The following is a 72,089-nucleotide window of genomic DNA, read 5'->3' on the forward strand; positions in this document are numbered from 1 at the left end:
GCAACCCATACTCACAAGCAGTCTTGCTAACTTCAGGGCAACTGCTCCCATGTTTAGGCCCGATTCTCATCTCACTCACACTAGCATAAAACCAGCATAAATCCACTATCATCAACAGAGTTTCTCCCAATTCTAATCCCAGGTACAACAGAGTACTGAGGGCCTGATCCAAAGCCCATTGACACAAGTAGGCTTTGGATTAGGGTCTTGCCCACTCCATTTAGACATTGTGCCTGGTTGCTGTGCAGATGGGTAGGGTGGGGGAAAGAGTATAAGGAGTCTATCATAAGGTGGTCCCTGCCCTGCTGCAGCAGGCCATACTGTAACAGGTGCCCCCACCTCAGTTTCTCCTTCAGGGTCCCCAATAATTCCATGCCAGGCTCTCTTGCCTCAATAATACCCCTCCTTAGGGGTTCATTACAAAAACTTTGTGCAAAATAGCCCATAACAGAAGTTCCTGGACATAGTCCATTTAACACCCCCTGTTTATGTAGTCCTCAAAATCACACATCCTCTTGTTCATGAACATACCACCCACTATGCTCCAGCATCTTCCGCCACAACTGGGCTCTTCTACAGCCCATGTCTGTCCTTTTACCAGGACACCACCCCATTCCTTCCAGCTAAAGTACAACCTTGCTCTTCCCAGTAACTTCCCAGCTTCTCTTCTGGGAGTTCATCTTCACCAGGGGAGCACACCTTACTCCCTCCCAAGTCTTCTGTCCCAGGCAGCTCCCACCTGCACTTTTTCCTAACTAGCCTCCTAGCTCTCACTCACCGGATCTCTCTTCCCTCCAGGGTCCAGGTGCCCTGCTTTAAGCCCAATTAGGGTCAGATAATGACTCACAGCAATGGCCCTGCTCCCTCTTAATGGGATAATATCACCCTGCAACAGAATCCTCCCATCCCACCCCATTGCACAGAAGTTGGGAAAGCAAGGAACTGCAGGAAGAGGACTTTGAAGTAAATACGAGTCTAGTATTATCCACCTAGGAAAAAATTCTCTACGGCTCCAATGAAAAAACACAAATGACCCATTCACTGCGTCCTGAGAGAGTAATTCTAAATGAAGGCCAACAAGCTGCCTAGGTACCTTCAAGCATAAAAATTTATTGGGACAAGAGTGTGATTATAGCTACTTATCATGGGATTCTGCAAAAAGGACATTGTGTCATAACAGTCTGCAGCATAAATGTTTAGCATTTCTGACCTGGTATAGCCCTGTTCTTACACTTTTTAGTACTCTGGTGAGCCAAGATTTCCTATTCTGGCCAGGCATGAATTCTGTCATCACAAATAAATCTGCAATAGTTACAGGAAACAGTGTGTAAGAGAACCACTGAACCCACATGAGATTCTTCTTGACTAGGCTTGGGCAAATCTATTTGTATTAAACATGAAAAATTACCTCTCATAAATGGAGTACTACTCAAATTGCACAACACAATGAATAGCAGTAGTATAATGCATTGTAAGCTACAGTTTGCTCACCGTGAGATTCAAAGGATCATACATAGCACTATTTGAATATCACACAACACAGCTCACAATGCTTTATTGGGATCACCAGTTCAAAGACAAAAGGCCAGACGAATAAAAAAATCTTCACGCTAAAATCCAACAAGCATCTTGAAACAAAGACAGTTAACACTGAAATAATTATACAAAAACACGTAACCAGAAACTAGAGCAGAAGAAATTCTGTGACATGAATGTCAAACAGCTGCCCCATTGGAAGTGAGAGAACACTAAATTTCAAACAGAAATTAGTGGCTAGCAAGGTAACAGCTAAATACCATCTGCATCAATGCTATCTATCTGTATCCTCTTTCTGGTGTGGGGCTTTAGACACAACTCCCACAGAGAGGAGGACAGAAACAGAGACTGGAACTGCCATTGAGACTGCCTGTCTCACTCATGATTGAGGCAGTCTGTGGGGACTGGACCAGCAACTTGATTGGTATGTCTGGGCAACCAACTGCAGGCCCCAGAGACCACGCACATGGGTAGGCCATGTTAGCAGAGCCTGGAGGAGATCCTATGACCAAGAAGAGAGAGAGCTGCAGGAAGTCAGATTGGAACGGAAAATAAGTAGCCTCAGAGTGATTTTGTGCAGTAGAAGGTAAGACAGCCATTTTGTCTCTTCCTGTCAGAAGGGCTGAGACTGACCCAGAGTCCCCAGCTCCACAATGGAGAGAGACTGAGCTCTAAGATTCTGCTTCACCCATGAGAAATGAAAGGCACCTGAGCTTGGTACACCTCCTTTGCACTATAAGCCCAGGGCATGGAGAGGGTCAAGGCCACTAAGGACTCCATCTAGCTGAAAGCCAGAGCTGTTGGCCTTCTAGCAAGGGATACCAGCATTTCACATCCAATTCCACTTCCATCAACACCCAAATAAGGCCTGTGGTGAACTTTTGGGAGGGAGGGATTTTCTCATACTGTTGTTTTAGTTAGTGGGCATTTATCTGTTGTAGCATTAGTTGCAGCCTCATTTATTTAAAAAGCTTTGTTTCCCTTGCCCATTCCCTTCCCTTTCTTTTAATTTGCCCCTATCCTTTCTGGGAATAAAATGTTTACCTTAATGTTGGCCATGGATTTATGTACCTGTGAACTGTAATATCCCAGATGTCACAAAGTTTGTTACTGGTGTATGCACCTGGTCACTAGATACTGAGTGCTAAGAACCCATAGTCCACAGGTCCTAAGGCAGAGGAAAGGGGGGTCAGCAGGGATCAGATCCCAAAAGGCACTTAAGCATTCTGATATTGAGCATTGCCACATTTAACTTTTAGGCACCTCCCCATGCCCACCTTCCCCCCGCCCCCCCAACACACATACAAAAACAACACTGCAATTCACAAAACCTGAGTTAGGTACATTGTCTCCTATCCAATGAATGGGGAGAAAGTGTGTGTGGAGGCGGGGGGTCCTTAGGATGTGATTTCCAAAGCCAGCACACTGGTAGTAAGCTGCCTAAGCTAGCTGATGGGAGAAGCTGATGACAGGAGCGTGTACCCCTCTTTCAGAGTTTGGTGGCTAAGTCTGGGCTGCAGGAAAGCACCTATATTTACTTGCGATTCATGAACCACAGGAAGATAGGCATTCAGCCACCTAAGTCATGTCTGGGAGTCCAATCTGGTTGGCGTGGCAGATTAGGCCCCTCACGTGAGTTCACACAAAACAGCTTGGGAGAGGGTGAGCTCCTTTATAATCTTTAGCCTAGTGGATAGGTACTCACCCAAGATATGGAAGACCTCAAGTTCAGGAGAAGGGATTTGAACAGGAATCGGCCATCTCTCACGTGAGTGCCCTACCTACAGGGCTCTATGCTGTGGTTCTAACTCTCACTGGCTCAACTAACTTTTAATTATTCTGTTAAAGTGGACCAACTTCAATAGGTGAGGCTGAGAGAGCCCCATATCAGCATATTCCATAGTCAGGGCACTGACCTGAGCGGTAGCAGATGTCTAGACAAAATCTCTTTTCCTCATCAGACAGAGGAGGGACTTGAACCAGGGATATCCCACATCCTGTGTAAGTACCCTAACCACCAAGGGGCTAAAGGGAACTCTTCCTTCGCTCCCTCCCCCGCTTGGCTGATTTTGTGGCAGAGCTCCTGGATCAGGCCCTTGCATGCAACTTCTTCCCCAGTCTGTGAATCACTCTAGTGTTAGTCAGGAGTAAGGCATTCAGATGCATAGAGTGATGCTGAAGCGTGCATACCCAGGGGCAAAAACTTAAATGCTGAGTGTGTTTAGACACCTACAGAGTTAGGCAGCAGCTGAGCGGGAGCTTTGTGGGTCATGGTGGTGCCTAAAAACAGGACTTAGGCATTTAAGTATCTTCATGGATTATATCCTGAAGAGGGGAAAATAAAGGGCTCCATGGCTCTTGGGGGATTAGAGGTGCTCCAGCCCTGGGGTTACATATCTTTATCATCCCTGAGGATCTGTCCTGAAGGCAGAATTAAACAAAACCAAGGAGGGTATTGACTTTTTTTTATTGAGGCCATTAGGTATGTTATTAGCCATATACTCATGTACTGACAGAAAAATACATGGTCACCCAGTCACTGGCTGTAAAATCACTAGGCTCCACCACCAGCTGAACAAACCACCGCAGAAAGAAATGTTTTAAGAAGTGATGAACATGTGATCAAAAAGCCATAGAGATTCAATGAGAGTAGTTACTGATAATCCTCTCATCTCTCCCAAGGTCAAGGTCATCTACCCTGACCTCTTTTCTAGATGTCTGTATTTGTATTTTTTACTAATTGGTTATATTACTTCTTAAATGTTATTTTTGGTTGATGTTTCATTTTATTTGATTTTCAGGGGGAAAAGAATAATTTAATAGTAGCTTTTGTTTCAATCTGCCCACAGGCCTGACCCTCATCTGTGGTTAAGATATTGACCCCTGCCATGTGACAACCTTCTGTAACGCTTAGTGCTAGTTGAGAATTTTTTGACAAAATATTTGTCAGAAAATGTTGGTTCCTTGAAACTGAAACTTTTCCTGGAAACATACTGGTTTTGTCTGAGCTTTCACAAGGAAGGTTTCTCAGGTCCAGGATGGAGTGTGGCAGGACACCCAGGTTCAAGTCTTTGCTGTGTCTGAATTGGAATCAAGTAACATTTACAGTAACGGCAACTGCTGTTTGAAAGGAGATTTTCCTGGTAAGATGCCATTTAAAATGCCTGTACCCAGAAGGAAATAGGAATAAAGAAGAGGACTTAATTGTCATTTTCATTTGTTTCCTCTTGACTTACACAATATTGGTGTATAGTTATCAGGTTGCCAATTTACTGACATTCACCCATCTGGAGAAAGGACAGTTGTGGAATTGCTGTAGGACAGTGGCAGGATGATGTCAAAGTCTGTGCTTTTAAATGCATGAAAGTGCCTAGAATTTCATTACGAGCAAATGGAAAAAAAAAATCTAAATATATGTGTGCTTACTAACTTGTGAGCCTTGCACTCAGACACTCTGAGAAAATGTACAGGGGGAGCTGTAAGAAAGAGATCAGCCTCTCGGCAGTGCATATCCCAGTAGAAGAGTTTTGGGTCTCTATCCAGTTCACTACATAAAAAGGAAGGTCTAGAGCCTGGAGCCATTCTTATATGGAATCAGACACCAAGAAGGTTATGAAAATGAGGTAGGATCAAGAGAGGCTAAAATAGGGAAAGAACGAGTTAAAAATTACTTGGACAAATTAGATGTCTTCAAGTCACCAGGGCCTGATGAAATGCATCCCAGAATACTCAAGGAGCTAACTGAGGAGATATCTGAGCCATTAGCAATTATCTTTGAAAAGTCATGGAAGATGGGGGAGACTCCAGAAGACTGGAAAATGGCACTATATTTGCCCATCTATAAAAAGGGAAATAAGGACAACCCGGGGAATTACAGACCAGTCAGTTTAACTTTTGTACCCGGAAAGATAATGGAACAAATAAATAAGAAATCAATTTGCAAACATCTACAAGACAATAAGGTGATAAGTAACAGCATGGATTTGTCAAAAACAAATCATGTCAAACCAACCTGATAGCTTTCTTTGACAGAGTAACAAACCTTGTGGATGGGGGAGGAAACAGTAGACGTGGTATATCTTGACTTTAGTAAAGCTTTTGATACTGTCTCGCATGACCTTCTCATAAACAAACTAGGGAGATGGAGCTACTATAAGGTGGGAGCAAAATTGGTTGGAAAACCATTCCCAGAGAGTAGTTATGAGTGGTTACAGTCATGCTGGAAGGGACCAGTTCTGTTCAATATCTTCAATGATTTAGATAATGGCATACAGAGTACACTTATAAAGTCTGCGGACAATACCAAGCTAGGAGGGGTTGCTAGTGCTTTGGAGGACAGGATTAAAATTCAAAATGATCTGGACAAATTGTAGAAACAGTCTGAAGTAAACAGGATGAAATTCAATAAGGACAAATGCAAAGTACTCCACTTAGGAAGGAACAATCAGTTGCACACATACTAAATGGAAAATGACTGCCTAGGAAGGAGTACTGCGGAAAGGGAACTGGGGGTCATAGTGGACCACAAGCTAAATATGAGTCAACAGTGTAATACTGTTGCAAAAATAGCAAACATCCTTCTAGGGTGTATTAGCAGGAGTTCTGTAAGCAAGACACAAGAAGTAATTCTTCCGCTCTACTCTGCGCTGATTAGGTCTCAACTGGAGTATTGTGTCCAGTTCTGGGCGCCGCATTTCAGGAAGGATGTGGACAAATCGGAGAGGGTCCAGAGAAAAGCAACTGAAATGATTAAAGAAAGGTCTAGAAAACATGACCTATGAGGGAAGATTGAAAAAATTGAGTTTGTTTAGTTTGGAAAAGAGAAGACTGAGCCCTGGTCTACACTACGGGGTTAGGTTGAATTTAGATGCATTAGGTCTATTTTAAAATGAATGCGTCTACACAACCAACCCCGTTCCGTCGACCTAAAGGGCTCTTAAAATCAACTTCTGTACTTCTCCCCGGCGAGGGGAGTAGCGCTAAAATTGACCTTGCTGGGTCAAATTTGTGGTAGTGCAAATGCAATTTGACAGTATTGGCCTCCGGGAGCTATCCCAGAGTGCTCCAATGTGACCGCTCTGGACAGCGCTTTCAACTCTGATGCACTAGCCAGGTACACAGGAAAAGCCCTGGGAAATTTTGAATTTCGTTTCCTGTTTGGTCAGCATGGTGAGCTCAGCAGCACAGGTAACCAAGCAGTCCCCCCAGAATCACAAACGAGCTCCAGCATGGACTGAAAGGGAAACACTGGATCTGATTGCTGTATGGGGAGAAGAATCTGTGCAAGCCAAACTCCGATCAAAAAGAAGAAATGCTAATATATATATGCCAAAATCGCACAGGGTATGGTGGAGAGAGGCTGCAACAGGGACACACAGCAGTGCTTCATGAAAGTCAAGGAGCTCAGGCAAGCCTACCAAAAGACAAAGGAGGCAAACTGTCACTCCGGGTCATAGCCCCATACATGCTGCTTCTAGATCAGCTGCATGGCATTCTTGGGGGGGGGGGCCCTACTGCTACCCCACCACTGTCCGTGGACACCTGCAAGGGGGGAGCCTCTCACAACTGGAGGAGGAGGAGGAGAATGCACAGCAGGCAAGCGGTGAATCCATTCTCCCTGGCAGCCAGGACCTTTTTATCACCCTGGAGCCAATACCCTCCCAAGGCGGGATCCCCGACCCTGAAGCCAGAGAAGGCAGCTCTGGTGAGTGCACATTTGTAACTACAGTACAGCATTTAAAAGCAATAGTGTTTAATGTTTGATTTGCCCTGAAGATTTGGGATGCATTCGTGGCCAGTACAGCTACTAGAAAAGTCTGTTAACGTGTCTGGGGATGGAGCAGGAATCCTCCAGGGACATCTCCATGAAGCTCTCCTTGAGGTACTGTGAAAGCCTTTGCAGAAGGTTTCTGGGGAGGGCTGCCTTATTTCATTCTCCACGGTAGAACACTTTACCATGCCAAGCCAGTAGCAAGCAGTCTGGAATCATTGCAGCACAAAGCATGGCAGCAAATGGTCCTGGGTTTTAGTTGCATTCAAGCAACATTCGGTCTTTGTCTGTTTTAGCTCAGGAGAGTGATATCATTTATGATAACCTGGTTGAAATAGATAAATTTTTGTAAGGGAACAGTAAAAGGACCCCATTCATGCTGGGCTGTTTGCGCTTGGCTAAAAGAGATCATCCCGGAGAATAGCCACATGGCGCAGGGAGGGGTGAAGGGATCAGCCCAGAGAATAGCCATGCGGTGGGGTGGGGGGGAGGTGTGTGCTGCATATCCACCCAAAAACCGCAGCCCCTCCTTTTAAATGTGAAACCCAACCGGCATTGCTTGCTATGGGAAAGGATGGCGCTGCAGTTTGAAAACACTCCCACATGTTATGAACGTGTAAGAAGCCAACCCCACATACCAAAAGGCTTACCATGGCTGCTTGGAAACCGAATTCTGTTACCCCGCCGTGTGTGATGTGTCACCATACCGGAAGGCACTCAATATAAAAGGCAAAATGCGACCTTGTACCTAAATCACATGTGCTGTCTGCTGTGAATTGTTTGATTCACTATGAAAGAGTCTCCCTTTTATTCTCATAAATGTATCATCTTAAATTTTACTCTCCCTTTTTATCTCCCCCCAGTGCAAATGTTTCTGTGCTCTCCGTATCATCTCCATCCCCAAGGTTATCACAGATTAGAAGGTGAAAAAAACTGCACTTGCAATGACATGTGTTCTGAGCTTATGCAGTCCTCCCACACTGATAGGGCACAGCTTAATGCATGGAGGCATTCAGTGGCAGAGGCCAGGAAAGCATTAAGTGAGCAAGAAGAGCAGAGGCAGGAAGTGATGCTAAGGCTAATGGGGGAGCAAACGGACATGATGATGAAGCATTTGTTGGAGTTGCAGGAAAGCCAACAAGAGTACAGACCCCCGCTGCATCCATTGTATAACTGCCTGCCCTCCTCCCCAAGTTCCATATCCTTCTCACCCAGATGCCCAAGAATGTGGGGGGAGAAGGGGAAGGCTCCAGGCACCCACCCACTCCACTCCAGAGGATGGCCCAAGCAACAGAAGGCTGTCATTCAAACAGTTTTGATTTGTAGTGTGGATACAATAAGCAATATGGCCTTGTCCTTCCCTCCTTCCCCACCCCACCCAGGCTACCTCGTCAGTTATTTCACTTTTTTTTTAATTAATAAAGAAAGAATGCATGGTTTCAAAACAATAGTTACTTTATTTCCTTTGCCAGCTGTAATCAAAGGGGGGAGGGTGGTTGGCTACAGGGAATTAAAATCAACAAAGGGGGCGGGTTTGCAGCAAGGAGAAACACACACAACTGTCACACCGTAGCCTGGCCAGTGATGAAACTGATTTTCAAAGCCTCTCTGATGCGCAGCGGCCTAGCTGTGCTCTTCTAATTGCCCTGGTGTCTGGCTGCTCAAAATCGTCTGCCAAGTGATTTGTCTCAACCTTCCACCCTGCCATAAATATCTCTCCCTTACTCTCACAGATATTATGGAGCACACAGCAAACAGCAATAACAATGGGAATGTTGGTTGAGCTGAGGTCTAACCTCGTCAGCAAACAGCACCAGCGAGCTTTTAAATGCCCAAAGGCACATTCTACGACCATTCTGCAATTGCTAGGCCTATTGTTGAACTGCTGCTTACTACTCTCCAGGCTGCCTGTGTACGGCTTCATAAGCCATGGAAGCAAGGGTTAGACTGGGTCCCCAAGGATAACTACTGGCATTTCAACATCCCCAATGGTAATTTTCTGGTGTGGAAATTAAGTCCCTTCTTGCAACTGCTCGAACAGCCTGGAGTTCCTAAGGATGCAAGCGTCATGCACCTTTCCCAGCCATCCCACGTTGATGTCGGTGAAGCTTCCCTTGCGATCCACCAGTGCTTGCAGCACCATTGAGAAGTACCCCTTGCAGTTTACGTACTGGTTGGCAAGGTGGTCCGGTGCCAAGATAGGGATATGTATTCCGTCTATCACCCCACCACAGTTACGGAACCCCATTGCAGCAAAGCCATCCCGTATGACCTGCACATTTCCCAGAGTCACTACCATTGATAGCAGAACATCAGTGATGGCATTGGCTACTTGGATCACAGCAGTCACCACAGTAGGCTTGCCCACTCCAAATTGATTCCCGACTGACTGGTAGCAGTCAGGCGTTGCAAGCTTCCACAGGGCTATCACCACTCACTTCTCAACTGCCAAGGCAGCTCTCATTTTGGTATTCCTGCACTTCAGGGTGGGGGAAAGCAACTCAAAGTTCAAGGAAAGTGACCTTACGTATGTGAAAGTTTCGCAGCCACTGTGAATCATCCCATACCCGCAACACTATGCGGTCTCACCAGTCTGTGTTTGTTTGCCGGGCCCAGAATCAGCGTTCCACTTTATCAACCAGCCCCACTGCCGCCATAATGTCCCAATTGCCACAGCCCATGCTTTCAGGAATGTCTGTGTCCATGTCCTCATCACAATCATCCTCGTGCTGGCGTCTCTTAGCCCGGTTCTGCACATACTCCTGGATAATGTGCGAGGTGTTTACAATGCTCACAACAGCAGCAGTGAGCTGAGCGGGCTCCATGCTTGCCGTGGTATGGCGTCTGCACAGGTAACCTAGGAAAAAAGGTGTGAAACGATTGTCTGCCATTGCTTTCACGGAAGGAGGGAGGGGCGACTGACAACATGTACCCAAACCACCCTCGACAATGTTTTTGCCCCATCAGGCATTGGGAGCTTAACCCAGAATTCCAATGGACAGGGGAGACTGCGGGAACTGTGGGACAGCTACCCACAGTGCACCGCTCCGTAAGTCGATGCTAGCCACGGTATTGAGGACACACTCTGCTGACTTAATGCACTTAGTGGGGACATACACAATCAACTGTATAAAATCAATTTCTAAAAATCGACTTCTATAAAATTGACCTAATTTCTTAGCATAGACGTACCCTGAGAGGGGACATGATAACAGTTTTCAAGTATGCAAAAGGTTGTTACAAGGAGGAGGAAGAAAAATTGTTTTTCTTAACCTCTGAAGATAGGACAAGAAGCAATGGGCTTAAATTGCAGCAAGGGAGGTTTAGGTTGGACATTAGGAAAAAATTCCTAACTGTCAGGGTGGTTAAGCACTGGAATAAATTGCCTAGGAAGGTTGTGGAATCTCCATCATTGGAGATTTTTAAGAGCAAGTTAGACAAACACCTGTCAGGAATGGTCTAGATAATATTTAGTCCTGCCACAAGTGCAGGGGACTGGACTAGATGACCTCTTGAGGTCCCTTTCAGTTCTATGAGGGAATATGGAATCCATAGTTTTCTTGCAAATGATTTTAGGTACTGTAGTTCCCTAGTATGTTAGAGAGTGTTAGAGATCTACGAGAGGTATCAAGGCTGGCTAGACAGGAGGAGGGCCCTGGGGCAATGTATAATATAGGATTCCTTTCTGGCTCTTTGTCAGCTTGAAGGGGAGATTTTGGAGATCTAGTCTCCGAAGACAAATTCATGCTAGGTGAGAGAATTTTAAACTGGGATCCCTAAATCCACTTTCTTCATAATTACATCTCCTTAACTCTAATTCTTTGTTATTTTGTTTGTACATTGTTTGTTGTTCTTTTATTATATGTGTTGCCCCTTAGAACCAGATGGATGTTAGGTCCGTTTAGAATTCCTTCTACCTGCAAAGGAAAGGAATTCCCAGACAACAAATAGATCCAGCAAGGGCTTGGTTGAAGTAAGGTGGCTATTTAAGTTGGGGCTACTCTAAGCTATTTACCTCATTTTTGTCTAGATTTGATCTGACAGGTACCTTATCACATTGTTACAGGTGAATGACCACTCCAAGCGAAACTTCCACGTGTCACTTGCATGCTGTCTTTTAGCTTAGCAATGATGACATTCCTTGTGCCCTATATCCAATGTCTGGGTTATCCTGGTGCAAAGCATTCAGTGGAATAATAAACCTGTCATGTCGCTATTAGCTTCACTTTCCATTCATTATGTACTTACATTAAAATGTTAATATATAACTAGCAATAAATACAGTATATTTGAAAAAGACTGGACAGTAGTTACATAGCCATTAGCCTCCAGTTATTCCCCAGTCAGTTATAAAATGTTGCGGAGCCAAAAGAGATTGTCTTTACTTCTCTCCTTTCAATTACACTCTGCCACCTCATTAACAGTTACAAAGACAACATATTATAAACTAATACAACTTCCAGCTCCTCAGGAGTTCAAACATTGCTCCCTCCCAAGTGCACTTTCTGTCCATCTCCCCCGCCCCGTGCACCGCTTGCACTATGAAAGGACAACTTATAGATTTATGTAATGGGGACAGAAAATGCTGAAGAGACCAGATGCACCTACAGTAATGTTTGAGCTTATCTGAATGAAGAAAATCAACATATGTCATACTGGGTATTTTATTTCAAATTAATCTCACGCAGGTGCTGAGAGGGATCGCACAATGAGCCTGGTGAATTAAAGTAGCTTTTGAGCCAAAGAGTCATTTCTGAATCAGCTGTCAAGGGTTATAGATTCATAGATTCATAGATATTTAGGTCAGAAGGGACCATTATGATCATCTAGTCTGACCTCCTGCACAACGCAGGCCACAGAATTTCACCCACCACTCCTACAAAAAAAACCTCACACCTATATCTGTGCTATTGAAGTCCTCAAATTGTAGTTTAAAGACCTCAAGGAGCAGAGAATCCTCCAGCAAGTGACCCGTGCCCCATGCTACAGAGGAAGGCGAAAAACCTCCAGGGCCTCTTCCAATCTGCCCTGGAGGAAAATTCCTTCCCGACCCCAAATATGGCGATCAGCTAAACCCTGAGCATATGGGCAAGATTCATCAGCCAGATACTACAGAAAATTCTTTCCCCGGTAACTTGGATCTTACCCCATCTAAAACCCATCACAGGCCATTGGGCCTATTTACCATGAATATTTAATTACCAAAACCATGTTATCCCATCATACCATCTCCTCCATAAACTTATCGAGTTTAATCTTAAAGCAAGATAGATCTTTTGCCCCCACTACTTCCCTCGGAAGGCTATTCCAAAACTTCACTCCTCTGATGGTTAGAAACCTTCGTCTAATTTCTAATCTAAATTTCCTAGTGGCCAGTTTATATCCATTTGTTCTTGTGTCCACATTGGTACTGAGTTTAAATAATTCCTCTCCCTCTCTGGTATTTATCCCTCTGATATATTTATAGAGAGCAATCATATCTCTATATTGGCTTTGTTTGCCTCAACCTATTCTGAACAAGAGAAGCTGAAGGGACCTCTACAAGTGAAAATATGCATGATGAAGGATGCACTCTGTTAAACACTTGGTCTCATCTCAGGATTTGTAGGCTTTAGCCAACATTATGTAATACCACATGCTTAGAGATTGAAAAGATACCTAAGTAGGGCTGTCAAGCAATTAAAAAACTTTATTGTGCGATTTAAAAAATTAATTGTGACTAATCATGCGATTAATCGCACTGTTAATCAATAATAGAATACCATTTATTTAAATATTTTGGATGTTTTCTACATTTTCAAATATATTGATTACAACACAGAATACAAAGTGTACAGAGCTCACTTTATATTTATTTTTATTGCAAATACTTGCATTGTAAAAACTAAAAGAAATAGTATTTTTCAATTCACCTAATACAAGTACTGTAGTGTAATCTCTTTATCAAGAAAGTTGAACTTACACATGTAGAATTATATACCAAAAAAACCTGCATTCAAAAATAAAACAATGTGAAACGTTAGAGCCTATAAGTCCAATCAGTCCTACTTCTTGTTCAGCCAGTCGCTCATACAAACAAGTTTGTTTACATTTGCAGGAGATAATGTTGCCCACTTCTAGTTTACAATGTCACCTGAAAGTGAGAACAGGCATTCGCATGGCACTGTTGTAGCCAGTGTTGCAAGATATTTAGGTGCCAGATGTGGTAAAAATTCATATGTCCCTTCATGCTTTGAGCACCATTCCAGAGGACATGCGTCCATGCTGATGATGGGTTCTGCTCGATAATGATCCAAAGCAGTGCAGAGCGACGGATGTTCATTTTTATCATCTGAGTCAGATGCCACCAGTAGATGGTTGATTCTCTTTTTTGGTGGTTTGGTTTCTGTAGTTTCCACATCAGAGTGTTGCTCTTTTAAGACTCCTGAAAGCATGCTCCACATCTTATCCCTCTCATATTTTGGAAGGCACTTCAGATTCTTAAACCTTGTGTCAAGTGATGTAGCTATCTTTTGAAATCTCACATTGGTACCTTCTTTGTGTTTTGTCAAATCTGCTGTGAAAGTGTTCTTAAAACGAACAACATTTGCCGGATCATCATCCGAGACTGCTGTAACATGCAATATATGGCAGAATGCAGGTAAAACAGAGCAGAAGACATACAATACCCCTCCCCCCCTGAGGAGTTCAGTCACAAATTTAATTAATGCATTATTTTTTTAACGAGCATCATCAGCATAGAAGCATGTCCTCTGGAATGGTGGCCGAAGCATAAAGGGGCATATGAATGTTTAGCATATCTGGCATGCAAATACCTTGCAATGCTGGCTACAAAAGTGCCATGTGAACACCTGTTCTCACTGTCACGTGACATTGTAAATAAAAAATGGGCACCATTATTTCCCATAAATATAAACAAACTTGTTTGTCTTAGCGATTGGCTCAACAAGAAGTAGGACTGAGTGGACTTGTAGGCGTCCAAGTTTTACATTGCACTCAAAAACAAAACAGTTATGTAGCAAAAAAATCTACATTTGTAAGTTGCATTTTCACAATAGAGATTGCACTACAGTACTTATATGAGCTGAACTGAAAAATACTATTTCTTTTATTTATCATTTTTACAGTGCAAATATATGTAATAAAAATAATATAAAGTGAGCACTGTACACTTTGTATTCTGTGTTAGTATTTGAAATTAATATATTTGAAAATGTAGAAAAACATCCACAAATATTTAATGCATTTCAATTGGCATTTTATTGTTTAACACTATGATTAAATCTGCGATTACATTTTTTAATCACAATTAATTTTTTTAGTTAATCACATGAGTTAACTGTGATTAATCAACAGCCCTAAGACAAGAGAGTTGTTTGTGTAGGCCACATTTTGTGAATTTGTCAGCACTAAAGGTGTATGCTGTCTCTGGAGGTAATGGGTATCGCATAAGTGACTACATGGTTATATTTACAAATTAATGGGTAGCCATTTGTCATCTTGAATGGTGTTACCATTGTGTAGATCCTGGCATCACTGATGCACTTCTATGAATGACCTTACAGTATTTTTGAAATGAAGCTTTCAGACTTCTGAGCAAAGTCATTAACCCCACTGAAGGAGGCAGAGTACTTCTTGCTATAATACCAACATAATGTAAAAATTTGGCTGAAAGATGATAAAAAATAGCTCCTCAGAATTAGCCTCTCCTGCATGAGCTGAAAAACCTGGGGAAAAGCTGGGGAACCACTGAAAGACTTGCCAGAAACAGACAGGAGTGGAGGAGCTTCATTGCTGCCCTAAATGCCAGAGGTGTAATGGGAACATGATGATGATGGTGTGTGGGCAGAACAGACAGCACATGCAATCTTCATATCGGCACACCCATTGCCCTTCATATAGGCCCTTGCCATTGCCGATTCACTGAAGTCTGCTTGGCAATGCAGCCGGATTAACCAAGTTTACATCTGATTTGCACTGTAGGAGTGACACAAAGCAGCCAAGCTTATTTGTGAATTTGACCTAAGGATTCAATTTTTAAAGGCAGACACCAGGCAAGGCCTCCCACATCTCATCCTGTAGAACAGGGGAGGCCAAACTGTGGCTCCAGAGCCACATGCGGCTCTTCAGAAGTTAATATACAGCTCCTTGCACAGGCACCAACTTCAGGGCTGGAGCTACATGCACCAGCTTTCCAATGTGCCAGGGGGGTGGGGATGGGGAGGGACCCTGACTCTGCCACAGGCCCTGCCCCTACTTCACCCCTTCGTCCAAGGCCCCTCTCCTTCCTGCCTCCTTCCCTGAGCCTGCCACACCCTCGCTCCTCCTCCTCCCCCCAGAGCCTCCTGCATGCTGCACGAGGCATGGGGAAGGACGGGGAGGTGCTGATCAGCAGGGCTGCTGGCAGGCGACAGAGAACTGATGCGGGGCTGCTGATGTATTACTGTGGCTCTTTGGCAATGTACATAGGTAAATTCTGGCTCCTTCTCATGTGCAGGTTGGTCACTCCTGCTACAGAAGGTCCTTCCAGGTCTGGATTGATAAGCTTTGGCAACAAGGATGGGGGAAGTTTGTGTAGCCTCTACTGTACACGCTACATGGATAAATGATGGATTTCTGTCTCAATGACCATTTAAAATGGGCGTTTTCAATTCATTACAAAGTTTAAAAATAAAATAAGGGAGCAGCTATATGCAGCTGTCATTGATTTTCTGTTAATCGATATGTTCTTGTGCGAGTGTATACAAAAACTACTTTCCAAATATAGGCAACCACAACAAACAGTGAGGAATATACATGTGGAAATGTAGTTAGGGAATTTTAGCTTCCGTTCTTATAAGTTTCATTTAAATCTTGCAAAAAGTATAAGCTAATCACAATAAGTTAGGGAGAACATTTTAGGCAAATTTACAAGATCTTGTCAAGTAGTGGATGATATAACTAGTGTTTTGATGACACTTCAGTTACATATAGATGCCATTCTCATTGCAAGACACAATCACCCTCCGCGCAAACAGCTAAATAATGTTACTTGACACTGGATGTCACATGAAACAGCAAGGCCTTTGGATAACATGAAATTAAAAGTGTACCCTAGTCATATTTCCTTAACACTTGAACTTCATTATCTTGCTTTTGCACATGTAACTAGATAAGCTGTTGAGGCAAGCACTAACACTTATACAGCGGATTCATGAAGAATTACTGAGACCAAGGCATGCCGTGATTATTGAATCAGAGCAGACATTAAAGGGACTGCCCTATGTTTCCAGGAACCACTATTTACTCTCTACATAAAAATATCTATTTCTCTTAAACTACCTAGCAAGGCTCTGTAAATGTTAGGAACTATTAAGGTTTCTAGAAATTTAAGGGAAAGCTTTTGATGAGTAAAAGGGGATAGTAAAAACTGAACGCATTTCCTCTTGGAAAAGAAACTACTTGCAGCCATTTGTCATATCAAATTGACCATACAATATGATATGCTGCAGCAGAAACAAAAGTACAGATGTTAAGTATAGATGAAATGAAAATGCTGTAACATTGGTACAGTACCTGTAATTTGAGGTTACTCCATAAAAATTAAGCCTCATGCTTCTCCGGTGAAATACCACAGAGGTAAGGATTATTATCCCCATTTTAGAGAGGGACAAAGTGGGACACAGAAGTTAAGTGACATTGTCTGACATGGGCATGCAATGAGTCAGTGATAAAGTTGAGAAAAGAACCCAGTCCCAATGATGCTCTAACCACTAAGCCACAGCACCTTTTAGTTTAACAATTCTACTGAGGAATGTGAACTGCCTATCTTCAGCCTAAGAAATAAACCTATTACTACTAGGGAATCATTGTATTGCCTCATCATAATTTATTTTATTAGTAAACAAAGATCCAGAATGCAATAGGGACCAGTTTGGTAGTCATTGTACAATCTCCCATTGTCTTCAATTGGAGATTTTCTTGTGGAAGCAACATTGGATTGGGCTCATTGTAATGGCCTGATATGAGATGCAAGATATCATATTTTCAGTGTCTGTCTCGCATAGTGCTTGAACATAAAATTAGAGAAAATTCTCCATATTGCACATTTCTAGCACTGAAGGAAGGGAGACACAAGACAATAGAGGATGGGACAGAACAGCACTTTTTAAATGCCTAAAGGGCCCAGTCCAACTCTTTTTAAACTCAATGGAAAGCCTCCCAATGACCTTAGTGGAAGATGGAGCAGTCCCTAATGTCCTAGCTATCTAAGAGCCGGCTCCAAAGCCCACGGAAGTCAGTGGGAATCTTCCATTTACTTTATTAGGCTTTGGATGAGGCTTTTAAGAACACAAGTGAAAAATGTGGCCGGAGTATGACAGGGTACATAATGCTCACATCTAACCAAATACAGTCTTGCCGACTTTCACAATTTTATTGCTAGTCTAACTTTTTTTTTTAACCTGTCTCATGAAAACACAATGAGAGGCTGCCCACTCAAGAATTTTATCATATTAAAAATAGCCCCAATGTTCCATTACTGTCAATGGAGCTGAAGACAGCAAGATGGCCACCATTTGCCCACAGTCTATCTGCATATGGAAGTGCGTCTATTCTTAATGAAGATGTTTGCCACCTCCCACTGTTTTCAGTTAGACTAAAGCCAGACTCAATGGGCAAAATGGCTACCACTATGGATTGGGGGCCAGAAAGGATACTGTTAAGACACGAGGACTGTGAGAAGGAGTGTAGATACTGTAAAAGAGGATAGTGATGGGGGTGGGAGATGGAAAGGATAGAATGGTGGCTCTCCTACACTGGGGTTAAGAGAGAGTAAGGGGACTCCCCCTCCAAGCCACCAGAGAGGAGGACACATATTTGCATACATATTAAAGGCTGGAGTTTGGCCCTAAGAAGCTCATACACATTGGGGGCAAGTGGCTTCCCCCTAAAGCTTCAAAAATCAGAAGACAAATAGAAAAAACACACATTATTTTAGAAAATCTCATGAGTTTTAAGCCAATCTTATGATATTTGAGACTCTGACTCATCATTTTTGAATGTGTGCCATTGGCATTACTGCAAAGACACCACATTTTGGCTTTTTGTAGGCCCCAGAGAGAATAAAATGGAACTCAAAGAACAGAATTCTGATCAGGGGAACTAAAAATCATTAAGGGCAATTCGGTTCTTTGATTTCATTCGTTGGTCTTGATTCTCCTCTCACTTGCAGTGGTTTTACTCTAATATAACTTAATTGACTTAACTAGGGTCATTCCAGATCTATATTAGTGGAACTGACTGCAGAATTTTGGCCTAAAATAACAATTTTCCAACTTTTTTTTTTTTAATTCCAAAATATTAGCTAACAAAAACATTGTTAAAATCAGGCAAGTTTTGAAAATGCTACATAATCACCTGGGGTCAGAAAAAAATCAATACTGAAATAATTTATTAGAATGACCTCCCAAAGCAAGGACCCCAGACTCTTTCCATCACCATGCTTAAGAAGGCAAACACCTAAATATGAAATCAAATGTGTTAATTAGATTATCTTGGGAACAGTCAGACAACACACTAACAGCTATTCAAATCCTTGCATGCTCGTTTCTCAGCCATATATATCTGTTTTGTAACCCACAATAATTTAATTTAGTAAAACAGATAATGTGTGTGTTTGTAATCCCTTCTGTCCATCCAGTCAACATATTCCATCAGCATCACACTGTTTTCAGAATCACCTGCTGCTAGATAAAAATAAAAAACAAACACACACAAAGACTCAAGTGTATCTTTCTTATGCATAACTTAGATCATAATCTCGAGACTTTTTGACATAGCAGTTCACTTAAATATTTCATTTTAGGATTTTCTAAACATTTTCAAAGCTTAAAATAATATTGCACTCTCAGGTTTTTTACCAGCTTATATCTACCTAGATTTCACTTCTTTAATACACATTGTATATTTCTTTCTAAAATATGACATTGTAGTAGGATGGCTGGTTCCAGGGCCATGCATTGGAACGTCAAAACATTTTGGATTCTTTTTATTTGCCTTGGAGTTTCTGAGCCTTTCAAGTGCTCTTGGTTCACATTTAAAAGCTTTTCTCCTCAACCATAAGGGCTAGAAACTGGGGCGTTTTAAAATAATTATAACTGAGATATAGGGTTTTTTTTTCCCCTAGAAGCTATGGTTTTATTAAAAGCACCAAATACTGTGATACTCATGATAAAGTTGTGAATGTTGATAACACTGAAATATAGTTAACTCCCTAGGCTTTAACTCAACTGACTTATCACATGCTAAAATGCAAAGGCTCTTTTTGATGAGAGTTCTAGAGACTCTATTAGATCAAGCTAGAAAACCCAATCTAACAGCACACCTTCAATGCTAGTACAGACAAAATCTCAGGCCACTGAATGCCATTCCACCCACCCACAGATTCATCTTCCCCATTCTCTCTATGCTCATTGATCTTCCCCTGAAAAGATTCTTAATTTCTCACTGAGGTCCAAGTCCAGGAAAGGGATCTGTATAGGTGAACCTTTACTCCTCACAGAGTCCCACTGGTTTCAGTGGAACTCCATATTGTAGAAAGGACCATCCGTGTGGATCCCTCTGTAGGACTGTAGCCTCAATCCACTTTATCTAGATATCAAGAATACTGTCTCATGACAAAATTCTCCTCTCAAGGCTGCAGATATACAGTAGGGAGAGCATAGGCTCAATGCTGAATAACACTCTGTTCATCTGCAAGAGATTTTTGCACTGGTGGCAGAAGTAAAGAGATTTAAATCACAACCTCTGGAGTCACCAGATGCCAGAAAACCAAACAAACATGACCTGCCCTAAAAGTTCTGTCATGTTTTTATAGCCTGGAGTTTGTAACACAATAGGGATTCATATTCCATTTTTGTTCATCTTTGACCGATTCATAACAGCTTAGTATATTCTCTAAGAATGCTGTAAATCAACATAGCTCCATTGAAGTCAATGGAGCTATGCAGATTTATACTAAGAATGCAGGCTAATTATGCTCCATTTTTTCTATTTTGTGCCTTGAGATTCTCTCAAGTTAGCTGTTTTGTACTTGCATATTTAATAAAATGTCAATTCAAATAATAATAGTGATAATGATTATTTTAAAGTGCAAAGAAAAAGTTCCAGATAAAAAGTCTGATAATCCACAATTTCTGCAGTTATACAGCAATTCAAAATGTTATGGAATAATTTATGCAGCTGCCAGCTTTGGAAAGGTGGACCCTTATATGCACAAAATAGAGAGGTTAGCAGAGTTTCCAGATATCATGAATACAGCTTTCTCCTAAATATGTTTATATAGTGTAATATCCTGGGCTAGATTCACCTCTGATTTATGATGGGCTCTGTCAGCATATATTGGGGTGACTCCCAGACTGGGGAACATTGAGTAGAGGGGGAAATTCTGACAGTAAACTGTGGCTGCATTCTCTCCTCTTTCAGGATGAGCATACAGCCCCAAAAGTGGGCAGTACTGGCCAGGTGGAAGATATGGCCGGATGATGCACTCAATATGCACAACTTTATTGCAGCCTCCACCTCCACAGCTTCTGTGGAACAACCAGCAGAAACTAAAGCCTTCCTTCCTTGAAACCCCAAAGGAAGGTTGCAGAGGAAACAGTGTCCGCCCTGTCTAGTAGTATGTCCAAAGGGGCTAATTTTCTATGAAAGCTGCTGTAAGTCTGATTCAAATAACTACAGATAATGCACCGACTAACCAATACATAAATTATGTGTAATTCCATTTTCCCCTTAACCCATGTGACAGCTGTTAGTCACATTGCTTAATAGTACTACTAGAAAATGCTCAGGTATGTTTACACTGCCATAAAAAAAATTTTAAAAAAAGCACTCTTGGCCCTGAATCTCACAGCCTGGGTCAGTTTACTAGGGCTTGCAAGGGGGAAGGCTCCTGCCAGAGCCCAAATGTCTACACTGCAATTTTAGAAGCCCACAGCTCAAGCCCAAATCAGCTGACCTGGGCCAGACGCAGCCGTGCCATGCCTACAGTACTATAGTGATAAGAGTCGGATAAGAAGCTGAATAGAAGTACATAAGTACAGACACACACACTCATAAGGGTCTGATTCACCATGGCATAAAACTACAGTAACTGTGGTGAATCAGACCCCGATTAAATACAATAAAGCAGTAATGCCATCAAGAGATTCTGGTAACAGCTGAAATCATAGGCCTGATTCTGCTATCATACCAGTTTTACACAAGTTAAAATAACTGAAGTCACTGGAGTTACTCTTGATTTACAGTACATCAGTATAAGGAAAATTAGAATCAGGCCCCATGAAACCAAAGCATTACTCAGTAGAACCCTCACTGGGATGGAATTTTAACGTTAGGGTTCTTGCTCACAAGCATTAGTCTCATGGATTTCAATAAGATCCTATCCACTGGTAAGATGAGCAGTATATACCTTTAAAATAGTTTCATGTAATGAATGAACGATTCAAATAATCTTTTCCTCTTTCTCTGTCCCTCTCGCTTCAGTTCAGGTTTCCCTAATGAGTCTTTCCCCACTTCTTCACCCTGTTGGTTTTTCTTTCACTTTGTCATCCACCATCTTGACAATAGGAATTTTAAAAACTGATTTCAAAAGACTTTTATTAAGCATGTTTTCTTGACATCACATCGTTTTTAAGGGCCTGTTCCTTTTCCCACTGAAGTCAATAGCAAAACACCCAGGGAAGCAGAATTGGACCCTATGAAATTTTCTGATATTACTTTCTTATTGTTAACCTTAATGATGGAGGATTCTGAACACCCTCATAACAAAAACAATATCCTGGTTGTCTAAGTTTAGCTTATTATAGCTTTGAAACTGTTAAAAAGGAAAACATTATCTCTATTCATTCTTGATCCCTTTCAACAATGTCTGTTGAAAATAAATCCCATTACTTCCCGTCCCCCAGTACAGTGTGGGTGTCATTATCTCAACCTACACAGAGTACATTCATATTCAGTGTCTCAGATACAACATTTGTAACTGCTGAGGCAACTCCTAAATTTCTAATATTAATATCCTTTCCGTTTGCATGAGCCATGCACCTTGGGTGGGATTTTCAGGGCTCATTGGGCAGACATACCAATTCATTGATATAGTGGGGGTCGCTAGGCTAAAAACTTCTTCAGAACTATCCCCCCATACTCCTCAGACAAGAGAGCTGGAGCATATTATATTCTTTATTTTATGCACTTTTTTGTTAATCCTTCCAGGGCCTTTGAAGAAAAAGGAAACACTGATTAGGAGATGTCCCCTTCCACCTATGATATTGTTTGGATTTTCCTAAATCTCAGGTGTGCTCAAATCTAGGGTTATGATTTAGACCCACCTCTACTATGAATGGTCACAACAGTAAAAAAAAAAAAAAAAAAAAAAGAGAGAGAGAGAGAGAGAATATCACTCACAGGCTACATCTGCATTATGAACTAGGGGAGTGATTCCCCTGCTCATCTACGCATATGCTAGCTCTCATTAAGCGACGAGTATAAATAGTAGCGTAGATATGGTAGCTCATGGTACCCACCAGTTTCAGGTGGGTTTGTTCTCACTATGGCTCATCCATGCCTTCGCTGCTAGTACCAATGCTACCATAGCTACATGGCTATTTATACCCAGACTACCTCAATGAGTGCAAATTCATAAGCAAGGGCCTCACAGCCCTGGCTTGTAGTGTATACATAGCCAAAGCCTGGTATTCTCCTTGGAGAAAGAAACAAGAAATGAAGCCCTGACTTCCTATGTGGCCATGGCCAAGTCATTTCACCTCTTTGTGAGGGAGGGATAATAATACTTAGTTACTTCCCGAGATGTTATTAACTAGTTGATATTTATATTTTAGTTTGAAGATGTATAGAGCCACTGAAGTGCTGGTTATCATGATCTCATTTTTAGCTGGAGGAAATAAGTGTTGCCAGTGTTTATGTACATAAATAGTTACCCTGGCTAGAGGCAAGTACCACTGAGAGTGGTGTACCAACTTAAATAATGCATTCTGTATAATTGTACTGGTCACCTACAAAGCCTAGACACATACCAAAGCCCAGCTCAGATCACTCACCTAAATCTTTTCATAATGGACCAAATATATCCCTGCTATAACTCCATCCTTGTGAAAATTCCCAACATTTTCAAATGGTACTTCTGGTTGGTTGCTAGATTTTGGAACAAAGCAATGATCCATTGGCTACTGATTTCTATGGGCACTATTCCTCCAGTAGAAACTTATGGAGACTAAAGAAGTCCACTGAAATTTAAGCTAGTACACTAAAGTAATTGTTGTTACACCAAGGATTAATTTGGCTCTCACATACAGCACCACTTTCATGGTTCCCATTTGGCAGGCTGTGGAATAAGCTTCCAGACTAATTTGTTGTATTAAGTGCAGTAGACCAAGCTAATTCCTGGTTTTGACCATTTAGATTTAGGCTGGAGTATTAGCTGCTACTATATACCAATTCCCATATATAACTTTGCTGGTCACGGGTTATAGTTTTTACTCTCCATTAATAGCTACTAGACCTGATCCTCCACTGATTTGCACCTTGTGCCATCATTTACCTGTGCAAAATTAGTACAACTTGAGTGTAAAATGGGCTAGCACTTTACATCTACATTGCATACATTTTGCACAGATGTCAATAGGTACAGAAGATGCAAAACAGTAGATAATAAGGTCTGACATCCATTAGAATATTTTCAATATCTGTCTAGTGTTTTTATCTACAAACAGATACACATTAATATTTAAAATATCTTTAACACACATTCTTCAACTATGAACCGGTTCTGAGATTAGCGACAATTCTTCACTATGTCCCAGATGCTCAGCTGGTGTAAACTGGTGTAGCTCCATTGACTTAAAAAGAAATGTCAGTTTATACCAGCTGAGGAGAAGCAATTTCTCATTTCCATTACAAATGGTGAGTATGCCAGATGACATGTGCATATGGATGAAACTGAAAACAAAATACAGGCAGATCTTCCTCTTGTGAATTTTCCATGGATGCCAGAACACAGGGAATTTTTGCTTATAGTCTTCCTAATATCCCTTCTTAATGCATGACCTAGTCATTGAGCCACTCTCCCTGTACTCATATTCTCAAAAGATATTTGCTAATTTTCCAGCATGTTTCCAAGTTGGTAACTCTATCCAGTATCCATATGCCAAGCACCAGTCTGCAGCAGCTGGTTGAAGAACAGTTTAATCTCTTTCAGGCAGCTTAAAATCCATGGCTTATAACTATATAAAGGTACAGACAGGCAAGATGTCAGGAAAACGTTAACTTCAAGGCAAATGGGATGTCAGATGCCACCAAGGACTCCTCAAGTTTCCAGGACACACTCCAAGGAAATCCCTTGTTTGTTTGATGTCATTCCATGCACAGAGCATATTGGCACCAGTGTACTGTATGTGAAATATGAACCATTTCCAAGGCTTCTCCTTGAAATAGTACTTCTCCTCGGGCTGATGTTAATGTACTATATTATAGGAGATGATTTCCAAGTTAATCATGAAAAATGTACATAGTCAGGCAGCAAATCGCCAAAGACCACACAAGGACTCAAGAGAGTCAACGTTCATGTGGGAGGCCAAGGCTGAATGGTTAAGTTATCCCAATACTCCACTTGATTCCGTGCTTCTTGTAATTATTACATTTGAGGTGTGTGTAGAGGGTGGGTTTCACTCTATATATCTCCTCTCTTGATCTCCTATGTGGCTTTTCACTGAGTGCTGGGAACATAAAAATTGCCCTACCCCAGACCATAGCAGCAGTCAATCTGTTCCAGTGTCCTGTGTCTGTTGGTGGCCCCATACCAGTTGCTTCAAAAGAAGGTGCAAGAATTCCCATAACTGACACATCTGGAACACGCTACCCTTAGGGATAGTTTTCCCCAGTCAACTAGCGATTGGTTTATTCCCTGAAGTATTAGGATTGTTACCAGGCTTTTTGCCTACATTTCTCATAGATTTTGTGTATAGTTCACCATAGCTAAAAGTTAGCTCCTTATTTTTCCATTTGAGGCCTCTCCTCTTCCTTTCTCTAGTACCATAGGTAAAGTCACCAACTTCCCTGGCTTTCCTATACTCCAGGAGTCATTTTTGACACACATCATTTTCCTCAGACACCCAAACTATACACAAATCTTGCTGCTTCCTCCTCTACGACATTTTGACAATCTGAGTCTTTATCTTTCCAAAAACCTCATCCCTGAATGCCCTGGTTATGGCCCAGCTTGATTACTGCAAATCCCCTAGCTTTGGCCTCCTGCCACCTAATTTGTCTCTCCAGTCCATCCAAAATGCATCTGCTGAAATATGCTTTCTTCTTGTTAAATTAAATGTGTGACTCTCCTCTTTGAACCTCGCCACTGGCTCCCCCATTCATTGCATTAAATTTAAATTCTAGCGCTTACTTTTAAGGCTCTGCATAACATCATCCTTATCCAACCTTGTCTCTTATCCAACAGTGATGCCAATCTTGAAGTCCCCTTCATCTATTTCTTTCATAAACATCACCATGCCCATTTTTCAGGACACCCTATTCTGGTCTGGCAAGCTATGACCCTCTCCTCGTTTAAATCCCTCTTGAAAAATTACGGCTACATCTTTGAAATCCAGAAGAAGAATGAGCTGCCAGTACGTACACATGCCTAAACTAAGTAACTGTCTGAGCATTTTGTTACAACTAACAGCTTTCCTCCCTTCTCAATTATTTGCCACCTCCACTTGGTAAACGGCAGCTAAAAATTTCAGATTTTAAGCTCTTTGGGGTAACGTTCATGTCTGTGTCATCTGTACAGTGCTGAGCATTACAAAGTAGTACATTTAATAATGAATTAATAACAAATTAGAACTAGATTTCTGGATTATTCTTTTAAACTGGATGTTTCCCTAAGTTCTTATAGAATTATGATTTCCATTTCAACTGAAGATTTCAAACTTCCTTTTATTTCCCTTTTTAAACTCTCTCTCAGGCACAGGTTCACTATTGCTCCCTTCGGTTTGCAGTCAGTCTATTCCTTCCACAGTTTCATTCTAATTCACATTTCTTTCTGATGACCATCTTAAATCTTGCTGAGAATATGGAAGACAACCTAAGAATAAAAAAGAACAAAACATCTCAGGGAGTCTCAAGTTTGTTTCCATCGCATCCATCCCTTTTAACAAGCCCGCAGTCCTCAGTTAGTCTGCATGAACTTTTGTGTAGATTTATCTCTGGTGGTGGAGTGAAATGAAGTGTGTACACACACACACACTTCTAGCCCAGACCCACTGGATTCTGGGAAGAGTTGAGTGCAGGGAGTGAGATGGAAGCTGTAGAGGTGACTGGCATCCCAACTGCACAAGTTTGGGGGCGACTAAATTGGAGATTAACTTTTATATGTGGACTCTGAAGTGGCAATTCCTCCCCACTCTCATATGGATGCCCCAAATATTGAATAGAATAACTGAGCAGAAATTCTATGACTTTTAAGATGGTATGGTTACAACTGCAAACATTTGTTAAGAGTCAGATGCTGAACCAGATGATTCTGATGCAATCAGCATTACATCATATATTATATCACGGTGATATCTTGCAACATCTGGCACCTAGGTGAAGTAACAGAGAAAAACAATACACAGATCCAAGGCAGAGCAGCAGTTTTTCAGCTCACCATCTATGCATTTCTGGGGGCAACTATAATTTTAACTGGACAGTAGTATTGTGCATGGTAGGCTATATGATTTCATAGATACTAAGGTTTGGTTTTAAGAAGAAGTTAAATGTTAATTTTTTAAATTTGTTGATGTAAAATGGGCTGCTATGTAATTGTTTAATGTTACTGTGTGCTATTTTTTACATAGCACATTCTGTACTAGTTGTTTGCACAGTACTGAATTGTAGTGGAATGGATAGTGACTATCCCTTTAGGATCTTCCCAAAAATCAATAGAACAGAGCAAATACTGCAAAAGAATTTCTACTCATATTTGCTCCAGTTAAAAATGTATTCCCTTCACTAGTGCTCAAACCCCTTGTCCTTGCTTTCTATGGATCTGATCCAAAGCCCACTGACATAAATAGGAGTCCAAGTATATACATGGGGAACAAACATTTGAAATGAGCTCTTCAATTTAGCAGACAGAAAGTTGAAGCTAGACAAATTCATACTGGAAATAAGGCATAATGTTTTAACAGTGAGGGTAATTAACTGTTGGAAGAAATTTACAAAGGATTGTTGTGTTGGATTATCCATCATTGGCAATTTTTAAAATCAAGATTGGACATTTTTTTCTAATATATGCTGTGGCTCAAGCAGAAATTAATTTGGGGAAATCCTATGGCCTGTGTTATGCAGAGGGTCAGAACTGATGATCACAGTGTGTCCCCTTCTGGCTTTAAAATCTAGTCACATGTGATTAGGTCCATTGAAATCAATGGGATTACCCAGGAACAAAATAAGGAGGGTTTGTCCAATGGGGCAATCTAGTGAGTAACACCTGAATTACGAATGAATTCTACCCTAAATTATACTTGTGCCTCAGGGTAAAAGTTGGCTCTAACTAAATATTGCTTCACTTATATAATATCCTTATTTTGGAATTGTAACTCAGTTCAACTGTTGCTTAAATGGAATCATAGTAATGGCAATATTCCAAACTCTGTATCTATATTTTATGTCATGTGACAGTTTGTCAATGATCGTATAGTCAGTTCAAGAAGATTAAATGTTTCTGAGTCATCCTTTCTTGTGACTGGCTGACAGGTAAACTACCTTCAGCAAGGTTTTCCTTGACAATAGTCTGTCTAGGGCTAATTAGCTGCACTTTGGTCTGGAAGTACTAATTCTCTTCCACACTGTCTAATTAAATCTGTAGCTGCTCATAAAAGTATTACCACAGCAGAGATTTCCTCTGAGCAACCCCACTGGGACTTTGGCAGTGACCTTAACCAAGTTGTCAGTTGAACTCAGGATGCATATGACGCAACTCAGGAGAAATCACATTCGTCGTTGCTTATGGAGACTTACTTGCCTAGGGTAAAAGTCAGGAGGAATTCATCTTCATGGAGTTACTTGACAATAAAGCCCTAGCTACCTCTTAAGAAGAGAGAGAAAAGCAGCAAATACAGCCATCATAGGACAGGCAGGAACTTGTTAGTAGGTCTTTGCACGTGGAAGCAAGTGAGTGTTTAAAGCCAATATAAATAGCTGTCCCAGGTCCAGTAGATACATCTGATAATACAAGAGCCAAAGAGAAAAAAAGAAGGCATTGGAGGTGCAGTATCTCTTGGCACAGTGACTGAATTCAGTCTCAGCATTTTGTCCTGTTACAAATCAAAATAAATTTAACCAGCTGCCTCCTCTATAGCAAATCTTCAACAGTATTGCAGCCAAAAGCTATACAAATTAAATAAGTTAAGCAACCTGACTAGTTCCAGAAGCAGGTTCTCTGACCTGTGAAAGAGAAGCGGTCATTTCATCCTAGGATTTCCAACCATCATGGTTTCAACCATGCATTTTTCAGATGCTGATTTTGGTGACACTGCTGGCTGAAGAAATGAGAATCATGTTTTTTTAAATTGTTTTAAAAAATAAATTTTAGAAAGTCAATGGGCCAACTTCTGCTGTCTTTTATACCTGCACCACTCACTGTCACTTATGACTTTTGCTCAGACTTCAACCTGTTTCTATTTAGCTTCTGATTTTCATAAAGCTTATAAAAAAAGTGTTGTGAAATCTCTGGGTTCTTTTTATACATCAGATTACAAATTGTATGAGACAGTTTACAGCTCACACAATGGCAATACCAAACAACACACTCAAAACCAATTACCTACCTATCTAGGAAGCACCCAGACATTGTAGTATCTAATCCCTTTCTGCTCATCTCCATTATTGCTACATGAGTTCCAGGGGAGGATACTCTAAATCTACCTGTGGGTTCTCAAGCAAAGGGATGACAAGATTGACGGGCACCAATTCTTGCCCCTGCCTGGCCCCCAACATTACTCAAGCAGTGATTAGGGACTATTAAAGATCTGCAATGGGTTGAGGGAGAATTCCCCCAATGTAGGAACAGGAAAGGAACTTTATATGTGGGCCTACATTGCCCACTTTGCAGATCCCAGGGTAGGGGACAAGCTGAGTGAAGGCTCAGTTTACGAGTGGGGATTCTGACAGGCTTTGGGCTGTGGACTAGCTCACAAGCAGCCTAGGTTGAAGGCTGCTGCGAATTACAGCAACAACCCAGCTACTCTAATTTATTCTTGTGGCCACATCAGCCCCCAGGCTAGCTACCCCAGAATCCAGGCCTTGGACAGGTTTTAAACCACCTTTCTTCTTCAGTCCCCAAGATGGAATCTTCCATGCTGCACTTCCTGTGAGGCACAGCACAGAATCTGTCCTGGGGAGTGGGACAAACTAGCACCTAAAATCACCGCTCATCCTTCACCGTATTCCTTTTTATTTTAATTAGGTAACATGCAGGATCAGAACCGAAGCAGTGAACAAATACAAAATAGTAGTTCATGGCATGCTGAAGATGGCTTTAGATTGTACTTTGTTTTAAACTGGCAGTTTTTATGCTGTTTTATTTCATACCAAGTGATTTTTTTTTAAACAAAAGATTTGTAGTGCAAAACTCTCCTCCCAGTCACAGCAGGGCTGTTCCAAAGAAGCTAGGGTGATCATATTTCCCAAAGGGGAAACGGGACACTGCATAGAGCTACCTCGAGCCCCTGCCACCCCACACAAGGCTGGGGCTGGAGTCGCTGCTTTTCTGAGCCCTGCCTACCCCCACATGAGCCCTGCATCCCCCCTGCACAGGGCTGGCATCACTGCTCCTCCATATCCCCCTCCTCCCCCAACGTTCCTCCACACCCCACTTTTTTGGCAAAAGTGGGCATTTGCAACTGGCAAGAGCAAACTGGACAAATGCCCAATTTTTCCAAAAAAAGTCGGAACAACTGGGACAGGGCTTAAAGAAGAGACTGTCCCGGCCAAAACAGGACATATGGTCACCCTAGAAAAAGCACAATGTATGTAGGCCAAATTTGGTCCACAATCTTTTTTTCCAGCCATTATCATCTGTCAATTCCAGTGACCAAAGTTCACTGTTTTACACCAATATTGGGGTTAATGTCTTTACACTGGTGTAAGTCAAATCAAAATGGGAATAATGCCAGCAATAATGGACCAGTAGGGGTCGAACGGTCATAAGGAAAGCAGAATTTGGCACATCATATGTGATTAGAAGCTTCAGATATATGAACTTGCAGTACTTGGTCATTTTTCCACATAACTGTGGGATAGGCTGGTACACTGAAGTGTAAAATTCAAGGTAATCTACAGTATTAAAACCTACGTATCTGCTGTAACTGTGAGCCTGTGTACTTGTCTTTCCTTTTCTTTTGATGTGGTTAAGGGCTTTAAAGTTGTGTCTTGTGACTAACTAGGTCTTTAAAGCATTACTCTATTGGAAACAGGCCTGGCATTGCAAAGTGAGTTTTCATTTGCAAATCTCAGTCCAATTGAAGCGGATTATGCTTTCTTGGGATAAACAGACATCAAACAGAGTTTAGGAACAGCCCTAGTGCCCTTCTTAAAAAAAGCAAATTGAGAGCTCTTACCTCCCAGCAAACTGTAAAAAAAAGCTGTGGCAACAGAAATTGCAAATTACAAATGCTGTGGTAAGACTTCAAGGGAAAGTATTCATGATTAGGCAATTTTCTTAGGTTTAAAAGGTGGTCATTTTTTGGCCAGTGATGAGAAAGCATTGAATTACTCCAGTTTTTGGGGGGGGGGGGGAGGAGGGTGGAAACGGGGAAAGAAGGAGAGGTCATGTTAAAAAAAAACTGATTGATAATTGATCTAGATGATAAATTTTAGGACATGTGCAGGCCAGTTATAATAAAAATTTTAATGTGGATCTCCCAGAGAAAAATCAATTTCCAACAACAGGTGAAACTTGTCATATTTAGTTCAGACTCCAACTAAAGTGAATTTATTTATTTAGCCACTTTACTTCAAATATATATGGACATCTGTTTATGTAATGAATCACTCTTGCACTTCTAATTGAATTTTGTGAGACTGAGGATACTACTTTTATGAAATCATATTTTTAGCCTTAATAGTCATTCTGATGCATTAATATTTTCATTCTGTTTCAGATTAATTGTAAATAGAACGGTTACTAAATTCCAAATACTTAAATAAATAAGGGCACTTCAGCTTGCAGCCATTCCACCTGGAACTACTATTTTACAAGATAAGCAGAGTAGAGATTGATTATTCAGGTGAGAGAGATCCAAGTTCTGCAAAATGTGAGGTTGATTCAGTAAGGGACACTTTTCTACATTGGTACTGAACTAATGGCTCAGCAGAGTCTTTACGGAGCACTACCTTTGAGATGAGATGCATGGTCATTAAAGGTCCCATATTAGCTGTTGTCCCTCTAAAATAAGTAACAGTCTTACTCCAGTTAGGTGCCCAGGTTGCAGAAACTTCCACCACACACGGCATCATTTAGCACCCTTTGTAGCTCCATCAGCAGAGAGAAGAGTTAGATGGGCACATCTTCTTGTAATTCAGATCTGGGATGCACTGTGTAACTGGGATACACTGCCCATACTGTACCTGGGGCATTCTGGGGGTTTGTCTACACACTAAAAGCTGGGTATGGGCTAGCCTACGTGAGCTAGCTTCAATCCAGCTAGTGTGGGTAACAATCATAGTTAAGACAATGCCGCATAGGATTCAGCACAGGCTAGTGAGCCAAGCACATACCCAGGGTCTGTGTTGGGCTGTACTATCTGCACTGAAGGCTGTGCTACACTTCTTCACTACTACTATTACCCATTTCAATTGGATAGGCTAGCTCATGCACAGTGTCACACTGTCTCGAGTGGCTCACCACCAAGCGTGCCAACCTCAGGGCAGACTGTCAAAAGCAGGGCAGACACCCCAAACTGGTGGCATGTTCTATAATTAGATTTCACTAACCCAGCATCAAATGTGAAATCCTAGATCACTGTAACAGTGTTACCATGGACTCACAGACTGGAGTGCCCAAGGGGACTGTCTATCTTGCCACGCGCCGCAAGCTGGACTTAGTGATAAGTGGTCACTTACACACACAAAAATATTCAGGTTGATTCCAGTCCCAGAGACCAGTCACTTAACCCAGATCAATTTGTACCTTAACCCAGATCTCACACCACAGACAACACCTATAGCCAATCCTGTAATAAAAACTAACTAAACTGAAGGCTTATTAACTAGGAAAAAGATCTAAGTTATTTACAGGTTAAAGCAAGCATGTATCTCCGATGAATTTCAATCTGTGATTTAAAAAGTGAGATGTAATCTGTCAACACTGAATGGCTTTTTAGGGCTAATCCCAGGTTGACCCTCAGGAATCTTTGCTTTTTTATGTTTCTTAGCTCCAGTCCTTTGAGAGAGTCTAAACAGCAAAGAGATGAAAAATCTTCATGTCAGCTATTTTTACTTCCCTCTTCTAACATCCAAACTGATGGGACAAGGCCTTCTGAATGTACTTCTCCATAGGGGATGGGGCAATTAAAGCTTTTGTCCTAGGATGGCCCACTTAATTTTTTATAGTCCTCCTGGCTGGGCTGGGGTGGGGGAGAGAGCCACTCTTCCTGTCTGAGTTCACAAGTTCAGAGCAAGCATCTTTACAGTTATAAAACAAACAAAAACAAACAAACATTTTACCTTATAGCATGGAATACAGACATTACAAGTGAGTAATGCATGCAGCGACTTACAAGCATTTCATAGAGTCTAAACACCAAATACATTCTTATAAGACTAACACCTATTTTGAACAAAACTAGCATATAGGTGAGCTGGTTTGGTTTCTAGCTAGAAGTTTGTCAGTTCTTAGTTACCGCCTACAGCCTTGACAAGAGCTAGCACTTGATTATCAGTATCACACACAGCTTTTGCTGTATAAACATGCTCTGTCTGAGGTCACACTGCTCATGCAGGACCTGTTCTGCAGGTAAATCAGAAAGTGTCTTTCTTCAGTGCTACTATCTGGTGTCCTTCAGGAGCATGAGACATTAAGAACAATTAATGACTAAAAACTTTATAAAAATATCCCAGAGCTATGTTTGTTTTACCTCTTTTACTATCATAAGATTGCTAACTCCAGTGCCCTGCCAAATTCCAGTTTGAACAACAAAAGTTGCCTATCCTTCCTTCAGATTCAACTGGATGCAGTCAATATCTTCACTTCTGGCTCAATGCCTAGATCCTGCAAAAAGATCTGCTCATAGAGATGCCTATATTATCATGAAGTTCTTATGAGGTCAATGGGACTTCACACAGATGCAAGGATGCATAAGGGCAGATCTTTTTGCAGGACTGGAGTGTTCGATTGTTGTGTAATATAGCTATGCACTATTTAATTTAATAACTGCCATCTTCTAGCTTCGGAAATGGTTACATTTAATTGTTAGGTCAATTGATCCCTATGTAATGAGTCTGAACTTTCTGCTGAAGTCAATGGGACTAGCACCCAGATTTTCTCCTGCAACTCAATTGCATGGACATAAAATGTGTGTACAAGTTTACAGGTGTAAACTGTACCCAAAATAAGAGGCTGCCTTTACGAATATTTGGCCATTTAAGCAGAAAAAATACCATGGTTATGAGAGTCACTGCAGTTTCATAGATGTTCAGATCAGAATTTAATCGGAGGTTGTTTTTACTTTTTTAAAATTTGTGCGTGTGAATTGGATGCTCATAAAAGCCAGCACCAAGCCAGGTACAGAAGGTGCTGTATGAGCTAGCCTGCAAGATCTGCCAGCGCACATGCCTCAATCCTGTCTTTCAACATTCTACAGTTATCCCATTCTTGGGCTCCTCCTATACAGAGATTGCCCATCAAGCCAACTTGTGCAGAAATATGTACCAGGGACAAATCTCAATTAAATACCAAAAGTTTAGGTGTTTTGGTACTAAACTAAACATTCAAATAAAACATAGATATTTGGCTGCAGCTACATCTGTTCATCAGACGCAGGGCCTCCTGATCAAACAAGTCGTAAATATGAAATTTGTTCAGTAGCCTATCTTAATAAATATCTGGCCGATGTCTTATGATCCAGGTTTTCTATCCATGCAGACACTATACTTGTTTTTTTCTGTGCTTCAGTTATATGCTTGCCTGACATTATGTTTGATGTGGAAAATTAAAGGAAGACAGGTATTTCAAAGTCTCTAGATGTTGCTAAAGGTGTCTGCACATCAACTGCCCCATGGCAAAGAGGGAAAGCCACCATTACAAAAATAGGATACTATTCAATCAGGCACCAGTCCAGCAAAATAATTAAGCATGTGCTTAACTTTAAACCTTTGAATTTTTCTTTTTAAATAAAACCTAAATTTTTGTTCTACACATTTATTTCATTTTAATAAATCCATTCAGAGTCCTGTACATATATTTAAATGCCAGTATTATCAAGACCCACCAAGGTTTTCAAAGAATGGCTGAAAACTTACAAAAAAAAAAAAAAAGGGCAAAGTAGTGGTCTCGTTTTGATTGGTGTTGGGTGCCTGCAATTCCTACTGAATTCAGTTAATAGAAGCCATTCAGTGGCAAAAAGTATTCAGGATGGAATGTTTTTGCCCATATTTAGCATGCACATTTGCCTGGAGATTTTATTGGGGGCAGTTGAGGAAGCGGCTTTCCTCTGAAACAGCCAATGGTGGTCACCAGGAGAGGCACAAAAACAGATATGATGGACTAATTATCTGTTCCAACGTGGAAAATCTTATCTTCCTGTATAAAATTTATGGAGACCTACAGGGCTCAACAGTCTCCCCATATTAATGCTCTTTTATACTGCTCTTCTGGAACAAAGCTCCCCTAAAGCAGCCTAACCATCCATAGAAGTTGTCCTCTGGCAACACAGTGAAATGCTGGTTAACCAAGTAAATGGCAGGGGGGGTTCACCAAATAAATGTTGAACCCAGAGTCAGAAAGGGAGTTATAATAAACATTCATTAGAAAAGAAAGTTTGTAGAGCATCAGTTTGAATAATCAGGATTTGGGACAAGGACATCTTGCAGTAAAGGCATTGGACTAGGACTTTGGAGCACAGGGTTTATTTCCTTACTCTGTCAGTCTTTCCAGGTCATCTTTGGCAAGTTACTTAGTCACTTTGTGCCTCCATTCCCCACCTGTAAAATAGGGATAACAACACTTTTGTTTGTCTTGTCTATTTAGATTGTAAACTGTCTTCCATGTGTATTGATAGCATCTAGCACAATGACTCTCAAATGGGAGCCCTGCTTTAAATACATAAATGCGATTAGTTATAGGTGGACCTGGCAACAGCACCTATAGGCAAGGATGCCTAGCACCTTCCATTATTGGACCCAATTTTCCGTTGATTTATAACTTTGCCAAAAGTTAAGTGTCAACGCTGAAGTTTTCCATGCCCAGTGTTTGCAAGTCTGAATGTTTCGAGACATTTCAATTAAAATGGTTCAGCCATTTCTAAAGTGACAAAATAAAGTTTTGTCCACGTTAAAAATGTTGTGTACCCATTTTGTTAAGTAGGTTGAAAATGGCAACATTTTCTGTGAAAATGTTTGGAAGAAATGAACATTTTCCCTTCTCCAGTGTTCCTAATTTAAGGAATTTTGTTTTTTCAATAAAAATTGAATTATTTTCATTTTCGGAAAACACCACTTGTTTGGTTGGGGGGTTCAGTTTTTCATTGAAAAAAACTGACCATTTTGACCCCAAAAATGTCCATTAGAGGGGAAAAAGGCCAATTTTGGTCAGCATCAGTTTTGACTGAAAATGTTTGACCAGTTTTGATAAGAAGCTGTATAAGTGGCCCAAATGAAAGGTTGTAAAGGGCAACTTAAAATCCTCACATTTCCCAACTATTGAGTGCTTGACTTTGTACCCCTAATTTTTTTCTTACACATATAAATAAAAACACTATAACTATAGTTTGTATATACACATACATGCATGCACACACACTTCCCAATGCCAGATCATTATGCATTCCTTATGTGCCATGTTTTACAGAAAACTATTTTTGAAGTATTTAAGACAATTTATCAAGATATCAATTTGAACTGTTTTTCCTTATCCTGTAAAAGTAGGCCAACCTGCGCCCTGACCTAGAAAAAGGACTCAAAAAAAAAAAAAAAAAAAAAAAAAAAAGGAATAACTATGCCTGCTAGGACACAAAACTGTTCAGAAACCTTCAGTTATTAAACTACATGGTAGTGTTTATTTACATGATCTTCCCACCACTTTTACTGACCCATATACCACAGAATTTACAATATCAGTTTCTTCTCTGCCAAGGAGAGGGAAGAGATCTGTCCACCCAGAGATCCTTCTTGGTTCTCGCTCCAGTAGCGCCCCCGACCCCTTTTCCCTCTAGTGCCTTCTTCTGTGCCCTGTGTTAATGGGATAATTAGCTATTTAGCCCTCCCCAGCCTAATCTGCTAATTAGGCACAATCATATCCATCCCAGGGCAATTAATTGATGTTTAAGTGATTAGAGTGCTGTCTCTGTTGTTGGTTCCCCCTTTGACCTCATGCTGGTCCCTGTTTTTCATTAGTTGTCCCCTGAAATTGCTTGAGCCCTGGGTTCAGTAGCTCGTCCCCTTAGGCTGGGGGACCTTTAGCTGTGGCAGGCTTGCACCCACCCACCTGCCCCTGGAATTCAATAGGTGTTGATTCCCAGCAATCTGTCACACCTGAACATAACCATTTTACATGATTGGGGCTTTAGATACCATGATGCTAAACACAGCTCTCAGGGGGAGACCATACGTTTCTGGGTTTGCAACATAACCTTATACCTCATTGGAAAAGAAAGTAACATGTCTGTTTTTGAGGTACATATTTAAAATGATGCTGTGGGTGTCCCTTGACTCCATTCTACCCTGCTTATTTACCAGCAAAGTAACAAAGAAGTCCAGAGGGACTCCAGATCTCAGAGTTTCTGTGATCATACCTTTGTCCACCTTCTCCCCAGAAACGGTTAATCTTTCATGGATTCATTTAAATGAGAAAATATTGCTGCAGCTCAGACTAGAAGTCCTTACACTTCAAACCAAGCATCCAAATTCTTTGCAGAATGACTGAATACTAAATGGCTTAACTTTTCCTCAAATGGGGCCCCCTCTCAAGAAAGAGATTCTGACAGCTGCAGGTTACACAGATGTCTAAATCACACACTGAAAGCACCTTGCTATTATAGATATTGTATACAGACCCATAGCTCTTGTTAAATGATTAAAAGGAATGAAGCACTTAATCATGTAGAAACCCTGACAGGAGTCTTAGCCTAGGACTAATATTCTGACCCAGCATTTTACAATAGGATGGAGTTCTTTGGTTAATACATTTGGTGTGGGCAGGTGACTGGGGAGATTAGTAGTCTAGCGAGGACCCATGTACAGTGGCCAATGTTAGTAAATTAGTAGTAAGACGCAGATTATTATGCTTCTCTGCCATGAATTAAAGCCAAAAGACTTGCAGTGGCAAAGCAGACAAACAATCTGGTAACTAATTTCAGTTAATGCCTAAGGAATTATTTTGCTACTCTATTCAAAGTAGCTTCTTTTAGTTTAAGCTACAAATTATTTGGAGCTATTTTTCATCATCACAGAGTAAATTGTAAGTCTAGTTAAGACTACGATTTATTAATGCAAAGCATCAGCTTTAAAGAGCAATCATTTTCTGCAATGCAGTCAAATTAATCTCTTGTACAAGCTTTCACAATACATTCTACAGTTGGTTACAGTGTGTGTTTGCCAAATATACATCATAGTTGTAGCTATAATGGTCAGGTAGAAGGTATATTAGAGAGGCCTCTAGAGGGATGTAACAGTCCCATTACAGAGAGAATTATGAAGCACAGATTAACAATGTTCCAGGGTAGGATTTGATATTTTTAAAATACTATAGGAGGAGAGCTGTGTCCTGAGATAGAATTTGAAGAACCTAAACCAATTAGAGGCAGCGCAGCTAGTCCCGATGATGAAGGGCATATTCCCACTATGGAGAGATAGGTGCAGGGAGGATGCAGAAAGTAGTCTAGTATTCAAAGACCTGAGGAAGCAGAAGAGATAATAGGAAGAGATGAAGCCAGAGAGGTAAAGCAAGAGGAAAGGCAATGTAAGATTTTAAAAAACAGGAGGCCAATGGAATGGAAAGATGAATAAATAGGCTCTGGTAATTTTAAAAAATGGAATGTAAATTTTTGTATATATTTAAAGATAAACATAGAAGATTAAAACCAGATATTTATAACATACTAATAACTACATCTGCATTATTAGAGCTAGAGCTGGGTAAATTATTTCCCACAAATATTATTTGAATAGTTACTTGATATATTTATGCCCCTTTGTGTTTGCTTTCTGCAAACATTCAAGGTAACAAATTTTGCTGCCACAAATTTTCACGGAAATAAAAATTTCAAAGCTGCATGTGAGTATGCAAAGGCAACTCCACATGACTTATGAGGAGAGGCTGAGAGAACTGGGATTGTTTAGTCTGCGGAAGAGAAGAATGAGGGGGGATTTGATAGCTGCTTTCAACTACCTGAAAGGGGGTTCCAAAGAGGATGGATCTAGACTGTTCTCAGTGGTAGCAGATGACAGAACAAGGAGTAACGGTCTCAAGTTGCAGTGGGGGAGGTTTAGGTTGGATATTAGGAAAAACTTTTTCACTAGGAGGGTGGTGAAGCACTTGAATGAGGTGGTGGAATCTCCTTCCTTAGAGGTTTTTAAGGTCAGGCTTGACAAAGCCCTGGCTGGATTGATTTAGTTGGGGATTGGTCCTGCTTTGAGCAGGGGGTTGGACTAGATGACCTCCCGAGGTCCCTTCCAACCCTGATATTCTATGATTCTATTAACTGAATTTTAAGTTTGTACATGCAAGCTTACGGGCCAGAAATGCATGCAAACTACTGCAGTCAAGGGACAGAAATACCATGCGACTTCTCTGCCCTATCATAACTAAGGAAATATTTTTATCAATAGTTAGAATAAAAGATTCAATTCTGATATTCGTAGTCAAGATATTTTTCAAGTAGAAAACAAAGGTAAGTAAGTTATTCATTACTAATTATTCATTAAGCTCTCATTAGATTTCCATAATATTCTAAGCTTCAGCAAGACAGACCAACTCCTCTTTGTGTCACTGTCCTATTGGCTTTATTGCAATAGTATGAGTAAAATGTTGCCAGGAGCAAGTCCTGTCTGTGTGAGGTAACATTTGCTGACTCATTACTTTTTCAACCAATAGGAATACTATATGCAAGTTATTTGAAGAGGAAGACAAGGTAGTTGGGTAAATGAGAGGATGGTAAGTAGAAAGGAACTAAGGTGGGGGAGAAGCGATTTGTCTTTGGTGCTACATTCCACTACCTAACAATGAGTTGTTCATAGGGCAGCAGCAGCAGGAGAAGAGAAGGAAGAGGAAGGAATGATTAACTGAGTAAGGAAAAGGAGAAGGGTACGTTGCAGTTCCACAAACTTTTTCATTTTACTGGCCCCAGCTAGTAATATATGTGCATCTATTGGACAAAATTTAATTGCTGGTCTAACTATTCAATTCATTTTACCACAGAGGAACTAGACTCAATACATTTCTGAAATTTGATGGAATGTGAATATCTATAGCAAGAGTCGTAGATTCACTGATTTTAAAGCCAGAAGGGGAAACTATTATCTAATTTGACCTCCTGTATCATACATGCCACAGAATTTCACCAATAGATTCCTGCAACAGAGGGAATTCTTCACTACTGCCTAAGGGAGCACTATCAAAACCTAAGAAGTTGTGACTAAGCTAGAGCATCATGGTCTTTCAATTACGGACCTTCCCCCCCCCCCCCCAAAAAAAGAATGTTTCATGAAATGTTGCTTAGAAACTCAAAATACTAGCATTGCTATTTGTAAAAAGTTGCTGAAAGATATCTGTGTAGCTTTAGCCTATCGGCAGTTGATATAAAGCTGACAGATTTAAAAATAAAGGCCACATTGCAAACACTTATACATGTGCTTCACTTTATTTTCACTTAGTAAGTAAACACACATTTGCAGAATCAGGGCCTTAAACCTTATAACCCCATGGAGTAAGTAAATAGGCATTATTAAGCATTTATTAGTTATGGCATTAGCCAAAAAAGTATAAGGAGCCAAAGAAGCAAACAGTATGTGTGGTTAGTTTTGTTTTGAAAATAGGCCATGCGCAGTTAAAATGGGGCCACTGTTCTCGATAGCAGGTGTCACTCGGTAGTTGTGTTGTTTCTTTTTAGAGTAGACTTTTCTGCCTGGTGCATAGTCCAGATAATGGTAATAACCTCAATCATGTCAAAATACCCTGTTTCGTTTGCGGGGATTTCTTGCACCTTCCTTAATGGCACACATTCTGAGATGGAGTTCTTCAGCTTTGAGGTTCTCTTTGTGCTATTATCTCACCTCTTGCTCTGCTCAGATTTTTTTCTCAGGTCCTCCGTTGCTTTGAGTGAGAAATAAAACCTGTTAATTTAAGTTTTCAAACAGCCTTTCATGTTGAGCTTTATGTGGCAGCTTTTGACCAGATGGGAAACTGAGCTGGGTCTAAAAAGCCAGCTGTTGAGGCCTGTACCTGTGCATTCTACAGGTATCAGGTTGCAGACTGTGTCAGTCACAGCTCTCCTTTGCTTTCTTCCTGCTGCCTCAAAAGGGAACAACTGATGTTCAACAAGCCACATCAAACATTGCAGGTGAGTCTCCCCAAGCCACTCACTTTGATAGCTTTCTCTTCTGACTTTGTTCCCTGGCTCTGTATCCCTTGACTGTTCCTTTTATGTGTGCGCACACAAGCAATTTTGCTTTCTGCCTGGTGACCCAGCTAGTCCTGTTCTTGTGTAAGCACACAAACCATGAAAAGGAAAGAAAGGAAAAATAAAATGTAAGATTTTACTTAACAAGTGAGAGTTTTTAAATGCTACAAAAAAAATCACTGAAATCTACATGTTCAACTCTGTTCCCATTGAGATCAGTGAAAGCATTGTCAGGGGCTTTGATGAGAGCAGAACTGGGCCAGTTGCTACCATCAGGACCGGTTCTAGGCACCAGCAAAGCAAGCACGTGCTTGGGGCAGCACAATTCCAGGGGGACGGCATCATTCCGGCCTCCTTTTTTTTTTTTTTTTTGGCTTGGGCAATTGCGCTTTCAGAGCTTGGGACAGCAAAAAACCTAGAGCCGGCCTTGGCTACCATCTGCTGCCACTTGCTTTTCCCCATTAATGTCAAACAATACTAGAGAAAGGCACTATGTATGCACAGAATGGGGGAAGGTGCCAATCAACGTGGGTGGAAAGAACAATTTTAAAAGCATCTCTCTGCACTTAATTCAGGTACTTTCCTGAAGCTGTACAAACACATGGCTCTGATCCTTTCCATTCTTACACAGAGAGCAAGCAAACAAAGCTGTGGAGCCCATATAGAAACAGCAATGGCAACATGCCCTAATGGACATTGTGTGTAGAAGCATTAGTGAATTGCTGATATCCTGTATGTGGTACCATGAACAATGAGCTCCCAAAAGCCACCCCGGCTGCTTGTCATGCCTCCTTCACTGAGGAAGCAACACTTATCAGTATGGCTTCATAAGAGAGGGAAAGGACAGTGAATCACATTCTGCACATGAAACAAATAAATGGCAATTTCCAACCCTACTCCGTATCTTGCAGGGGATCTCAGAACTAACACTAAAAAAAAAATTAATATTCATTCCAGTTCAAAAATGGTATTTCACAACCCTGGCATACTTGCATTCCCAGATCATTTGAATAGTCAAGCTTGACTAGAAAAATAGTTTTTTTTTAAAAAAGGGAATGTTAAAGAGAAAACTTACTAAGAGTAATTTTGGAATGATATATTTGACAGTGAAAATTCACACTGCATAGATGAGATCCACTGTATATGACATGTGGTTCTGTTTCTAATTCATGGTTGGAGGGCTTACAGAAGTAATCAGCATGAATTTAAAATTCTGGGGAATGTATACTTGCCACAAGCTATTCATGGAGGGGAGCATTTTTTGAAAATTATTTCCAAATCATTTTGAATAAACTCAAGAGTTTAGCAACCTACTCATGGACAGAAAAGACAACACTCAAATTACTCATGATATAATTCCCTCAGCTCTTCCCCTGAGATTCAGAATCTTTTCCCCCTCCCCCCATTTCCTTCCACCCTGCTTGTGGATGGAAGTCTTCATGGCTAGCTGAGGCACTGTGATAGCTTTCAAATGGGAAGATGAACTCAAATCCCATATGCATGTGTATGCCCTGTATGTGCATCTTAGCTTCTCTTTCTGGATATCTCCTTATGTATGTGGAAATCTAATCTACAGTACACATTGTCATGTATAAACAAGGAGTCTTTTTTTCAGTGCAATATGGCACTTAATGCTACGCTGAGGGTGACCCACACAGAAGGGCCACAAAAACACTGTGGTCTTTCTGGCAGCTGGCTCCTTTGTGCAGTTTGCAGCTGGAAACTCCCTTGATGTGCTATGTCTCCTATCTGCCCACTGCATATATCGCCCCCCCCCCATAGCTTCTGTGGCGCATGCTTTAAAGACAACCTAGACAGTTATATTTTCCATATCATCTTAACTGTTGTCTATATATGCATTTTACTTGTCCAGGTTTTTAATAAGGTCATTCAAAACCATAGTATCTAAGCAATTTCCATGAAAAGCAACCATGTATAGAATTGTCCTTCCAAGCCCTTCTATGTCACAAGACTGGTAGATTTGATGCAAAGCCTAAAAAGTAAGGGATAGTTAAAATCACTTAAAACAATGCTGGAATCTCAGAGTGATAGAAAAATTTAGAGCTGATCATATTATCAAACTTCAATTTTTCAATAAAAAGATGGATGATATTTTTGCAAAGTTTTTTGGAAAATAATTGTATTTAACCAAAAAAGGGATAAATTTGTGTGGAAAGATTTCCCTGTTTTCAACCAGCTCTAAGAGTTTTTAAAAATAAAAAAAAGTCTTAAGTACCAGCTTCTCTCATGGTTGAGGCACTGCTATTTTAATGTTCAACGTTGTATACTGTTTCTCCTCAGATGTTCAACCCAATATCTAATGGTTCTCCATTTTTGCATGGTGATGAACCTATTCTGAAATTCACCAATGAAAGAATCTGATTGTATTACTATGGTTGACCAGCCACAGCTTGGAATGATTGAAGTTAAATACATGAGGGTGTGGGGGAGTTGTCCACAAAAGAGTGGATATTGGAGGATAAGAGAACACTGTTACTAAGAAACATTATAACACAAAGACGACATTCTATTGTGTTCGTTGTGACATTAATCCCACCACAACTCAGACTGGTGACAGCAACCTACTTGCCTCTAGGTGAGGTGAGATTAGACAGTCTCACTTTATACTTTAATCCAGGAGCAATTCTCTGGTTGTTTACCGCAAACATGGCCACACCCACGCAGAGTCCATTTTCCCTTCAGTGTTGTAGAGTTTTCTACCTTTTCCCCAAGTCTCATCATCATATTCCCATTACGCCTCTGGCATTTAGGGCAGCAACAAAGCTCCTCCACTCCTGTCTGTTTCTGGCAAGTCTTTCAGTGGTTCCCCAGCTGTGCCCCAGGTTTTTCAGCTCAGCTTCCATAGCTCTTTGCCATGTTGTTTTTGGGCGGCCTCTTTTTCCACTTACTTTCAGGTGTCCATCTTATTGCTATTCTAGTGATGGAGTCAGTTTCCATTCAAAGCACATGGCCAATCCATCTCCAGCGCCTCTTGGCAATGATTTGGTCATATCCTCTTGGCTGCACTGTGTCAACAGACCTTGTTTGAGATTGTTCTGGGCCAAAAGATGTGGAGGATTTTTCTGAGGCAGGTTGTATGGAATGAAGACAGTTTGGACATGTCATATTGGGCTTCTATTTAATATACATGCTTGGCATGTCATGCATCCCTTTAATTATCCCTGTAATGTCTACTCTGCATTTCGGTGTGGATATTTATTATATGGATTTGGGTATCTCCCAAAGGCCACACTGGACTAATAACTATTCCAACAGATACAGATATATGTAAAATGGACATCATGATGCTTTGAGATCTACAGATAAAAAGTGCAAGAGGAGTGTGAGTTAGTACTATTACTACTACCTTAAGGAGCTCACAGTCAATGGGCAAGTGACAATCTGCCCTTTACGTCCAGGCAAAGGAGTAAGGTGCGTAAGACGCCCCCCTACTCCACTGAACAAGGCACAACCTGGGTGAGCAGCCATTACTTCCTCTCCTGGGCGGGGGATGGGGAATGTGTTGGTCTGCTCCTGGGGCAATAAACCTATGTGGAGCCCCTTTACTCAGGGAAGATTATATACAGTTACCATGTAGCCTTAAGTTAACCACTCCATTGTGGATGGTGGCATTGTATCCATTTCCACAGTCCTGTGGAAAACTGAAACTCTTTGCTGAGTAGCAATATCCTTTTGGAGACAGCTGGTGTGACTAACAAAAAAAAAAAAAAAAAGATTCAAAACCCATTTGAATGCGGGGGGGGGGGGGGGGGGGAAATGTTATTTGAATAAAAATCCTGGGGAGCAGCTCTATAGGCTTAGCTATAGGTTTAGGCAACTATGAGGACTGGCAACAGCTGACAGAGCTGTCTCATCACAGCTAAACCACAAGTGCAGTGTAGAAAAGCAGGGAAGGAGTTGGCACTATTAGAGACATTACTATTCCTTAAAAGCTGTTCTTTTAATTTTCATAACATTTCTACAAAATTATTTTGGGGCCAGATATTTACCCTGAATTTCAGGGAAGTTGCTGAATTGCTGTGTACAGGCAAAATATGCTAGAAAATGTAAAATAAAGGTTAAGACCCATTTGGCTCACTATATTCAAAACTAATGAACTAGTCCTCATAACAGACAGCTTGTTAAAACAATGTTGTATATCTGAGCCATTCCCCCTTTTAACACTGTAAAATGTTCCATAACATAGTAGATCAGAACAAGATATACAGTTCAGGCAGCAGTGCTTTGTTTCGTTGGTTACATGCAATAATCTAATTACAAACCCAAACTCCCATGAAAGGCCATGCTTTGCTTGTAAAGCTCACATCAAGCCTGCACAGCAATCAACAATGAGGCTAATTTAAACACAGCAGTGGCTGAAATCACCCTCACTAGGTGTGTTTCCCTCATATGGGATGGCACAGGTGCAGCAGTGCTCCTTGTAAATTTGAAGGCTGGAGAACAAGATCTCTGGAGCCTGTGAAAGCTAAGCCTCTTGATGCCTGCCAGTCTTCCCTAGTGAGAGCTTTGCAGCCAGGGTCACATGCTGGCCATGAGACAAGTAGCGAGATAAGCTACTGCTTCACATTCTGATGTCAGTTCTGACAGTGGCAGAGATAGGTGTTTTGTCTTTGTTGAGAGCTGGAGATCAGGAAGACAAAATGGTGTGGGGGAGGGATTTAGGCTCACATCCTGAGAGGCTGTAACACTAATTAAGTATTCTACTAAAATGGTTCAGAGGATAGAAACTGACCGATATGGACATGTGCTCCCTCATCTGAATTTAGTGGATTTTAGTTCAGCTTTTTATCATCACAAAATAAAAACAATGTACCAGTAGTAACTGTTGCTGTTACAGTGGGTACACTTTAAAAAAAAATGCTCATATAAAAAAAATGTGTCAGTCTGGAAAGTAACAAAGTAATAGAAGAATATTAGCTACTTCTCAATTATACATATTGATGAATGTTAAGGTTGAAATAGAAAACATGAACATTCAGAAAAAGGTTACAAATCACCACGCAAGGGAAGGTAGACAAGAATTCAAGTATCACAGTACTCTAAACACACACCTATCACATTCGAACACCGACAGTCTTAACTCCATCTGCAGTGCCTGCCCAGCCATCATCTAAAAACCAGAAGCCTTCTTATAACTCAAGCTACATCTTATACATTTCAAATATGGACTGTGAACCCAATACGTTCCCCATACCATATTCTAGTTCACGCAGCTATTATGGGCCAAAGCTACCAATGTTTTTCTTTTACCCCCTATACAGAACAAAGCTCTATTTTCCCCTGTTTTTAGCTTCCCACTATGGTCAAGAGACTATACACATCACATTTTCCATATACAGCCCAGAAACACTGTTACCTCATCCAGTATTCTGATAAGAGGGGGAGGAAGGGCATCCCCAGCATCAAGCCTCACTTCAACTCCTGAAAATTCCATAATATCTTTCTATAAGTTTAAAAACAAACTGACCAACATTCTTTAAACTTGGCAGAAAAATTTTCTTTTTGCATTCAGACTAAGCCTGGCAATTTTCAGACTAAACCAATATTCTTATCTGAACTTAGAGAGAAATAACACGAGCGCACGCACACAGGGCTTGTATTGGGGCTTGACTGTAATGTTAGGCCCCAGTCCTGCAAACTCCTCTATGCCTAGCTTTACTCATGTGAGTATCCACACTGAAATCAACAGAACTACTCACGTGAGTAAAGTTAAGCAGGTACATAAGTGTTTGTAGGATCAGGACTTTAATTATGATGGTATGACTATAGCTCCATTGTAAACAATACCTGTTAAAGCACTGTTTATATATTCACCAATTACTTTTCCTAACAATTTAAAAATCACAAACACACACGGCCAGATTTTTGCCACTTTCAGTCACATTTTAATTCAGTGGCACTTCTTGCAGAGTAAGATACTGCTCAGGATAAGCAGGGGCTGGAAAAATAAAATCAAGTCCATAATTAGTTTAGGAAAAACCAAAATACAGAACAAGTTATGAGTATTTTTTAAATTAATTTGAAATATTTATAACTATGTATTGAATATCAGCCAGGTATATTAAGAAGCTTTTCTTGCTTGATTATGATGATTTGAGTAGTGTCTTGTCTGGTCAGGAGCAAAATTTGGGAACCACACCAAGGAAAGCATCAGTTACAGTTTAATAGCATAAGTGACCTGGAATGAATAGTGGAATGGAGAGGAGCAACGAGTGTGGGAACCAAAAACTGACTGACAATCAGGTGATGACTGTGGTTCACTGGGCATCTGGGAGGCTGCCAATTGCTGTTACAGCGTGATACCACATAGCCTGGTTCGGGCCAAGGTTGTTTCGAGGTGTTACAGTGTCATGGTGTTACTATGGAAAGGTTACTGGAATGTTATACAAAATAACGTGACTGAGGCAGAGAGAGGGAGGGAGACTGACATAGGATACCTTCCACTTAGGACTAGAAAACACAAGGTAAACTCTGACATGTCTGTCTCCCTGGGCAGGATTAAAGGTAGAAATGCATGTGACAAATCGGGCAGAAGTCCTGTGATAACTGGACTTGGGCTTTTGGGGGAGGGGGAAAATCATTCTGAAATAGAAAGACTGCAGCAAGCATTTGGTCCATTCTCAGTCACCTCACTGACTTACTGTATAACGGTTAGCCCTCTGAGTTATACAAAACATGAAACTCCCAGTAATGCAGCTGTGATCACAGAGAATTCCATTATTCATCTAGGAGCTCTGAGAAGGAAGCAAAACAGCTGATTACATTGCTTTGAAAACTTTTGTTATTTTGAGACTCAGCCATGTTTTCTTATTAAAATTTCCACAAAAGGGCTACAGTCAGATCAGAAACAAAAATGTTTTTAATTACTTTTCAGCTGAAAGAAATTTTGTATTTTAAAATGTCATGTATTTTACTGTAAAATGGTCCTATTTTTCACTCAGAAATGTTTGAAGAACAAACATGAAATGTCAGATTCTTCATGAAATTGGGTTATTTTTGAAAGTAAGAAATTAATTGTAAAAATTAATTTGAGATGTGCTAACTTTTTTTTAAATTTTATTTTCTGCTCATGTCTAAAAGTTAAACACTTACTTGCATTATACCAGGTAACTAGAAATGCATTCATATTAGATCAGTGGAACCTGTTGATGGAACAAAGGAACTGCTATGTGTCTGGCTACATAACAGTGCAATTAACATAGCAGAAGTCAAAGAGCACCTGACACAGGTGGTATGGTTAGCAAAGAATCATCAGTACAGGTGTCACTGTATTTTTCAGTGAAACATGAGATTTATATCTTGAATTCAGCCAAGCACAAACTCCAGCCTCAGTTATGTCTATTAAAAAAACCTTTTAACATCATAAAAATGTAGGAAAGGGGTAATGGGGCCTTGGATCAGGCACTATGGTCTCAATTCACCAAAGTATTTAAACATGTGCTTAAGTCCATCCCTATTCAGCCCACCACTTAAGTACATGTTTAATTGAAAGCAACTCACCTTAAGCTTTTACCTAAAGTAAACACATGCTTAAGCACTGGGCTAAATAGGGGTGGACTATTGAATCAGGGCCATGACACAGAATTCTGAAGTGCCTGATGAAAGAATCCACCCCACAGGGCAAGGACAAAGGCTGTGAACCTCAGCATTCACTTCTGGGCACCACAAATCCTGAGATCTGTGCCCTTACCTCTACCTCTTCTCTCTTCTAAATCTAAACTTTAGAGCTCACTGGTTTAAACAATTGGATTGGAACACTAGGGAAGTTCCAGAAGACTGGAAGAAAGCTAGTGTTCTGCCAATATTTAAAAAGGGCAAATGGGATGACCCAGGTAATTTATAGACCGGTCAGTCTGACATCCAGCCCAGCAGCTGATACATGACTTGATTAATAAAAAAATTAAGGGAGGGTAATATAATAAATGCCGATCAACATGGGTTTATGGAAAATAGATTGTCAGACTAACTGATGAGATTACAAATTTGGTTGATGAATGTAGTAGCACTGACATAAAATACTTTGTTTGATAAAGGTAATAATGACAGACAGACTTGATACTGCATTAAAAATTAAAATACAAAATTAACCTGGCATACCTTAAATGGATTAAAACTGGTTAATTGATGGGTCTCAAACTGTAAATGGGGAATCATCAAGTGGGGTCCTGCAAGGATTGTTTTTGGCCTTACACTTTTTAACAGTTGTATCAATGAGCTGGGAGAAAACAAAATCACTGATAAAATGTGTAGACTACACAAAAATTAAGGGAGTAGTAAATAATGAAGAGGATAGCTCACTGATACTGAGCTATCTGGATCACTTGGTAAACTGGGTGCAAGCAAACAAACATCCATTTTCATACAGCTAAATGTAGATTATAACTTAGGAACAAAGAAAGTAGGCCACATTTATGTATAGGGGACTATCCGCGGAAGCAATGACTCTGAAAAAGATTTGGGGGTCAGGGTGGATAATCAGCTGAACATAAATTTTAATATGATACTATGGCCAAAAGAGCTAAAGTGATCTTTGGACCCATAAACTGGAGAATCTCAAGTGAAAAGTAGAGATGTTATTTAACTTCTGTACTTGGCACTGGTGGGGCCAGTGATCGAATACTGTGTCCACTTCTGGTGCCCACAATTCAAGAAAGATGCTGATAAATTGTAGAGGGTTCAGAAAAGAGCCCTAAGAATGGTTAAAGGATTAGAAAATATGTCTTGTAGCTATAGGGTGACCAGACAGCAAGTGTGAAAAATCAGGATGGGGGTAAGGGATAATAGGAGCCTATATGAGAAAAAGCCCCAAATATCGGGACTGTCCCTATAAAATTGGGACATCTGGTCACCCTATGTAGTGACAAACTTGAGTAGTTTAATCTATTTATTTTAACAAACAGAAGATTAAGGGGTTACTTGATTACAATCTAAGTACCTACATGGGGAACAAAGTATTTAACAATGGTCTCTTTAGTCTAGTAGACAAGGGTATAACATGATTCAATGACTGGAAGTTAAAGATAGGAAAATTCAGACTGGAAAGAAGAAGATGTAAATTTAACAGTGAGGGTAATTAATTATTGGAACAATTTACCAAGGACTATTGGATTCACCGTCGCTGACAGTTCTTAAAACCAAGATTGAATTTTTTTCCTAAGAGATATGCTCCAGTTCAAAACGACTTCTTTTGGGGAAGTTCTCTAGCCTTTGTAATATAAAACATCAGATTAGATTATCACAATGGTGTTTTAGAATCTATGACTGTACCTCCTCACTTCACACAGCTATCAAAAGGATATAATACTTACCTAAAACCCAGGACATGAAACTTACTACTAATGCATGTTTGTAGAATACATTCAGATCCTTGGGAGAACGGTGTTATTTAAGTGCAATGAATTTTCATTACTAAGGCACTATAATCCAGTACAATTATCAAAGACAAAACATGTCTGACCTTTCTGATTTGTTACAGTGATGATAGGAAATGTTGAAAGCACTGTTTGTATCCCTTTCTGAAAACAAATGTTCAATTATGAATACAGCTCTGCAGTTTTGGTTTATCCTTCTTTATAAGAAATTTACTCTTGGACCAAGTCAGTTCCAGTTTCCTAAAGGAAGTACAGAAAGAGTACACTGTCTACAGCACAGAATGATCATTATTTGCAATATTTTCTTAATCCTGTGCAGAAGTAAGTATCAACAAATTTATTTCTAGCCAAAGGAGGAGAAAAAAAATGTATTCTGGAAGCTGGACTCACTTTCATCTGATATCAGGAACCAAGGAAATTGACAGCAGTGTGTGTTCTAAAACAGTTGTGTATAATAGATTAAAGCAGTGTTTCCCAAACTTGTTCCGCTGCTTGTGCGGAGAAAGCCCTTGGTGGGCCGGGCCGGTTTGTTTACCTGCCGCGTCCGCAGGTTCGGCCGATTGCAGCTCCCACTGGCTGCGGTTCGCTGTGCTCGGAAATGGGGGCTGCGGGAAGCGGTGGCCAGTGCGTCCCTCAGCCCACGCCACTTCCCGCAGCCCCCATTGGCCAGGCACAGCAAACCGCGGCCACTGGGAGCCGCAATCGGCCGAACCTGCAGACGTGGCAGGTAAACAAACCTGCCAGGCCCAGCAGGGGCTTTCCCTGCACAAGCAGTGTCCCAAATTTGGGAAACACTGGATTAAAGGATTAATTGCAAAGAAAGTAAACTTTGAAGGAAACACATACACTACACCCAAAGGGAGAAACAGGAGCTCTTTGGTTGGCATGTTAAATTGAGACCTTAACAATTCTCCACAGGAGTGGGGGTTTTAGTTCTGTTGGGTGGGGCATATTACTGTACAGACAGTAACATCCTGCCCACCAAAATTCCCATTTAGTCTCAGATGATTGTTATTCTTCATGTTCACTTCCCGCTACACAAAATACCAGCACTGCATAGTGGTGCTGGCGCAGAACAATGCATTTCCATTTCAAAGATCAGTGGATTTCAATGGTGGGTGAATTGATGCCTTTATAGTCCATCAATAAAGCACCTTGGGAAAGATGCAAGGTGACATGTAAGTATCACACATACGGACATTCCAGTTTGCAAACTGCATCACCCACCCAGTGCATTATTATTTTGTGCCTTTGAGTCCTGTAATTTTGCCTCCTATATGTTACTGACCATTTAGGAATTAAGAGTTACATTATGTGGTTACAAATTGGTAAAACTCTCCTAAACAAAGTGGGGATAAATCTAATGCCCACTTCCCAGCCTGAGTGTCCAAACTGTGTACTGGGGAGTTCTATGGGGATCAAGGGAAAAACAAAACTTCCCGCATAGACTGAAGAGCAGCAGCGAGGTGCTCTGAACCACTTCAGCCACCTCAGGGCTGCCAAAGACTCCATGGCTGGGCTTTCCCTTGGCAAGGTGAATACATGGATCCACCAGCCAATGTCAGCTTCTTTCTGCCCCAACCCTTTCCTACATCTGGGACTGGACGATAGTTCCTCACCAGCAGAGATTGTAGACATCCTACAGGAGTACAGCCCAGTGTCCTGCTGGCATCACTACCACCCTCAGCCCCTTCCCACCAAGACCCGCACAACAGTACTGCATTGGTTGTGCTATAGCTGGAGGGATGGTGAGGGAAGGAATAGCTGCTTATGCTGCAGGAGAAAGTTATTTCACACACATAAAATTATTGCACATATAAGAAACACTCCAACTAATTCTTGACCATAAAATATCTGAGCAAAGTGATGACAGGATTCAAAATCCAAAAGAAATATATATTGCAGGGAAGAGGGTGTTTCAGGACTGTCACATTAATCCTTGGGAACCCTTATACTGTCACCTTACATTTTGTCAAGTTTTTAAGAGGTGCAAAAAGAGTTTGTCATGCAGCACCGTGTTGTTGCATAGGAGAAAGTTACAGAAAAATCTTGCAGAGCAGGTTTGTCCCTATTCAGTTATTTCAATGAAATCCATTCCTTTGATTTTTCCCCATTCACTTCCAGTACCTAGAATCCGTTGATAATTGGGCAGTGTACCTTGCAGATTTCTAATTATAACCCATTTTCAGTCATGACTGTTTTGTCTGTACTCCTGGAGTTTCACAGAATTCTAAATATTCATTAACCATGGCAGAAGAGACTGCTCCAATCACCCTCTACTGTCATTCTTTCTTAAATGACTTTGCGTGGGGCTTCGCAACATTTCCAGTCAAAGCAATTGGTCTGAACAAACAAAAGTAGCTCTTCTGTAATTATCTGTGGGGTGATTATGCTGGAGATGCACTGTAACAAATTTCATAATTTCTTCCTCATTGGTTTGAGTACAATGGGCCTGATTCTGCTTAGGTAAATCAGAATTAAATCCACTGAAGTCCATTCAATTAACCCAGTGTAAAATTGGCATGAAATAAGAAAGTGGCCTTCTTTCATCTGGCTGCTGAAACATTAATGGAAAGATTTCAGAGTCTGCTTATGTTTTGGAAAGCTACAGAAATGTGAGTCCAATACATGCAAATGTCAAATTCAGTTTAGAGCAGGGATGGGTCCAAATCAAATTCCCAAATCTAAAAACTCTCCAGCATGGGAAATGTTGAAAATTCAAAGCTGGATCCAAATGGCCTTTATCCTAAACTGAACGAAAATTCCAGATCTGACCACCACAAAACTTGTGTGCTTGAAATCTAGATTTGAAGTTTGTGATTTCAACTCAGCCTGTTTAACCAGAGGAAATTCAAGAAAGTGTTTTGTGTTTCAAATAAAAGCATTCCCCAGCTCCATATCTGTTTGGGATAGATTTTGTAATAAAGCCAGAAGAAGGGTGAATTTATCAGCACTGCCTGTAAATTAAACACATGTAAAGGCATGTAAATTAAATACATAAAGAAGAAGTTTTCTGGATGAAAAAAGTGTTGCTTTTTCTACTGCTAAAGCAACAGTGTGTAAGCTGCATAATGCATTATTGTAGTGGGAGAGAAAACTGTCAACGTCTAGTTTTTCAGGGTCAATTTTCTGCATTTGTGGTTAAGGTCAGCACACAACATAGATAAGTGCATTCATTAGTATGTGCAAGTATATTTTGGTACACACAATTTGTGTGTAAAAGCAATCAGTCTGAACTTCAGACAGGCTCCATTTTTGACTTGCTTCTGCAGGGCCTCTAATTGCATGCATGTACACTCAATTCTGTAATTGCGTGTGCAAATTTGGGGCATTAGAAGCGAACAATTACATGCCAAAACAGCCATTATCCAAGTGCATGGGCAAATATGGTAACTGCATACATGTAATTAGAATCTAAGTTTCAGGACCACCTTAAGAAAAAGGTGTTTATGAGACAGCAACCGTACTCTGGGAAGAGGTAATAGGGTTCATTCAGCAAGCAACTTGGAGCTCCTGAAGAAGAGGCTGCTATCGTGTTGTGCAAATTACAGTACCATTTCTAGGGATATTTTAATGTATTTTTCCTCTTTAAATATCACATCTGCATTTTGGTACTATTATTAATAATATCTTTCACATTTATGTAGCATGTTTCCTCCAAAAGAGTCTCAAAGCACTTCACAAACTGCAGTGAAGTGCAACTATGTCTGGGGTGGATTGTAGCAGCTATTTAAAAGTATATAGCAACACAGCAGTTCAGCAAAGAAAGTGAACAACAACTTGTTTAAACAATAGTTCATCCATATACACTCCATAATTTTCTGGATTTTAGACACCACTTCTCATGTCTCTCCCCTTTCATCAGCTGTCTACCTGGGCCTTGATCCTCTATCATCTCCAATAAAGAGACGTCCTCAAGGTCCCTTCTTTTGACTAGGATCAGTCAAATAGTTTTGCCTTTTATAGTGATCCTCTCTCAGTTACAGAATAGGACCTTGAAATAAGTGAAAGAACCAGCCCCTGAAGAATCCATCTCAAGTGTTAACATAAGAACAAGTGCATTCTGGGTCAAGAGTTCAGTCACAATAGCTTCAGGTAGAGGACTGGCCATGATAAATGTATTCTGTAAGCCAGCTTGTGGACTTTATATTAAAATCATATTGTCATACTTGTAAGTTAAGAAAGGCAATGTTGTCTGATGGGTAGAGGGGTAGATTTGGAGTCAAGACTTCTAGATTCTATATCTGCTAATGACACCGATTTGCTGTGTAACTCTGGGAAAGTTACTTTACCTCTAAATACCTCAGGTTTAGCCACTTATGAAATAGCCACAATACTGACATACCTCACAGGAGCATCATGATAATGAAATATTTTTAAAGTGCTTAACTATTTGGACAAGAAGGCGCCAAGTAAATACACAATATTATTTTTAAAAAACTGCTTAGCTGAACCACGTGACTATATGAAACACCTTCTTCTGTTCTTATGTTCAGTGTAATATTTTCTGACACTATAGGGTGTGCTCTACTATGTCTCATCCTGCTGGACTACTACTTATGGGCTAAACTGTGACATTTAGCCACATTACTATGTTGGGGATGTTGCAGAGCCACCCCACCCCAGGGGAAGCCTCAGGGAAGCACAATGCCTCCCACAGCAATCTGGTTGTGCCTGTAGTGTCTAGGGACAGGGGAAACAACCTCAGACTACCCTTTAAGGGGTGCAGTAGAACACACACACACACCCTCTTCTGGCTAGCATGGAGAGGAGCAGAGCCATAGCTCGGCCTGCTGGGGCTGTAATTCTGGGTAGCCTTTATATAGGACACAAGAAAGGGGCAGGAGGAGATTGAGGTTTTTCACCCCGTACTTCATCACGGCCAGCCACAATTTAGCCCTATATCAATCCCACAAATCAGGGGGCTCAACTGTGCCATCCTTACCTTGGGTAGTACTCTACTTAGTGAGTCGTGTCATCTAAACAGTCTTTGAAATCAATGGGACTACTATAGAGTCAAGTATTACTCAACAGGAGTAAGGGTATTAGAAACCCCCTACATTAAGAAGCCAGGGGTGACTGGGAGGCCTTTGGTAAACGATCATGTTTTGCAAATATCTGAAGAAAATTAAAATGGATCAAACCTGAAGCCACATCAACAACTCCTGGCTTTGGAGCTGGCTGAAACTCAGAATTTCTGTTCCCTGGGAAATTCAGGCATGTTGAAAGTGTTTGTTCCAATTCAGAAAGAAAACTTGAAATTTATAGCTATCCTGCCGAAATGAAGTTCTGAAAGGTTTTTGTTTGGTGGGGGGGAGCAGAATTTGTTCAGGGCAGCCCTGGGAGTCCCCCAGAGACAGGCGAGTCCCTCACCATGAAGCAGGGAGCCCCAGAGCACCATCTCAAGATCAGGTCTCGGAGTTTCCAGGCTCTGTCATGTACCAAGGAACCTAGGCCCTGAGAACCCCTACTGGAACTGGGGCTCCCCAGACTTCCAAGCTCCCTGCTCTGCTGCTGGGACCCTGGTAGCTCCCAGGTCCCCAACTCCAGGACGTCACCATGGCAAAGGTGCCCCATAGCTGTGGGCCCAAAAAGCCATGGGATCCCCAATTGCCTACCAGCTGACCTGACAGAAAACCAGGCAGTTTTCTAACATAATCCTTCTTGTGAAGCAGGGTTCCATCAGAACCTAACCTGTGTTTCCACAGAAGTTCTCCAAAACTGAAATGTGTCTGCAAAGTTTCCAGTTTGATGAATTTGCATTTTTTAATGGAAAGAAAAAACACCATTTGGTTGGAAAAATCCTGACCAGCTCTAATTTTAATTGTAAAATGGAATCATATTGCACGAGTGCATACTGTTTGGAGAATGGGGGAAAGGAAGGAAGCAGACAGCTTCGGAAGGCTGATCAAAACAGATGTTTAAGGTTTGGTACCTATTACACAATATTTTGGAAGTTCAAATTACTACAAAGAGAATGTAATCCTGGTCCCCACCTCATCCTTCCAGTAGTCCCGGTTTCATGGAATTGCCTCTCTGTCACAATTAACCCTCTTGACAGGCACTTGCAGCTTTACCCTTGGCTGTGCATAATAAATTCACAACAAAATAGATGAGCTACATTTTGGCCATTTTGCTAATTATTGTAACAGACTGGAAAGAATTGCGATAAGCCTGTGCCGTAAGACGACAGGATCACTCTGTCCAACACAGCCCAGCAGGATGCTACGCTCACAGTTATATAACACGCTTCTCCTTGCTGCCACGTTCCCAGTGTGAGATAGATATGCAGTCATTTCATATATATAAGCCCATCTTCCTATCCATCATATCAAAATTCCCAGCTCTGACATAAGACCCTGAATGCTGTAACAACTGCAGTTTCATGTAAATCTTATGTCAGTAATTTTCAAGTATATTTTTTTCATTTATTCTGAAGTGGTTAATCATTACATCCTACATCCTGCTCTCCCTCTCCTGCTGTGAGATGTTCCAGAAATCCAATTTTAAACAACCAGTCCCTCATTAGAAGCCTGGTGGAATGCTAGCTGAGAAAGTGCTGCTCTCTGATTGGGTCATTTGCATTTTTTGTAATAACTTATTAAAATGTTTCATGAAGACAAATGAGACAGGAAACAAACAAACGTTACATGTGCAGAAGACGTATGGCATTATTACATTGAATACTCTCTCCTTCTATGAGACAGAAAAACTTCAGGGATATCTGATACTGAATTCACTAGGCAAAATCCACTGAGACTGGTACAGGTATGTGTAAGTTATGCTTCCCTGCCCTTATGAGTTCCCTGCTTACATGGGAGAAGTCACCCTGAGAAATGGCGGTCAGTTTTTCCATTGCCACCCTCTGTGGAGCTCCCTTGAGTGAGGATCTGCAGCAGGAACTGCTAAGAGGAGCTGAATGGTCATGCTTCGCTACCATGAGCATGCCCACTTTGGGGCCTGTACTGGTGCTATGGTACAAAAGGAGGTTGCAGCAACTTTTCACTGTAACCTCACCTACAGGTTACAAATTTCAACGGGTGAGGCCCTCTGCTAGTCCCAATATGTAACTTCGGGAAACCATTTTTAGTAAAGAGATGTGACTATATCTAGATCCTCAGACATTCCTATCCACCTGCAAAAGATGTAGCCTGCCAGGATAACAACCCTGAGGCTTAATTTGCAGAACCCTCTGGAAAAGCAGAGCAAATGTCTTTGCAAGAGAAGCAACAGCACAACACACATGGCTCAACCCAAAACTACCTTAAAATCACCAGTATGCAGAGAGCCAGCAAGAACATGTGGGCTCCGAGATTCTCTAAAGAGCCGTTAAATCTCGCTTCATGTGCGGTAATGGCAGAAGCTATTATGTTATCATCTGGGGGTGTCAAACTAATTACCATTAAAAGATCAAGAGTATGCAAAGGATGTATCTTCCCAAAATTAACATTCTTTTAACATGCACCAGCAGCATATTCACCTCTTTCACTCATGCTGATGCCACAAATGTTCATAATAGACTGGAGTCTATAAGGAAGGACCAGTAATCTGTTTCTTGATATAAATTACTAAATGCTAAACTCATGTTTACAAAAGTGTTGCAGGGCATTCAAACAGCATCCACCCCAGCGCTTGAAGTTCTTTTTGCATGACATCTGACGAAGGAAAGGCACTTTTCCTGACTTTGTGTCTTTCAGATGGAACTTCCAATCACTTTGAAATTCATTTATTTTCTATCATTGAAAGTGATCAGATGTAATGATAATCTGTTCTCTTCTTGGTACTCATAGGCATCATGTAGGCAGCTCTTGTCCTCACTGAGAAGAGAGCAGTGCCTTAGAGATTGGTTAGAATCCAGATCTAGACTTGAAAATGAACACAAGCTTTACCAAGGCATGCTGATCCAGTTTTCCAGTCTGGATGCTTGTTACTGAGATTGAACACTGTTGTTTGTGCCAAGTTCAGAACTGGACTTGGCTACAGGCCACATCCATTGGCCCCCCATTCTACCCTCAGTAATACCAGTGTAAATAAGAAGCAACTGCACTGAAGTCAAAGCCCTGAATAACCAGTGTAAATGAGATCAAGACCACTTCTACTTCTTCCATGCACTACCTTGGCTTGTTATGGTATATCATTTTGTGTACTCTACTGTACTACCATATTAAACCATAACACACCATGAGGATATCGGTTAGATAGAAACTCTACAGCTGGAACCTCTTTATTTGCACTGCCTGGTGCAAACCAAATGAGTCAAATTATTCAATATTTCTGATTAACAGAGGCTCAAGGAAGGGACACTGTACTGGGAATTTTTCATATTCATTTCATGGATTGCTTTAGAAATAGGCATTGCACAAAACACTAAGGCCAAGATTTTCAAAACAGGCTACTAAAGTTAAGCACCTACATCAATATTTAGGTGCCAAAATAAAAGTAGCCAGTTTTTCAAAGGTGTTGAGCACACACAACTCCCAGCGATTAGTCCTCATAGCATTACTTAGGCAACTCATCACCCATGGAGAAAAAGACAGAGCCCAAGAGAGTGGGCAGAATCCTGAAGCTCCCTGTTTTGTTAGCAAAAAGAGTGAAGCTGAACTTTATTAAACTCTGTCCACTGCTCTGTCCATGTGGCTGAGTTGCTTCCAGCCTAACTCCCCACATTCCATTTTCCTAGTGACCCATCAACAACAGTCCCTCCAGAGAACACAGGCCCTCTGACTCTAGTTTCATTGATCATGAGACATCTTCCTTATTAAAAATAAATAACTGACACCCAGATCCCTGTCACGGGCTGCACTCACCACCAGACTGGTGCCTCCTCCTGTTACTCTGGGGATTAGCTCAAGACCAATACCCCCCAGTCCACAGTTTGCACACCATCACTGTCTTTGCTCCTGCCTATGGCTCCTCTCTCAGCTCCCAGAACTGCAGTGTCCTCTTCCCAGTTCAGCCCTCTGGCTAGGTTTTCATCTGTGTTTCCCCCTTCCAGGGGAAGAAAACTCTGTCCAACAGTCCAGCCACTTCCCCAGTGACAAGTGTGGGGAAGCCAGGCCCACCCACTACTCCAAGCACCAATCCAGGGACCCTGTAAATAGCAGCCTCCTGCCGCTCCTCTGTAACCTCAGTCAATGCTGCTCTATTTCCCTGGGCCACTTTCCCATGACTCCAGGAACTTCTTTACCCTTATCTAGGGTCTCAGCTGCTCAGTCTCAGGAGCCAGCCACAGCTCTGTCCAAGGTGCTTATAGTTCTCTCAGTCCTCCAGGGACAGAGTCCTTACTCTCTGGGCTCCCAGCAGCAACTGACTCTGCTCTGCCTGGTGGCTCTTTTTATATGGGCCTGCTGGGCTCTGATTGGCTGTTCTTCACAGCCCCTCTTCTATTGACTGCTTCCCACACAGCCTCCCCAGGGCAATATTAACCCCTTCTCTGCCAATGTGGGGCAGATGCCCCAGCACACTCCCATCCCATGTCCCTTTGAACAGATACTGCTAGCACATAGCAGAGTTGGAGATTTGTCTTTACCACATACTCAGCTGGTTACATAGTTTGGTCTCCTCAACCTGTGATCACAACAGGAGTGACCTCTCTCTGTCATGAATCTGAGTCTAGGAAACTCTCTCTTTCTGGAGTCTCCTCCCTCTTTGTGGATGGTTCTCTCTCCATTCTCTGATGACCTGTGTAGACTGTGTGTGTTGTATCTGCTGGCTCGTGTTTTCTGTTCCTGTGGATCACTTGTCTGTCTTTTCCACCTCATATGACCTGGGTGCCACCACATTCCTCATGACTCCTTTGGACCATTCCTTCTGGAGTTTCTCTATGTCTGGATCTTCAAAGGAATGCATGTCTCCATGGCCAGTAGGTCCTTGGCTGGACTGTCATACTCTAGTGCCTACATCCGCTGGTTGTTGGCCATCTCGTCTCAGCAGTGTCTCCATCCTTCTGTCTGCAACAGATCTCCCCTCGTTCGTAGCAGGGTTTTGGTCCTTCATCTCAGTGCCTGCACTGAGCTGTTTTGGCATCCCTGCGATGGGGTATATTCCTGTGTGCCAAAAATGCCAACAAGGGGTCTGAAACAGAAGAAATAACCTTGGTATAACAGTCTTAGCTGTTTTCACAGCTAGTTTCATTTTACCATTGCTGTGGGGTATGCTGGGGAGGTGGAGTGGTGGTCAAACTCTAATTTGCATGCAAATTCCTTGAATTTTTCCAAGGCAAATTGCGATCTGTTGTCAGAGAATAAGGTGTCTGGAATGCCATCTCTCACAAAGTAGGTCTATAATTTGCCAGTCACTAACTTGCTTCTTGTGTCAAGCAGGGCTGAGGACAACAACCTCCCAATCAGATTTGAGTAGAGTCCAATGTAAGCAAGTATTACTACATTGCCTTAAAGGTAAATAAGTCTGCTCATACCTTTTCCCATGGCCTAGAGGGCAGCTCATGTGGTAACAGAGTCTCTTTCTGTGGGCATTTATCATATGACTGGTGATGTCTCAACTTTCTATCAAGAAGCAGAGCTGAGTATTCATTCTCAGCCAGCAAACACACTCCCAAGCCTAACTAAGACATTTGTCAATGCCCAGGTATGAGGCATGTATTTTTTTTCCTTATGTACTGTGGTGGGGATATCAGCTTTCTATCCCCAAACTATGATTCCATCCTGTATACTCACCTCAATTTTAAACTGAAAATATGTTTCTGTCCAATCAGTTTTTGGCTTTTGTCTTCTGGCCACCCTGCTACTACTGCTGTCTTGACAGCCTGGAGTTGGATGCCCTTTTCTATAGCCTCTTGGATGTCTATCAGCTTCACTGTTGAAACTTGCAGATGCTGCAACATGTTTCTGGATTCTGCGTCCCGATCCCTTTCTCCCAGCTTGCCGATTCTGGGTGTATATGCCTTTATCGGGGTACCAGCTAACGCCAGTAATGGTCCTGAAAAACATCTGATCTCTACCTGGTGGCACTGGGGGTGCATCAACATGCACTGTAATCTCTGGAGCACTACACAGGGGCTTCACCATGATTGTCTCTAGGGGTTTGTGATCGGATTGTGCTATTACTGGCTGGCCCTAGCTGTACTGATGGAAACAATGCACTTCAAATACCACACAGTCAGAGGCTCTTTTTCTATTTGGGCATGCCCCTGTTCTGTCTCTGACAGGGCTCTGCTGGCATTAGCAACAGGCTGCTCCTTCAAAAAAGCTGCACCCAATCCTTTCTCTGGTGTGTCACAATGGAGTATCAGTGGCTTTCCTGCTTGGTAATACTTCAGAATGGGGATATTCTTGTTTCAGCATGTCACATGCTTGCTGGGGGGGACCTACCAAGTCCCACTCAGTGACGTGCCTTGTGAATGGACATGTGGGTTCCACTACTGCAGCCAGGTGTGGACAGAAAATGTATCATTCCTATGAAGCGCTGTACCCCTTTCCCATCCACTGGAGCTGGCATGCATGACTGCCCTGACCTTGTTGGGAATCTGCTTTCAGTCCCTCTGCTGTGAGCAGATGTCCACTGTAGGTCACCTCATGATGTTTGAAGCACATTTTTTCTGGGTTGAGTTTTATGTTCTTGCCCCGATACCACAGTAGAAAAGATTGTAGTTTTCTGTCATGGTCTCGTTCACTTTCTGTATCATTGCTCCTTTCCCCTACAGTGAGGGTGTCATTTGCAATTATTTTCAGTCCAGGCAGTCCTTCCAGCACTTGGGTGAGTCTTCTCTGAAACACCTGTGGTGCGGATTCTGGACTTATGCCCATAGGCACATGTAGCCATCTACAGTGATCAACTGGTGTTGCAAAGGTTGTCAGCATGCTAGCCTCTTTATCCCAGCTTATCCCCATACCTGTTCATCACATCACAGACAGTAAGGATTTTGGCTTTGGAAAATTCTGGCAAGAGGTCATGAATTGTGAGCTGTGGATAATGACATTTTTTCCAATGCCCATTGCAATGGCTTTGGGTCTATACAGCTGCATAATATGTCTGATGGCTTCTATACCACCACTATACTGCTTACCAGGCTGTTCTGGCCTCTATAGGTACTACACTACCACTAAAAGAACAGGAGTACTTGTGGCACCTTAGAGCCTAACAAATTTATTAGAGCATAAGCTTTCATGAGCTACAGCTCACTTCATCGGATGCATAGAATGGAATATATAGTAAGATAGATATATAGATATATACATACAGATAAGTTGGAAGTTACCATACAAACTGTGAGAGGCTAATTAATTAAGATGAGCTATTATCAGCAGGAAAGAAAAAAAAACTTTTGTAATGATAATCAAGATGGCCCATTTAGACAGTTGACAAGAACGCGTAAGGATACTTAACTTAGGGAAATAGATTCAATATGTGTAATGACCCAGCCACTCCCAGTCTCTATTCAAACCCAAGTTAAATGGTATCTAAGTTTCCATATTAATTCAAGCTCAGCAGTTTCTCACTGGAGTCTGTTTTTGAAGCTTTTCTGTTCCAAGTTGCCACCCTTAAATCTTTTACTGAGTAGCCACAGAGGTTGAAGTGTTCTCCTACCGGTTTTTGAATGTTCTGATTCCTGATGTCAGATTTGTGTCCATTTATTCTTTTGCGTAGAGACTGTCCGGTTTGACCAAAGTACATGGCAGAGGGGCATTGCTGGCACATGATGGCATATATCACATTGGTAGATGTGCAGGTGAACAAGCCCCTGATGGCGTGGCTAATGTGATTAGGTCCTATGATGGTATCACTTGAATAAATATGTGGACAGAGTTGGCATTGGGCTTTGTTGCAAGGATAGGTTCCTGGGTCAGTGGTTTTGTTGTGTGGTGTGTGGTTGCTGGTGAGTATTTGCTTCAGTTGGAGGGCTTTCTATAAGCAAGGACTGGTCTGTCTCCCAAGATCTGTGAGAGTGAGGGATCATTTTTCAGGATAGGTTGTAAATCTTTGATGATGTGCTGGAGAGGTTTTAGTTGGGGGCTGAAGGGACAGCTAGTGGAGTTCCATTATTTTCTTTGTTGGGCCTGTCCTGTAGTAGGTGACTTCTGGGTACTCTTCTGGCTCTGTCAGTACCACTGTTCTGCGGACTTTTGAGCCCCTTGTGTACTCAGTTACATAGTACCACTGGAATTTTCCTTTGGGTAAGCACACAGGTTCCACTGTGGGGTCTACTTCCATTCACAGCTTTCCTTCAAAGCACCCACTGCCTCTGGGAAAACAAAATGCCAAAAAAACCAAAAACACCACATATTGCCATATGCTCTAAAAATCATCTCCATAGTCCGTGGGACTGCCTATTTTGCTTCCTGAGCTTCAGCTAAAAACTTCTGATGCTGCACCTTGATCAGATCCGTGGCTTTTATGGCTGTATTCCCAGGAAAGGGCTGTGGCGCTTCCCATCCACCACCACAAACTTCAGTTTCTGTTAGTTTTTCAGGTTAGTTACAGTGAGGTCACATTTTCCTGCAGTTGCATTATGCTCTTACTGTACATGTTTAGATTGGGCCTGCTTATTGTAATGGGTGTATTTGAGTCCAATTCACCCTGAGAAATCACATTGCAGGAGGCCCCACAATCCAGCTGAAATTTGACAGGAATTTCCATACTAACACTGTTGCATGCATGGAGATTGGTGTTGTCCCCTGTTGCTTTCCTGTCCTGACAGTCTGAAAGTAATAAATTCAAGGAGAGAGTCATGGCTGTCTGATGTGCCCTTCCCCTCCTGTATAAGTCTGAGTTAATTTTTCTGGGGCCTTTCTCTGCTCTTGCACACACTGCTAGAATGCTTCCACTTGCCACACTCCTTGCAATGCTGTCCTAGTGTGGGGGCATTTCCCCATCACCCACTCATGCTGTCTCCCAAAATAAATATATCTCATTATGGGTATTGAACCATGGCCACCTGCTGTCCTTTGCCATTGTCTCACTCCATGTACTTCTGGGGACATTGTGTTGCGTAGAGCTTTCATCCTTTCTAAGCATTCTGTCTAAGGTGAGATTGCGTTCCTGAAGTAGCCACTCTGCAGATGAAGATCCCAAGTGCCGCAGACTGTCCTGTCCCAAATTAGTGCATCTGTCAAGACCCCAAAATTGCATGTAGTAGCCAGTGTGCTTAAAACGGTACCATAGGGGTCTATCTCCTGCCCTCTGAATTGGTCTGTAGTAGCTAACCTGTGTCACTCCACTGCCCTTAGGCTTGGGGCAGCAGTGAGTTATGGAGTGGTGCCGATCTTTCTGCCTTGTTCCGCCATAAGGCAAAGTAACAGTTTTACTTTCCTGCTATTGCCGTCCTCCTGCATGGCCAGGTCTGAGTACAGCTCGAACTCCTCCTTCCACCAGGTCCATCGCTGGCCAATGTTTGTGTCTGCAAAATCCAGAGCTCTTGGGGACTCCGCCTCCAGACCAAGTTCCATGGCTCATGGTACCAACTGCTGCGTTGCAGAAAACTCCCAGCTCAAACGTTGCAGAAAACTCCCAGCCACCATGTTTCATTTGCAGAGGGAAGCTGAAGGCAGGTTAAGTTGAACAAGTGGTACCATGTGGCTGAGCTGCTTCCAGCCTAACTCCCCACTGTTCCTCCACAGACCCTGGGCCTTCTGTCTCCAGTTTCACTGATCAGGATATAGTCCCAATATCTCAAAAAGTAGACTGTTCTATTTAGAGGTCTAACTTGAGGTAGCCAAGTCTGAAAATTATCAGAAAGTAGGTTTGACACATTTGTCATCCAAGAGCAGGGAAGCCGCACAGAGTGAACAGAACCACACTAAGGGTAAGTTGTGCTTGCAAACATCTATTTGTACCTGTTAAATTACAATGAATTAAATGCAGACAAGACAAGACTAAGTGCCCTGTCAACTCATTTTTTAGAATAATAAAATACATTGCATGGAATCGATTCCTTCACATTGTCCCCAATTTAGCAGTTGAGTAGTTTATCAGGGTTCCAGTTAAATTTCTTCTCCCATTCCACCCCTATTCTCCATATTATTTGTGTGCGCTTGGATAGTTGCATGATTTGATATCCCAGACTATATTTGAAACCCCAGCTAAACTACATGGATAAGTCATAGTGAAAAAGTTGGATGTGAGGCAAATGATAATTAGGGCACCAATTTCAAATAATTTAGTGAAATTTCTTTTTGTACAGATTGACCAGAGTCTACTATTCTTTATTTTTCTTGCTGTTTTCCCCCTCTTTATTTGTGTCTTCTGCATCCGTATGTACAACATTGTCTTCCAAACAATTCCTCTAATTATGTCACTGCTAAATCATTCTGCCTAGTGAATTCCTATTGAGACTGGTGTTTAGTGAGTCACTGTAATATTGTGCCTCAAGGTAATTTGACATTTTTCCAGATTGTTTACTAAGTATTCATGGGGAGGTGGGAAGCAAGTGAATAGGAAGACCACCTCCCTATTAATTAACCTTCACAATGTTCCTTTGAAGTATGTAAATATTATTACCAATTTTTAAATAGATGAACTAAAATTAAGTGATTTACAAAAGGTCATTGAGTAAGTCAGTAGTAAAGTGGGACTAGAACCCTGGGAACAGAAACCACAAACCTAGCTCTCAGTAGTTTATTTATTCTTAGTAGTATTAATTATTATTAATTATTAATGTAATACCCAGAGACCCAATCCAGGATTGAGGCCCCACTGTGCTGGGCTCTGTATAAACCCTTAGCAAAAGACAGTCCCTGCCCGTAAAGAGTTTATAGTTAAGATAGATAAGAGAGACCAGGGGTAGGAGAAAGGAAGTATTATTCCCATTTTGCAAAGGAACTGAAGCACAGAGAAATTAAAGTAGAATTTTCAAAAATATTCAGCATTGGCCTAACTGTACTCCCTGTTGAAGTCAATGGTAAAATCCCCTCAGATTTTAATGAAAGCAGAGTTAGACCAACGTGGAGACTTTCTGAAAATCCTACACTCAGGGTAGGTCTACACTGCAATTAAACACCCATGGCTGGCCCACATCAGTTGACTTGGGCTCACAGGGCTCAGGCTGCAAAATTGCAGTGCAAACATTCAGGCTCAGGCTGGAACCTCAGCTTTGGGACGCCTCAAGGCGAGAGAGATCTAGGGCTCTCATGAGCTGCTGGTGTCTAATTGCAGCATAGACATACCTGAAGTGATTTTCCTGAAGTTTCACAGAGAGTCAGTAGCAGAACTAGGAACTAAACCTAGCTCTTCTGAGTCACAGTCCAGTTCTTTTCTTTAACCACTAGATCATCCTTCCAGTCCCCTGCTCTAATCACTAGACAATACTCCTTCCACTTTGCCTTTTCTTTTATCCATGCCTCTAGCTACATCTTTTTTAATTTAAAGTGTACTAGTTTCAGTCCTAAAAAGCAACACTTGGTAGAACACAAACTAAACTGCACTTCGCTATCTCAGTAAAACACGAGAGTCCCAGCTACCCCAGTGACAGGAGTAACAAGTTTTGCAAAGCAAAAGGAAATTAGAGACTAGGAAGACAGTATCAACTCCAACAATATTAGCACACTTAAAGCTTCATTTCCACTCTCGGTAACTGCAGAGTTATTTGGGATCTTCAACATTTCCTGGAATTCTTGAAAGGGCTGTTTGCAAACAATTCTCTCTCTTGTTTTCATCTGAACACCAACCTTGTTTATTCAGCCAAGGTGTTCTAGTTTTCATTTAAAACAAAAACTGTAAGAGCTGTGAATGTATTCACAAAGCTAATGTTTCTGATGAAAATCTTCTTTGTAAGGGAACCATTTTTGTAGACCTTTTAAATGAAACTAAAAACACACACATATTTAATGATAGTGATTAATGGGCCCTTCTCTTGCATAAACATAAGAATTGCTGTAGGTCACTATGATGGAATGAACAGAAACTAGGTCATTAACATTTGTCCAGATTGATGCAATGTCAATATGCATTTTGTTTCTACAATAATCCACCCTTGACTCACAATGCTGGGGAAGCAGTTGAACATATTAGCCATCAGTTCAGCTTTTCAGATCACTGTGTAAATAACACTAGGGTTTGGGAGAGATGGAGACCATTTACTGATACAAACAAACTTCTGTAGGAGGATTTATGGCTGCCATCCAGATCTTCACCTTCTAATACCAACATCAAACAAGTGTTGACAGGTATTCAGATATAAGCAACCTCTTGTTTTCCGACAGATTTTATGACAATATTAATATTTGTGGCTCTGCAATTATATTGTTATTTCATTATATAATTTATTCCAAATGCACTTTAGTATAGCTCTAACTTTATAAATAACTATGGTATCAATGCCATTAATACCTGGTTGTGTATCATTTCATTATAACAGTGGCATAATGAATAGCAAACAGTGAAGTGCTATATTTGTTCATAAAGTTATATTTTGTCATAGTGGCATATTATCTTCTTTTGGTCCTTTCATGATTTGACATTTTCGGTGCCTACTGCCTGTGATTCTCAACCTTTTCCATACCATGACTCCATGTTATACCAGAAGAGTTTTGGGAGGCCCCATCTGGAATTTTCAGAATCTGCTTGCCTCTAGCCTTAAAGAGAAGGGAAGGGGTTGTGACCCCCTGAAACTTGTCCCTGACTCCTATACCGAAAACCTACACATTAGTTATTCCAAGGTCTCCTCACAGATTAGTAAAACTGAAAATATGGAGTAGTGAGCAAGTCATCAAAGTTCAGAATACTGTGAAGATCAGACGTATCACTGCAAAGCCCCAGCATTATTTCATGGTAATATTCTCATGAGGAGAAAGACTAGAATGACAGGAGAGATTAACAAAATTAATCTGACCTCTTGAGTAAAGTTTGCCAAAGGCACACAGTGTACTCACTGAAGAGGAGTTGAGTTGCAGTCACTTCCTCCAGGTTTGAATTTGAGCTTTGGCTAGGTGCTGTCACTGGCATCTCTGCAGGATTTTTACCTTAACACACCTCTTTTTGGACAGCCACATCTCTATTTCCTTCTACTACCACCCTTTCAACACAAAAGTGACCCTTGCACACCCACAAAATAACCAAACCAATGTAAATTATATCCCTCACACCTTCTCTGAATTTTGTCCAACAACACTTGCACACACTCATGCCTATAGTTCCTAGCTAACCTCTTTTCTGGATGGTCTCACCATCCACCTTGTGATTGATAGGCTTTATGTTCGTCTTTTTTCCTCCTTTTGACTTTACAGTTCCTCTCCCCACTCAGTAAGGTTGTGTGAAGCACTGACCAGCCAATGCGGTGAACTAATTTAAGTTAGTTCCTCCTCCTTTCCACATATGCAAGGTTCTGTAAGAGCAGCAGTGGCTCTGCGCTTGGGCTACTGAAGTTGTAGGATAGGCATAAATGCTCCTTGGAGTCAAGGAGTCTATAGGCAACCACTGGGCCGCAGTACACTTCAAGCTATAACACGGCCAGATTGTGCCTTGTTACTCCTATTAGTGAGCAGTTACAGTTACATGCATCCCTATTCAGGAAAGCACTTAAACATGCCCTCAAGCATTTTTCTGAATAGTGTTGCACTCAACTGGCCTAAAAGTGTTTTTCTGAATGAAGGCCTCATTGATTTCAGTGACAGTACTTACGTGAGTAACTACTCACCAGTGGAACTAAGGGGTTCCAATCTTTTTCCAATCAAAGTTTCATCTTTTTGTTTGCCTAGTTCTCCCTCCATCTATGTCCCAAAGGATTGCTAAAAGCACTTCTCATATCTTTCAGTAGTGCTGAGCACCAACAATTCCTACTGTCTCCTGTATCCAGGTGGCTACTTACTGAGCACATGCTCATGGACAGGGGTAGCTTTGTGGGCACCCTACCTCTGTTAGCTCCCTCTTAAGGGCTCCTTAAGCACACCACGGTTTCTCTTATGCTTAACAGCATACCCCCCCCCACCGTGTCCCCCCTGGGGCTGGTTTAATAATAGATAAGATACAGATAGGCCTCAGAATCCTTAACAACAAAAGGTTCAAACAATCCTCACAGTCCACAAAATAAAGCCCATCACCATAAAACAGAAGTTCATACTCAGCCCTGGGTCTTCCAGATATAGAGCACTTCCTCTCTCCCAGTGTGCTCCATCTAAAGCCCCTTTATGGCCAGAACCGTGGCCTTGACTGCCTTCTCCTTCAGGGCCTGCCCTGTTATGAAAGAAAAGGCAGTTTTTATAATGCCCTCTTTCAGAGCGCTCCTCCTGATTGACTGGAAGAGAGGGGAGACCTGCCCTACTCTATATTCTAGGGCTCCTGATCCTGGGCCCTTAAAGGAACAGTGTCCTGGGGTTTTCCCCCATCCAACTCCAAATTGCCCAGGGCCACTTTCTGTCTTCTGCTACCAGGACATTTCCTGGGCCTTTGTTCAATCCAACTCCCTGCAATGGAGTCTTCTGGCCCCCTCTATTCTTAAAGAGCCACTATACCCCATTGCATAAATAATAGAAGCAACTGAACCTCAACACCTCTGAAAATCAGGCCACTTTTATTTTGATGCCTAAATACGGATATAGGTGCTTCAGTGTAGGCATCCAAATTTGAAAATTTTGGCTCAAAAGCCTTAGAACACATACAAAGAAGCAAATTTGACAGGCGCATCTGTGCATCCTCCAAAGGAGAAGTTATATCATGCTGTGTCATTGTCCACAGCTGAAGGGCCTGGTCCTGCAGATCTACCCATGTCAGTGCTACCATTTACTCATATGAGTAAGGACTGATGGATCAAGCCCTATGACTCTCTGGACACACTGTATGGGACAGATTCACTCACATTCCATCCCCTTGCTCTGGTGGCACAAAGGGGACAGAATCCCTCCCCATCTCCTTTGCTGGGGATTTCTCCCAGCCTGGGAGAAAATCCCTGCAGGCATAGAGCTGGCTCCTATGCATCCTCCTCACAGCCTGTGGCACAGGGTATATATTAGGAACAGGGAGGAGGCATAGCCAGAGCATTCTGCAGTCAGATATCTTCCCGGGGCACCATTGTCAGCTGCTGCATATTAGAGCAGACCACTCTAATCTGCATACAGCCCACAGCTGACAGAGAATCAGGGATCAGTAACACACTCCTTGAAGTCCCTTCTCCATATCCTTTGCTGCACCAAGAAGGAACTCAGGAGAACAGAGAACCCAGATCTATACATTTTAGCAGAAAATATATTCAAATACATATTTTTGCAATAGACAGTGGCTCGGTGGAAGAAAATATGCTAATTATTATAAGTTTGCATGAGAGAGTTTTGGTCTAAGTCAACATCTGCTCTAACTTGCACACCACTTAAGTAAATGGAGCTGCACAGGTGTTATCAAGAGTAGAATGTGACCCGTTTTATAAACTACCATAAAAAAGAACAAAAGAAAGAGGTACAATTTATCCTCTGAAATGACTGAGTCAATAAGGTACAAAACAACATGAGTAAGACTGGCAGAATCAGGCCCCCAAAGTCTTTCACCCAAAGATCTCCAAGTGCTCCCAATCAATTAATGATTTAAATCTCACAATTCTCCCCTGGACTAGATATAAATTATCCCCATTGATTTAAGTGTATCTACTGGAAGAGTAAGGTGTGACTTGTAAGTAAAGGTGGTTGAATCAGACTCTGTATAGAACTACAAAAAAAAGGAGTACTTGTGGCACCTTAGAGACTAACCACAAGTCCTCCTTTTCTTTTTGCGAATACAGACTAACACGGCTGTTACTCTGAAACCTATAGAACTACAGTATATGATAGATAACATTACATTATGCTTTGTGCTCTCAACAGTAGTTTGGTGAGTTAAGCACAGTCCTAATCTTAAAATGTCTTTCTTTGGAACATGTTGGGAAACACCATTCATTTTTACAAACACCTCATTTGAGTGGTTTAGTAATACAAGTCACCAAGAAGGAGTTTATTATGACTCTGCTTACTGTATACAGGTTGGGGAGGGAAATTCCTTTTTGCTGTTGATCTGCAAATACACAATTCCCCAAGGCAGCAGCAGCTAGACCAGACTTCCTTTCATTTTCCAGTGCAAAGCAATGTTTTTTTCTGTTGGCCAAACCATGTTTACTGATGTATAAAATCAAGAAGTCCCACCTCACTTGCCCCTGAACACAGAATCAAAGTAGCCAAGTCAAATTTCACGACCAGGGCTAGCTGCCAGCAAGCTGTGTGGAGCCACTAGCTTATGCAGCAAAGGCTGGAACTGGATGGATGCCAAAAATGTCCTTTATACAAATTAGCTGAAAAACAAGTGCTTCATCTCACTGACATTCTTCTAATAGTTGAAAAATGTCCCGTGTTCATTTTCTCTTGCAGCTGCTTTCCTTTAGAGGCATCTATCATATTTGCCCTGCTGCTTACTGATCTGACCCAACTAAAAGCTGCTGCTGCTATCTATCTGCCATCTATAAGCATAATTCATTGTTCTGAAGCTCAGTGTGAGTGTTTGAGTCCTGAACTGAATGGCACTATGCAGGTGAAGAAAAGCTACATCTTTCTCCAGTTTAAAACCCCTGTAAAACTATTCTAAAGAACGTAATTAAGTATAGAGCTCATGAAA

The sequence above is a fragment of the Eretmochelys imbricata genome, chromosome 5, assembly GCF_965152235.1.
Source record: "Eretmochelys imbricata isolate rEreImb1 chromosome 5, rEreImb1.hap1, whole genome shotgun sequence".
In the NCBI taxonomy this organism is placed as follows: Eukaryota; Metazoa; Chordata; order Testudines; family Cheloniidae; genus Eretmochelys; species Eretmochelys imbricata.